Here is a 72,089-nt window from a genome sequence, read left to right as displayed (position 1 = left end):
AGAGATATTTTACAATCAGGACAGGCCGAGTCTAATATGCAAATATTTAATAATTACGAATTACTGGGCAATAAAGTGTATAGGCGCACGGAATTCGGTAGACGCTGGCTAGTTCCAAAACAATGTATCTGGCAGGTAATCAGAGCAAACCACGATGAAGTTGGTCATTTCGCGGTTGATAAAACTGTAGAAAGAATTAGTTCAATGTATTGGTTCCCTCGCTTAAAGAAAACTGTTACTAAATATATCAAAAATTGTCTTCAGTGTATTTATTTTAAAAACTTGCACGGGAAAAAGCCTGGCAAGCTATTTCCCATTCCTAAATATGCGAGACCGTTTCATACACTTCACTTAGATCACATAGGCCCATTCGTAAAAACCACTCAACTGAATACTTACCTATTGGTAATAGTAGACTCTTTTACTAAATTTGTTTTTATTTCACCTGTAAAGAGTACAAAAAGTAAATGTGTCATCAATGAGCTTAACAAGATATTTAAAGTATTTGGCAATCCAAAAAGACTCATATGTGATGCAGGTACTGCGTTCACGTCTAATTTATTTAGTTCATTCTGTAAAGATAGAGGGATACGACATCACATTATAGCCACGGCCGTTCCTCGTTCCAATGGGCAAGTTGAACGATACAACCAAACTATATTAGAGTCGTTACGCACAATGGGGGCCAATAGCGAAAACAATAAGTGGGACCAACATATTCCTACAATTCAACAAGGCATAAATAGCACTATTAACAAAACCACATCGGCGGTTCCCAGTGAAGTATTCTTTGGCTATCGCTTAAAGATGAGTCATGAAAACATGATGGACGAAGAAGTACCTATTGTGGACGTGACTAAATTAAGAGCAAAGGTCGATGCTAAAATTAAAGAAAATGCTTGTAAACAAAAACAAGCTTTTGACGCAAAGAGGAAAGAAGCCCCTATTTATAACGTAGGCGATTTGGTGGTAATCAAGATTCCTAGTTATAACAATGAGGGCCAGAGTAAAAAGTTACTGCCTCAGTTCAAAGGGCCTTTTCAAATAAAGCAATGCCTAGGAAAGGATAGATATCGCGTGGAAGATATGAGAGGAGCTGAGAGGTCTTCGAAGCGATACAACGGCGTCGCTTGTGTCGAGAACATGAAGGCGTGGATAAACATATCCAATAATGAGTAGATGCGGATGTTGTCAAAATGCATATAAAGAAAAAAAAAGACTGTAAGTTACTTAAATTTAATGCCTTCGAAGAATATCAATGTTTAAAAATATAGCAATTGTCTAATGTCTGGTGTACAAAGCTGTCAACAGAGTATTGAATCATGGTGTACGTTAAAAGCATGTGACAGGCATCTATGTGAACGCTGTCTCTTGCGAAAGATAACATGGTGATATGCAACCTCAGTGACCTAAGGTGCTGCTGGTTAAGCCATGAGGTTTGAATAAGTTAGCCGCTGATGGGATAACTTGAATAATACCTACGTTAATATCACAATTACCGTGATGAGATATCTGGTTGAAGCTTGATCGAGTAGTATTCATTATGGGATATCACGTGTACATCCTTATATGAATACTATATTTATATATATATATATTTATATATATATATATATATATATTTTTAATTTTAAATATTATTTAACTTTCGTTTACAGCTGTATACACCAGACTAAAACGTCATTCGAGGGCGAATGCGTCTGCAGGAGGGCCGGATGTTGTCGCTACGATTTTTGAAGCGGGCAACATTAAAAAAAAAAAGAAAACATTGGCGGTAAATTTAAGCTCTCTTCTGGATACGCTGGAAGCGGGAACGTTGTTATAACATTATTTTACATTACTGTATTGTTTTACTTTAATTCTTAACTTAACCAATAAAGAGAAAAACGTTATTAAATTATTTCAAGAGTGATACATACAACTTATATAAATATACCGTACAAATAACTTGCAGCAGTTAATTAACACATAACTTTCTTTTACATATATAGATGTATTCTCGGCCGATTCTCAAGTCTGCAAAATCAAAATAAATTTCATTCGAGTAGGCTTCTACAAGTACTTTTGAGTCGTCATCTAACAAACTATACTAAGTGAAGCTACCATCGGTATACAATTAATTGTATAAAAGTAATTAATAAAATTAAAAAAGTAATAGTAAGTACAACACGAACCTGAACACTGTCTAATGTGTGTGTGTGTGTGAGTCTTATCGACGGGACAGCAATGAGATACGACAACTGAACTACGAGATAGTTCAGATATCTAGTGGTAAGCTTATATGTATCCGCAAATCCTGAGAACGTTAAAACACTTTCGAATTTCCACTTAATTATTCTCAATAAACAATGATTTATCACTTATAAAAAGTGGGTTTACAAAAAAATATTTAGCTTTAAATGCCAAAAACACATAATGCATTCTGTTTGCCTTACCTAATGGAAGAAAACAAAATTTAAAGCTAACTTTAAACAACAGTGATATAAATATAACTGACAATCACTTTAGACTCAAAATTTCAGTGAAATCCTCGCTTATGATGAGACCAAGGAGATTCAGGTCCGTAGCATACGCGTTTAGAAAAGGTCTACAACTAATCGATGTTGACGTGGGTAACGCTACTCATATTAAAACTGTTTTCATCCTGCAAAAAAGAGCTGTCGGGTCTGTTTATAACCTTGGAGCACGAACTTTTTAATAAAGTTGGTATACTTACATTTGCTTTACAATATACTTATAACAACCGCCAACCCGCATTGGAGCAGCGTGGTGGAATATGCTCCAAACTTCCTCAAAGGGAGAGGAAGCCTTTATCCCAGCAGTGAGAAAATTTCAGGCTGCTAATGCTAATGCTAATACTTATAACAATGGTATGAATATTCACAATGACATAAAAATACGGTGACAATCATTGCGTAAACATGAAGAGGAAGGATAACTAATAACACCTAGTTTCCGAATTCGCTAAGTTAATACATCCTTTTTGGAGCACGGTTTCCGTTTCTATAATAAGATTCCACCGTTATTTTTACCTTGGCCTATTAAAATTTTTGAAGTTCTTGTCAAAAAACATTGATAAATAAGGCATAATACTTAATACAAGTTTATATTAATGATAAAAAAAGAGTGGACTTAGTATTTGTTGATTTCTAGGCAGGATGTGCCTATATGTAAATTTAATTGTATGGACATACTCTGTAATTGGAATGATGGTAAAGATTAACTACTGAGTTTCTTGCCGGTTCATCTCGGTAGAATTTACTTTCCGAACCACTGGTAGCTTGACATTAAAATTCGATGCCGTAATATGATGATTCAAAAGAGTTTGGATAAGTCAACTTGAATGAAGAATATTTTAATTTTGACTATTGAACTCCCGCACCTCTGAAATCATGAAACCAAATCATCAATTATGGTCATATTGTATTTGAACACACTACGTTATAATAAAAATTGGTTGCCGCGATCGAAATACTAAACTACAAAGCATCATACAAAGAGACAAAATTAATATTCTATAACTATATACATATATTAGCATTAACATGTCATTAAAACACTTGAGACATAATATATTATGTACGTATTAACAGTTTTAAATGAGAATCTAAAGAAAGTTCTCAAGTACGTTTCTGTTAGCAGAATGTATTGTGATGTCTGATTGTTAATTGTTACAATAGCGTTTTCCATCAGGATCGAAACACAAATAGTATTCAAGCGATAAATATTTAAATCAGCTTTACACAAACGGCAATGTATCATTTCTCTTCTTCGGGAATTTCTTAAACAAGATAAATATTGCAAGAGAGCAATTAACTTCAATGGGTTGAAGGAGGACTGATATATTGTAATTTTATTCGGAGGCTATCTTCGCATAATTTGAAGGCGAAAGAAAGTTTTTGAAAGATTTTTCTTTAAAATTTACCATAATTTTGTTTTGATAAAATCGTAATATATATATCGGAGCGTGGTTACTTTGGTTGTTGATTTGAATAATTAATGAATCGAGTAGTTGGCAATAATGTTTGATGGCTGATTTACTTTTAAGAGCGGGTCACCCCGAATGGAGTTGTAAGTGTCATGGCAACGCGAGTCGTTATCTTTGGACAAGCGATTCGAATGCGCTGGTTGCTTGCAAACCCATTTGCTCTCAATCGAGATGAATTATTTTAATCCTTTGTTACTATTGTGGTGTACGATTATTGAATTATTTAATACAGTAATTAGACGATATTAAATACGTTTTATTTTGTAAATATATCTCCATTGCACGCCCACATAGTCTTCCAAATGTCGGATCAATCCCCGAACCCAACTGTTCGGCATCCTGCTCCTCCGACATATGTAATATGTACAAATTTTGGCATCCGAGATGCTTTTTAATGGATCTTTAATTATGTTTTACCTTAACGCAAGTGCCAACAACAAGTACAAAGTTTCAATTTAATTGGATGATGTTCAAACGCATAACAGAAGACCAAAAACCAACATTATTTCTGTATAATTATTATATTAATTAATATTAATTGATGGTCGACATACGTTGAAATGTATTTTTGAATTTGTTCTTAAATTATTACCCGATACGACTTGCACTCAAATATCACCCGTGCTCAAATAATACCGATTGTTGTGGCGATATGTTCAACATAGTATAAAATTTTATGTGCTGCGGTGCTATCAAGCTTTATGTAACAAACTAAATATTAAAAATAGGTTCCCAAAACAACAATTGAATTTTTATTTTTATTTTTAGAGCTTGTATTAAAACATGAAAGCCTAACAATCACGAGTAACACAGTATTTGTTAATGTTTATGCTTTCTTTAAATATATAAGATTGACAAGTGGTTAGAATACAACGGAATATAAAGTACCACTTATTTATTTTGTTTATAACGAAACATTAAAGGTAAACCTGTATGTCTACAACCTGTGACATGTATTGGTAGGAAGTAAAAAAAAAATATCTGCCACATTTTATCACCACCAAACCGCATTGGAAAGCATTTGAATATGCTTTCTTGAAGCAAAGCCAAAGCCGTCTTCTCAAAAGGTGAGTAGATCTTAATCAAGCCATGGTACATCTATGGGCTATCACTTGAAATATTTACTCGCTTCAAAATTTTAAATCGACATTTAAGTCTTTTCCAAAGTGTTTTCCAAGATCATGTTGTTTCACAAAAACATTCCTATTATATAAACCAAATAGATATTGGCATTTGATTTCCTAACAAACAAAACTGTCTTCAATATTAATTTGATCTCATCGTGACATCAGCCGGGACGATTGAACCAAATTTATTAGCCCCTTTGCATATTCATTATTATGCAAAGAGGCCAATAATAGCCCCAAAAGTTCAAATGACTTACGGACCTGTTACGTAACGATCTAAATCTGATGAAAGACTTTGTATATAATATTTTAATAACCAAAATGGCTTTGTAGATGGAAACATTGCGGATCTAAATCCAGGATACCATTAGTCTTCATATATCAATTTGTGTTTATAATTCATTCGAGCATAGTGGTAAAGGAAATATCGTGAGTATGTCTGCATTTATCGGATAAAATTCAGCTAGATATATGTAAATTGATGTGTCGTAGAACTTTTTAAATAGGTAGATTGCCATGTGGGCCACCTGATAGTAAGGGATTAATGCCATTGACATTGAGACTGTTAGCAATAGTCCCTTGTGCGATACAATGCAGGACCTACTTTGAAAAATAAGATGTTATATCAATCGTTCCTTTAGTTATAAAGACTCATTCACATTTCAAATATGGAACACAACATTACCGAGTATTGTTGTTTGGGGGTAGAATACATGATAAGCGGTTAGTACCCAGAAAGACCTGCACAAAACTTTAAGACTACGAAGTAGAGCAGCGTGGAAGAAGAAAATCTCCTTAAGAGCAGAGTTTGCCACAACCACTGAGGCATGTTCGGACTCAACTACGATCACCCCTTTTTATTAATTTGTAAGGTTTTGATAGATATACTTGTTAAACTTGTTGTGTATTTTGTATAATATGTAAAAAAATGCGTTTTTATCCGATTAATTATTGGATGTTAATTTGACTAAATTTGCGATAGCCAATCAGAAGCTTTTGTCTATCATAGCGACGACTTGATCATAGTTGAGAACGGCTTGATAACAGCAGCCACTCTGGTCTGAGCGCTCAACGAGGACCCAACCATAAATTGTTATAATATATTATAATTTAGAGAAAGTAATTACGGTGTTTAATTGACTGACCTAACAGCCCTTTAGAAATTATATCTGCCTTTGTACGTCCTTATACTAGATATGATCGCAATTAAAACTCACTACATCATAAATTGAAATGACAACAACGCTTCATAAAAAATTAATGCATCGCAAAAGCTTAAAATTTTTATTGTTTCGGTGTATTTGTTGACCCAGGGAATAGTCATCGTACAAAATCTTTCATTAATATTCCTCATGCGACATTCACATCACGCGTGTAAATATTTATGAATGAGATAAATGGCGCTGGACATTTTTATCGACATTGAGGTCAAAACTTTTATAAAATATCGACTAACTTTCATTTTGCGACATTATATGAAAAGCATTGGGCTAAAAAACGAGGTTTTGTTATTTATTTTAGTATTCGTTTGTTTTCAAACCATTTTCAGATAAAAAGTTAAACAATAAATTTGGGATAAGCTCTTGGGGTTGACTAAATATATTTTATGTGAGAAAATACGAAAGGGACCAGTGGGATTACTAATAATAATACAATTCATTGAACACCAAACAGAACAATCTCAGTAAACGAATAAAAAACGTTTCTATAGCGCCAGACGGCCGCTCAGTATTTAACTATTATTAATATAATATGTTCCAATATCGAGCAAAAAACCTTTGATATTAAGTAGACCGTTACTTCTCCAAACATTATAAATGTATTTTGCATCATAAGCTAAAAGGGGCTACGTTTTGTGATTGTGTAAAAAATATAACTACTCCGTGTAAAAATATTGTAATCCATTGTGTTCAGAATCAGAAAAGAATTTTCGTATTTCTTTAAGTATGCGTCCTCTTAAATATTCGTCGTATTCTCATTTTTAAATCTCTCCGACTCGAATATTTTACATGAATAATGTATTCAGAAACTATGATTTTTCATAGCTTGCATATTTTATATTTTTATTACTAAGGAAAATAATATTTTATTACGTATCACCCGTTTGGTTGATCTTATATGTGTATTAATAGCGTAAGCCGATTTTTGTCCCAGTGGTTATGGGACGGTAGCTGCACATAAAAGTTATAGTCTCATTTTGATGAGCTCCAGCCGTAGATGTACAGAAAATTAAAGAGGATTCTTGATTGGAATTTACTATATTGTTACGATTTAACAATAAATTAATGCGAAGTGGTCAAGGCACCAATTACAGAGAGTGACATATGTGCCTTTCGTCGGGTCTCCAAGTTGAATGCGTCCTCAGACCGTCCCCGTAACATACTTGTTACGCTGCCCTCTGAGCGGCATCGTGACGTACTCATATCAGCGTTTAGAAGATACAATAAAACGAACAAATCGAGTCCACTCAATACATCAGACTTGCAAATTCCTGGTGATAAGAAAAATATATTTTTGGCTGAACACTTATCCCCGGAATGCAAAATTGTTCATGCTGCTACTAGGAAAATGGCTAAAGAACGTTCTTATACGTTTGTATGGGTGAGAAACGATCGCGTTTATACAAGAAAAAATGAGCAATCCCCAGCATTATTGATAAAGAACATCGAGGACTTAAAAAAACTAACATAGTTTTTCTATATTGAACTGTTGGTTTATAACTTTGGTTGATTTCAATTAAATTATGTTAATATATTATCAAAACGTCAACAGAATTCGATCAAAAATAAAAGATCTTTATCTTAATTCACTTACTAACTGTTACGACTTAATTTGTTTAACTGAAACTAATCTGAATTCCTGTATTTATGATAATGAATTATTGGATGATCGATATTTTATATTTAGACGTGACCGTTCAAGTACATGCATTAATAAAAATGAAGGCGGTGGCGTTCTGATAGCAGTCAATAAGGAAATAAATGTAGTTCGACGAGTAAATTGGGAAAGTCCTATTGAAGATATTTGGTTAAGCATCGTATTGCCAAACAATAAATTAAAAATAAATCTATGTGTATGCTACTTACCTCCTGATTTGTCAACATATCATTATAAATGTTTTTTTGATAATATGCATAAAAATATTTTACTAGCTGGAACTAACGACATTAACCTTATTATAGGAGATTTTAACATCCCGACTCTTTCTTGGTCACGCTGTGAATTAAACAATAAACTTACACCTACTAGTACAACATCTTTAGACTTTAAGTCATCAATACTTCTTGAATCACTAGCGATATGTAATCTTTCTCAATTTAACTTTATCCCTAACAAAATTAATCGACAACTAGATCTTGTTTTGTGTTCTATTGATAATATTGTTGTTGAAAATGCTGATCCACTTGTACGCATGGACAATTACCATCCCCCATTACAGATACTAATTACAGATATTAAAATTTTTAAAAGTAATAAAACAAATAATCAATCCAACTATAATTTTTACAAATGCAATTTTACTAAGGTACAAGAATTGTTAAACCAGATTGATTGGTATAGCTTGGTCGAGGATCAAGACATAGATATAGTTGTGGATGTGTTCTATATGAAGCTTAATGAAATAATAAAAAAATGCACTCCTACCGTTAAGAAATCATCTAACTATAACCACCCGAGCTGGTTTAAAAAATCACTCATAAAGTGTTTACCAGAAAAAAATAAATACCATCGTCGCTTTAAACTGCACAACAATCCTCGTGATTATGATACTTTTTCGATGTTACGCGCTAGATGCAATAAATTAACAAAACTATCTTTTGACAACTACCTATCCTTTACAGAAAAATCAGTAATACATAATATTAAAGCATTTTATAGATATGTAAATAATAAAAAGAATACATACGATTTACCGCAAAACATGTATTATAAAGATTTGGATACAACAGATGCCCAGGAGTGCTGTGAACTGTTCTCTAGGTACTTTAGTTCTGTATTTGATGAGTCTCTAGATATTTATTCTAATTTAGAAACAAATTTTGAACCTAACTACAATTCGACTCTAAGTTCAATTCATGTCACACAAAAAGAGATTTTTTTGGCTTTAAAAAATTTGGACCCTAACAAAAGCTCGGGTCCCGATGGAATTCCTCCATATTTTCTAAAAAAATGTGCTGTTGAACTGTCCTTGCCGTTGTATTTAATTTGTAACAAATCTCTTTATTCCGGTAAATTTCCTTCAGTTTGGAAAACGGCACATTTAGCCCCAATCCATAAATCTGGCGATAAATCAGACTGTGCAAATTATAGACCAATAAGCATTCTATCAGGTATGGCTAAAGTATTTGAAGCTTCGGTTTACAAGTATTTGTACCGTCACATTAGTCCTTCCTTATTCCAAAACCAGCATGGCTTTATTAAGGGCAAATCTACTAACACCAATCTATTAGAATATAAAAATTTCTTATGTAATGCTTTTGCGAAAAAAGATCAAGTAGATTCAATTTACACAGATTTTAGCAAGGCTTTCGATAAAGTTAATCACAAAATTTTGCTGGAAAAATTAAAACTGTATGGTATTCATGGTTGCTTGTTTAGATGGGTAAAATCGTATCTATTAAATAGAAATCAATTAGTACGACTAAAAGGTCTATTATCGTCACCGGTTATTATTAAATCAGGTGTGCCCCAAGGTTCACATTTGGGGCCCCTTTTCTTTAACGTATTTATAAATGATCTCATTAATGAGTTAACTTCACCCTCTTTACTATATGCGGACGATTTAAAAATATTTAACGTCATTACTAATTATCTTGACTGTGTAAATCTACAAAATGACCTTACTACTCTGTCCAAATGGTGTCAAGTAAATAAAATGAACTTAAATATTAAAAAATGCTTTGTTATATCTTTTACAAAAAAACGTCATAAAATATCTTTTGAGTACAAACTGCAGGGCCAGGCAATTGCTCGACAATCAGTAGCTAAAGATCTTGGAATACTTTTTGATGACCAATTAACTTTTCGCGATCATTATAATAATATTACAACCAAAGCTTATAAAAATTTGGGTTTCATAATACGTACAACAAAATCCTTCAAAGAATCTAATGCTATTATTTCATTGTATAACACCTTAGTTCGGAGCATCCTGGAGTACTGTGCCGTGGTTTGGTCTCCTTCTTACTATGTGCATTCAGATAGAATTGAAAAAATACAACGAAAGTTTCTAAAAGTATTAACTTATCGAAACAATCTCCATAGACAAATCAAAAGCTACAAAGATCGTCTAATAAAATTCAAAATGACCCCATTAAGTACTCGTCGACAGCAACAGGACTTGATTACACTTCACAAAATCATACATTCAAATTTAGATTCTTCTGCTTTGCTCGCGAGCATAAATATTAATACGAGGTACAGCTGCCGCAAGCCAAAAACATTTTCTTTACAAGTTTTTAAAAACAATACCTCTTTTTATAATCCAGTTATCAGAATGTGCCGCCTTTATAATGAAATAACTAATAATAATAATCATGAAATTGATATTTTTAATATAAACCAAGCGTCCTTTGTAAAAATTGTAAAAAATGTCTATTTTAAAAATGCAATTTGTAAACTTAAAAAATTGTAGTTATTAACGATTATATTTTTTTGTCTTTTTCGTAAATTCAAACCAAAATTGTTTATTATAGCATTTATTTATTTTCTTCTTGTAAATTTAATTCGTGTAACTTCATTGAATATCAATTTTAATATTTTATTTTTGTCTTTTTTGTTTAGTCCATGTAATTTAATTTTATGATGTTCTCGATATTCCTACTGTTGTTATTGTTTAGTACTAATACATAGTTATCCCCTGTATTGGAATTTGTTAACTGTAATAATTGGCAATCCCGTCATGTTGTGCATGCACCCTTAGGGTTATAAACTGTTCGACACTATTAATGTTTAAGAAATATTCTCTATGTGATTGTAACCTGTTGTGTTTGCCTTAATAAATAAATAAATAAATAAATAATACTAGAGAGTGTTACTACGGCTGTATAAGAAAAAAATGAAAACGTGAACATTCTAACTGAACGAATATAGTATACATTTGATATTTAATAAATAATTTAAAAGATATGTCATCATTTAACCGCCAAATGTAGATGAGTGACTTGCAGTTTACAAGGAAATGAAATCAAAAAAAAACCTCTCACATAGGTTTCGAACTTTCTAAAAAATCTTTTGAATAAACCACTAGTTTATTCAATAATCATGGAATTATATAAAAACGTTACAAGATCTGATTACTAAGTATAATTTTTATAACAGTTAAAAATGTAGTCATATCCAAAATGGCAATGATTACAGAAAATGATAGAAATGTTTTGTTAAAGGACCGAAGTTACGCTTCGCCAAATATCTAGTTTCCGAATCCAAACAGAGTTAACATTTAAACTCGATATATTTTTTTTTAAATATCTTAGATAATATTGGAATTAATTTCTTTGTGCACGTTTCTTTTAAGATATGTATTTTAATAATATAGGATAACGACGTGAAACGTATTATTATCATTAACTTTTTAAATTAATTACATTTTCAATCAAACGTTGCTAATTTATATCGATTTATTATTTTATTTAATAAATAATATGTAGCGGAAAGGACTTTTATTCGGCTTTTAGGGTACCGTATCCAAAGGGTAAAAACGGGAACCTATTAATAAAACTTCGCTGTGCGTCCGACCGTCCGTCATCAAGCTGTATCTCAAGAACCACGATAGCGAGACAATTTAAATTTTCACAAATTATGTATTTCTGTTTTATGTAAATTAATAATAAAATTGAAATAAAATTCATATTTAATATTTAATTAATCCCATATAAAAAACGGCATTTTTGCCTATTTTTGCTCAATATCAATAAATGTGTGTAAATACTGTTGTTTACCTAGTCAATGGTACGTAATCCGTCGTGCGCGAGTCTGACTCGCACTTGGCCGGTTTTGTTATTGTTCCTTTTGTAAATGATTCCCATATAGTTACAATTTTCATATGTGCATTTTTTATTTATTAAGTAACAACTTTACACTAACTTGTATTTATTTTTGATAGATTGTTGTTGGTATTTGAAAGATTGTTATAAAATACAAGTTCATATCCTGTGGTTTGAAAGCATGATTCCTTATCGAACCGGAATTGAAGCGACGCGGTGGAATAATTTTTTAAAATCCCAGTTTACTTTACTATTAGAATTTTATTCTTACATTTATTGAATTAAAAAGTAAAGATAAAGTATGTATACTTGGATTTTTATTCACGTCTGACCTACTTTCTTCAAGCACATCAGATTGCTTTGCGCTCTTAAGCTTTTCATTATATTCTAGATCCCGATCGAGTGCATGTCAATATTTAATCCTTACATAATACTGATGAATATAATATAAGAACGTAAAGATAACATAATATAATATTTGAACATATTAAAAACGAATTTTCACGATTTCGTTCAAGTGGGAGGACGCCAACTACAGATATAAATTCTGTTTCTTAAAACATGTGTACCTAAAAAATTCCATGATGTTTGGTTGAGTATATAAGACGTGAAAGCGTAGCAAACAAACAAAAAACAAAATCACTATAGCATTTATTATATGGGATTAAATTCAACCCTTGATAGCTAACTAAAGGTGATCGTTGAAAGGAGTTTGATTATAATTTGACCTCCTTACTACAGTATTATATCGGATCAAACGACATTTGTGGACTAATCTGAGATCGATTTAATCTCAGCTTATGAATATATAATTGTGACCAGCTACGTGCTGATGTCAAACACATTCATAATCAAACGCCAAATTGATAGCGGTCACTGGTCTAGCGCCGAATAAATTTAATAGTGCATTAACAGTATTAATTAAGTTAGCACGAATATTTAATAATGAGCGTGTATTATTATTAAATAATTTCGAAATTCAAATAAATTTTAAACCTGTAACGACTTATTTCAATTATTCTTTATTTATTATTGTAATAAGAATGTACATTAAAAATACGGACTTCACAACTTTTATCTAGAATACATTTCTAAGAATGTACACGGCATGGTGATAACAATTGTAATAATACAGACAGGTGCATTTTTATACAATAAATCCAAAAATTATAAATTACAGTAAGTGCATGTGAAATTAAACATTTGTCTAGCTGTATAGTAAACAGTGTCACAAAATAAAACGAATTACACGGTCTTAAAGGCAGTGGTGTAATTATACATACATGTTCCCGTACTCTTTGCTAGTATACCGAAGACGGAATGTAATTAATCCCGCGGCATGTTGCAGAAACGGAGCCGACACAGCTGATGTCGAAATCCTATTGGCTTTAATTAAACGAATAATTTATTTAAACGCGAACATTAAAAGTAGGCTCGTTTTCTTTGAATATAAGTATTGTTTTCTCTCTTTAATTGTAACAAAATTATAATATTGTTCCTTTATACTAATATAATGTTTGTTTTTAATGTTTAAAAAAAAAATGCGAGGCGACTATAATTCTAAAATTGAATTTGAATAATTTGTTATCGAAAAAGGTTGTGTATTTATTTTCTTTTTGTGAAAAAATATGTTTACGCGTTGCGGTTACCGGTTACATTTACGAGTAATACGATTTCTCTTAATACTCGAGGATGCTATTAATATCAACATCATTATTACGCTCGTGTATATTTATTTCCGCGTTTTTATTTATATTTTAACCGCGATCAAAATTAGTAATGAATAATGTTTTTCTTTTGTTATTGATAGATAATCTTAATTATGTTCAAAGTTATGACTATTACTTATAAATAAGTACCTGTAAATATTTAATTACCGTAGATCCATTCTGTAGGGAAAAACTCGAAACTCACCGAAGAATACGAACGTGAATTATTAGGAACTCATATGCGCCTACAAATGAGCGTGACACTGTCGAACCCGTTTAACGCTCATGATTTCTCACGACATTTCTCATCGCTACTTGCCAGTAAATAATAATATTCACTCCTCTTATACGTTATAGTTTATTTTATGGAGCATCAAAAAGAATAGTTTATACGCTCGTATAGCGAGCACTCTATTTTCTTTGGCATTATTAAAACGGTCGAGTAAAACGTATACTGAATCACGTAGGTATACGACTTTATAACGTATTTACAGTTAATTTACATAAAATAAAAATGAAAAACAATATCGAACTATTCATCAGTAGTAATAAGCATATCGTTTTGAACTACTGCTCGAAATAAAATCTTAACTGAGTTTGAACTCATCCTCATACTCTATTCAGACTCACACAGAGCTTTGTAATTACCATTCAATTCGATTATTAAATTAACATATATTACTTTATAAGTATTGCTTCATTTTGTTTTTTTTTTTTTTAATTTGTATATATTTATTAATAGTCTAATAGGTAGTTTTATGCAGCCAACGATACCAAGATTTTTCTGTAAGATTGACGGTATCAAATTTGCAGTAGAATATTGGCAGCTTTACATTACATTTGTAGGTGATATCTCTCCAATGGTGACGGATTATTGTCCTATTGTCTTATGAAAGTAGGAAACAGCGTAGACACCTGCCTTTATGCGCTATAATCCACCGCAATTGGCTAGGCCTCGAAATTGTCTGCTGTCGCCGAAATTCAGCCAGTAACTTCACTAATATTAAATTGCTTGTTTTTATTTTCTTTTTCCTAAAACGTTTTTACTTTACAAAATACGGTTTTAACAAATTATCTACAAGATCGTTTCATATATAAGACAATTTTACATTTTCATGTAAATTTTCGGTGCCTTAAGGAGAACATGAGAAGCGTGGGTAGCCGTCCGCTAGACAAATGTGCTCCGTCTTAGGCTACATCAGCAGTTTTCATCGAATATAATGGCAGTCACTTGAAACTTGGGAATTTATTTGAACGTATTATATAATACACAATTACGAAGATGAATTGTGACATGGAATTTGGATGTAAAATAGTATATACATATAGCTATCTCTATAAAAACCATTTCTGAAAAAAATACAAAAAATAACTTAAAAAAACTTAAAAACATTTTTATACATTTTGGTTCTTGAAAAAACTTTTCGCACTTTTAAATTTATTAATCATTTACTAAATTGAAAACAATTTCGACCCCTATACACATACACAGATTCAAAACTTTAATAATAAAAATCAGGTTTTGTTAAAAGTACGAGCACTTTCTTTTTCCACAAATTCTTGATTTTATTAGTGATGTTGATTAACGAAAACAAAATTTAAATATTAACATATTTTATAAATTAATCATAATTTTAAGTTAAATTAGATGTAATAAAAAAAAACATTGTTTTTCTCTAGAATTCGAAGAATTCAATTTTGTACATTTTCCTTTACGGACAAATGTTTAGGCGTGTCATTGGTACATTTAAACAAAAACAGTCTACTTGTATAATTGGTGTTTGAAATCAAAGGTTTACTCGGAACTTTTTTGTTCAGGTTCAACTTAGTACTTAAATAAATTGCGTAACATTTTAATACATTTTCCTCTTATAGGCTTTTACGCTGCCATGTTAACAAGGTACATGAGATAATTCACTTGTTCCAACCCCTGTGGGGGATGATGTATCACTAATTATATTTGCTAGCTTTTTTTTTTTCAATTTATATATTGACGTTATTTTTTATTCAAGTCGCTTAGACATTTCAGCGTGGTTGTTCAGCCTGTTTTATTATTCTCTCTTCGGAATTCAAATGTTTAAGAATACGACGAACGAATAAAAATGGCTTAATCTGATTTTACATTTACGAATATTATGAATTGGAACCTAATATACCACGCTCCTCAAATGCAGGTTGGCAGATACACGTGGCAGATTTACATCCATCAGGTGCAGGTGATGGATGTAAATCTGCCACGTGTGAGGTGAATTATAAATACTAATTAGGCACATGAATTATGTCGTGCTTGACCCGGGTTTGAACTTAGAATCATCGGTTAAGATTCACGTCTTGCAAGCCCGAAATTCGATTCGAGTAAGATCAGGCGTTAACTGGCGGTTTTAGATTTATTCCGAGACGCGGAAATTTTAAGCACCATCGACTTCCAAACACTTCAACCTGACTCACTTCAGCCTAACTCGCTGATAATTCCTTGTCCAAAAGCAATTTTTTTGTCCAACCCAGACTTTGAACTCAGGACTTCGATACTGCATAAGCTAACCATTTAGCCAACTAGGTGGTTCCATAAAGGCCGTAATTACAGCATTTATCAAGCTTCGTGTACATCCCATAGAATCGATTTTCAAATTAATTGATACAGATTTCCAACAAGAACGGATACTTATTAATTAGTATTGCGCACATTGAATTTATTGTAACATTAAGAGAATCGTTTGTTTTATTGAGAGAGAAGAGATCTTGTTGAATAAATGAAGCGACGTTCTATGCAGAGCACGACTCCTCCGTAGGCTTAATGGTACATTCGCGAAAAGCAAGCACTCAAGGAAATCCTTCCTGAATTATAGACTGTAACGTCTCATTAGGTAGATTTACTGCACGTGAGATTGTTGCTGCGCCAAAATTGTAGCCCACCTCAGCCATTTACATATAAATTACACGCCAACCGTACACCAGGTACACCGCGAGCGAAACTACGACTAAACACTAGTCAATGTTATGTTATTATGACATGATTAAAATAGGAAAATACGGATTTGTTTCTATAACATAAGTATGTTTTACTGTTCCAGTGTAGCTCTTAATCTAGTTAGAAATGGCAAATGTGTTCTGAATAAAGTTAAAAGTAATACCGTGTAAACTGAGGCATAATCTCCTTTTTTGAAGAGATGGCTTGGAGCTTATTGCACCACTCTGTTTAAATTCTGGTGGTGAGAACACACGTAAAGATTTTCTCCCGACACACGTAGGTATATCTACGGTAATTATAAAAACAAATTAAGCACATTAAAACATAGTGATGCTCGCCCGGTTTTGAAAACATTGCTTTGTTATGATTCAAATGTTTTAACCACTGGGCCTTAAAATCCCACATTTCATAGCTCGTATGATGGCTTATAAATTCCAAAACGTCTGCGTCAAACTCATAAAAATATGTAATAATTCCGCAGTAATAAAATATTTAAACTTTAATAAAAATTATCGTCACAATATGTAAATCTAAGGTTAGCAGAGGTTTATTTCTGTTAAAGTAGGTCGAAGTTCATTATTAAACTCTCTTTATTCTAGATTTTATTATTACATACATTACATGCACATGGAGTTCACGCTTCTTACGTCAATAGTCTACATTTTAAGCGGATGAAACTGCTAAGTTTACTATAATGTTATTATCCTATATGTCGGCGCAGCAATAACACCAGATGTGTAAGAACACGTGCATCTCGGCTCGGAAACAACAACAGGTGTTAACAAACACGTGCAAGTGCAACAAAAGTTGTTTACAATCGCTTATCGCTCAACAAATCAGGCGAGGTGGGGGACGACCTGATATAAGCCGACGTACTAGGCGGCCGGGCACCTTTGGAACGATAGCACTAGCTCCGTTCACACCTCTTAATTGTGATATTGGTCACTCCTGAATTGTTTCTAGCTTAAATTGTTTTCTTATTAGTAAATTAGTAAAATTAATAATAATTTGTTAAAGTGGTTAAGTTTCTTTAACATTAAATTTGTTAATATTAATGTTTTTCAAATTAATAGTCAAAGTAGTTAAATTTGTCGGATACTAAATTACTAATTTATGTTAAATTCGTGATTTATTATAATTTATAATTATTATTTTAACTATCAATTATTTTGTAATAAATTGCCTTTTCTCATTATTTTTGGTAGTTTTCAGTGAAATTATGCCTGAGGACGAACGTCCATGTTCACCTATTTTACAAAACGTTACGGCCTCAGCCGAAATCAGAAGTGGGATGGACCTTGGGAACTCTTCAGGTCCATCAGCCCGCACAAAAGGAAATGGAAATAACCAGGCTCTGTCTGCTTTGGCCAGTATTATAGAGAACTTAACGTGGCAACAGCAGTTAAGTATGGATGCTAATCGAGAATTTCTAGCAGGACTTCTAAATCAGGCTGTGGCTCCAACAAAACGGCCGTGACTCAGCGATATTTATATCGCATCATTTGACCCAGACGGCGATGTACCATACGGGACTGGTGCGAGCATGTAGATAGGGCAAAGGATCACTGGCAACTGACTGATTATGAGCTACGATTAAACAGCGAGAATTTCGACAAGGCGAGCCACCTGCCAAACGACTGAGATTAAGAAACAATAGGGACGACACCATGCTTTGTTTTAAATGTGGTAAAATGGGACATGTACAAGCCAATTGTAACAAAAGTGATAAGAAAATTACTGATCTAAAACCTTTGCTTAGCACAACTACTACAAGTGAATCCCTGAGCCGAACTGAACGCCCTAGGCCAACGTGCAGCTACTGTAATAAAATTGGCCACACCGAGTCTGTCTGTTTTAAGATTAAAATTGGAGATGAAACCGAAAAGGTTAATTTAGCCAGGGAACAAGAAGAAATTTTAACTCCAATGAACGTTAATATTAAGTGGTGCAGCTCGTTCCTTAATAAGACGTTCCGTCAGTCAATCTGTTCCAGGTAAACGAGAAGATTATCCTTTAATGCTTAAAGGTATTGGCAATGACAGTATTCCAATTTTGTCCTGCCAGAGGATCAATGCGACTTGCGATATAAATGGCATTTTTGTGGAAGTTGCCTTTCACATTGTGGAAGACCATGAAATACCCTGTGGTCTATTGATAGGCGCAGAAATAGTGAAGAGTACAGGCTTAACCGTGGTCATAACTGAGGCTGGTGCTACGATAATGAGACAGTCAACCATTCTTAATATAAATGTGATTGAAGACTCCTTTACAGATTTGGACACTGATTTGACGGATGCAAATGAAATATGTGAATTAAAAAAGGTACTATCAAAATACAGCGAGATATTTACTACAGGTATTCCAAAAAAACAAGTTACCACAGGAAGTCTAGAAATTCAGTCGAAGGATCCAACTAAAGTAGTGTCAAGAAGACCATATCGAATGGCCCCAGCTGAAAGACAAAAATTAAAAGATATTATTAATGAATTAATAGGTCCTGGAATAGTCAGGATTATGCTAGTCCTGTGATTCTCGTGAAGAAGAAGAATGGGGAGGATCGAATGTGCACTGACTACCAAGAATTGAATAAAAATACTATTCCCATAAAGTTTCCACCACCAATAATTTCAGATCAAATTGACAGGTTGTCAGATGCCGCCTATTTCATCAGTCTAGATATGGCTCAAGGCTTCTACCAAATTTCCATCAAAGAAGAATCGATACCTAAGACAGCTTTTATTACACCTGATGGTTTATACGAATACGTGAGGATGCCGTTTGGTTTGATGAATGCTCCAGCTGTATTTCAACGTGGTATAATGGCTGCATTACGACCCTATTAGATAACATCTTAGTTTACATGGATGATGTATTGATAAAATAGGGGAAGGTTCGTCCAAGTCCAAGAAAGATAGAGGCTTTAGAAAAATCACCAATTCCTATAAACGTAAAACAGATGGACTCCCCATCGAACTCCATACAGACGCTAGCAGCACTGGGTTGGGAGCAGTCCTTATCCAAATACAGGATGGACGACAGCATGTTATTGGTTATATGAGTATGCGAACTACTGAACCCGAAAGTCATTACCACTCCTACGAGTTGGAAACTCTTGCTATAGTAAGAGCAATAAAACATTTTAGACAATATCTGTACGGTAGGTTCTTTACAATTGTAACTGACTGCAACTCCATAAAGTCGTCTTCCAGCAAACATGAGCTTTTACCCAGAATCCATAGATGGTGGTCATTTCTGCAACATTATGATTTCAAAATAGAATATCGCCAAGGAAGCCGAATGAAACATGCTGATTTCTTTAGCCGCAACCCTATAGTTTGCATTACCCTGGCGCAAAATGTTGACACATGGTTGAAGATTGAGCAAAGGAGAGATGCAGAGTTAGCTCAAATCATAAAAAAGTTGGAACACAATGAGGAAATAAGTAAGTACCGAATTAACAATTCTGTTTTAGAATACAGTTACGATGAAGAAGAACCTGTAAGTAGAAAGTGGAAGAAAGTGGTGCCAAAATCATATCAATGGAGTATTATTAATGCCTACCACACTACGCTTAAACATTTTGGATGGGAAAAGACTCTTAGTAAGATTCGAGAAGATTACTGGTTTCCTGAGATGTCCACAACTGTAAGGTGTTTCGTAGATAATTGTGTGATATGCAAAACTAGTAAAGGACCTTCAGGAGCCAAACAGGTAGAAATGTTTCCCATAGATAAGAAATCTATTCCCTTTGATACTGTCCACATAGACATGACTGGTTATCTTACCAAAAGAAATATCAAGCATGAATATGTTGTAGTGATTATAGACGCTTACACTAAATTTGTAACTTTAACTTACGCGACTAATAAAACCGCTCACTCTATGGTACAAGCTCTTAAACATGTTGTATCCCTGTTTGCAAATTGCACAGTAATCTTTACATAGTATAAAACAAAGTCGCTTTCTCTGTCCCTATGTTCCTTTTTATGATTAAATCTTTGAAACTACGCAACGGATTTTGATGCGGTTTTTATTAATGGATAGAGTGATTCGAGAGGAAGGTTTTTGTATATAATACATAGACAATATAGTTAAGTAACACTGATAATGTTAAAAGTTTCTAATGTGATGTCGTAAATTTATACATTTTTTGCGCTTACATTGTAAACGCTGGCTGACTCCTACTAGATCAAAATAATGTACTACAAAATTGTACACCTTAAAAATGTCTACAAAAAAGTTCGCGATGGTATATGTCTATCTCTTAAAGATAACCCACAATAAACATTTTTTATCGTTTCCTTTTTATGAGAAATAATGGCTTATTTTCGAAGCGAATTTAAGCAATATAGCATTAATCCTTATCCAATTGGGTACCTTAAATAAATTGTGCATTCAATATGGATCAATATGGCCCTTTACAGCATGTAATTCAAATGAATATTTTCGAAGATATTACAGTTTTAAAACGCAGGAACATAGCGGTTTGTATTTCCTAATGAGTGAAAGTATTTAATCGTTTCTTGATATTTAAGGCCTAAAGAGCCAAATAGATGTTAGCATTTCGTATACAGGTTAGACGGGAAGTCTGTCATTTTGAAGTTAGAAGGAAATTTATTTTTGGGCTACTGATTAAAAATGAGTTGATTCGCATTTAAGCGTTTCTGGATATTCTACCCTATGGCTGAAATACACACCAACGTGGTATACAAAGAGGTATTACATTAACGTAACATTTTAAGTTAATTTTTAAATATATATTCATATTCTACGCGGGCAAAGCCGCGGGTAACAGTTAGTAAAGGTATAGACCTTGCATTTTTTTTCATTCATTTACTTCTTAATTTATTTACTTAATTAATTTTCTTAATTTATTTATTTATTTATTTAATTTATTTATTTTTTAATTTATTTATTTGTAAAAAGTCATGTAAGTGTCATGTAAGTTGAGGACAGGGGCCTCCTTACAATGAGTAACTAAGTAGAGGACAGGGGCCTCCTTAGTTTTATAATGAGTAACGTAAGTTGAGGACAGGGGCCTCCTTACGAAGTAACTAAGTAGAGGACAGGGGCCTCCTTACTTTTATAATGAGTAACGTAAGTAGAGGACAGGGGCCTCCTTACGAAGTGACTAAGTAGAGGACAGGGGCCTCCTTACATAGACGCTAATGACAGCTTTTGACGATTAATACCATGCATTTGCCATTCTTGGTTTACCGTGTTGTTGTTGTTGTTGTCTGTAAGCAGGTCGAAGGCGACCATCATGCAGAATGGCCGTGTCGGCGCAGCAATAACACCAGATGTGTAAGAACACGTGCATCTCGGCTCGGAAACAACAACAGGTGTTAACAAACACGTGCAAGTGCAACAAAAGTTGTTTACAATCGCTTATCGCTCAACAAATCAGGCGAGGTGGGGGACGACCTGATATAAGCCGACGTACTAGGCGGCCGGGCACCTTTGGAACGATAGCACTAGCTCCGTTCACACCTCTTAATTGTGATATTGGTCACTCCTGAATTGTTTCTAGCTTAAATTGTTTTCTTATTAGTAAATTAGTAAAATTAATAATAATTTGTTAAAGTGGTTAAGTTTCTTTAACATTAAATTTGTTAATATTAATGTTTTTCAAATTAATAGTCAAAGTAGTTAAATTTGTCGGATACTAAATTACTAATTTATGTTAAATTCGTGATTTATTATAATTTATAATTATTATTTTAACTATCAATTATTTTGTAATAAATTGCCTTTTCTCATTATTTTTGGTAGTTTTCAGTGAAATTATGCCTGAGGACGAACGTCCATGTTCACCTATTTTACAAAACGTTACGGCCTCAGCCGAAATATATATTATATTTAAACACTACGAAACACGATACATCCTTTGGTATATGTTTGATGTATAGTATGTGTAGTAGTTTTTTTCAGACGTGACCTCATTTGACAGTAAAGATTACAATCTATCTATCTATTTATTTCTTTACAGTAAGTTCCCGTAAATATATCAACTGTTTAAAGACCGTTCTTTATGTTTAAGTAATCCTAAACTCATTCCGATGTGCTCCACGGCGAGTTAGTCGGTATACATAACACGGTAAAATTACCGCCGATCTTTCACGCTGGTCAGTCTTAAATTATAACGATATATGTTATTATTTAAGTATTTTCCTTTTATATATATAAAAAAAACAGATTCGTATAAAAATATATTGAATATAATATCTTATATTCGTGCTTATAAAGTTCATCTGGTTATCGGTCGTGATGAATGAAATGAAAAAAATATGGTGAGGAAACCTGCATAAATCAGATGACCACATTTCAAATCAATGGAGAAACGTGGTAGATAACCCTCTCCTCCGACGGCCTCAAACCAGCAGTGGAATATTTACATTGTTACTTACTTTAAACATACAAACATATTCTAATACAACTTCTCTTGTATCAGTGAATGTAAAGTTATATATATTTCATTTCTCTTATTTTACATATATCATATCAAAACTTTCCTAGTTTTAACAAAGAGATGTAAAGTTCAATTCTGTAGTTCGAAATTGTTACCAACTTTAGGTGAAATTGCAGACGAGGTTTAACCCGAAGTGTCAACTTTAACATCTGTGCTTCGGTGTGACATTATTGGAATAAGTTTTGAATGCAGAATGTATTCATTGTGTAAGAGAACGCAAATATTCAATTATGGTAGTATATAATTACTTTCATTGTTATATATTATTATAATGAGCCGAGATGGCCCAGTGGTTAGAACCATCATGCATGGGGTATGCATGTGCATCTTAACCGATGATTTCGGGTTCAAACCCAGGCAGGCACAACTGAATTTTGAAAATTCCACCAACCCGCATTGGAGCAGCCTGGTGGAATATGCTCCAAACCTTCTCCTCAAAGGGAGAAGAGGCCTTAGCCCAACAGTGAGACATTTACTGGCTGTTAATGTAATGTGATGTAAACAATTCTAATCTACTTCATTATTTGATTATTTAATTAAAAATTAGCATTTACATTTTTATTGCAATTATAAAAATATGTTATATTAATACCAGGATTTACATATTTATGTTCCAGTCGAGTTTATTCAAAGACACTTAAGGATTATTGTATGATACACTGGTTAAAACATTACGTATAGAATTTTTTTATTTAAATAATATAACTCCTCACCTCACCATGTCCTCACCATGAGCCGATATGGCCCAGTGGTTAGAACGCGTGCATCTTAACCGATGATTTCGGGTTCAAACCCAGGCAGGCACCACTGAATTTTCATGTGCTTAATTTGTGTTTATAATTCATCTCGTGCACGGCGGTGAAGGAAAACATCGTGAGGAAACCTGCTTGTGTGTAATTTCAACGAAATTCTGCTACATGTGTATTCCGCCAACCAGCATTGGCGCAGCGTGGTGGAAAATGCTCCAAACCTTCTCCTCAAAGAGAGAGGAGGCCTTTAGCCCAGCAGTGGGAAAATTTACAGGCTGCTAATGATAATGCTTATGCTAAATAATATAAAAAACAGAAGAGCAAACAGACCGCTGGATGTTAAGTGATCACGTTTTATTTCATTTCGTTTCAAAAATAGAAATAATATTTATTTATTTTTAAATATCACTTTGGACGATAAATTTTTAGTTTATCTGGCTGTCTGTTTTCATTTATGTGAGTTAGAATAAGAAACAAAACTGAAATCAGTACTCAGTATATCTATGTAGAATAGAACAAAATAACTTTATTGTACGCGCTCACTACCCGAATATTTTGAAAGAGGTATGAAGAAGAAGTTCAGGACTAAGACAGACAACGGAATTTTGTGATTTAAGAGGCACTGAAGTGTTAACTATTTTTTTTTAATCTCGTTGGGACACCTTTTTTAAGCGTTTACCCTAAATTAAGTGTGTGTGTGTGCAGGACACGAAAGCGCTGAGTTCAACGGAATAACACCTAAAAAACCAGCGGTACCAATTCCATCTCTTGAAAGAGCGTCACGAAATCGCTTGCTCATATAACCATGTCACCACGACGGTTAGCTCCCCCCCTTACGAGCTTCCATTCCTAAGAGGGTTCCTGGTACACAGTTGCAGCGGTGGAAAACAAATTCAACAAAGCTTTCAAAGCTAGCCACTAGAATAACGAGGCAGTCAATAACAAAAGCTTCGTACAATATCACAAAGCACGGCTAGAACTAACTTCATAACAGCAATCTAGTCGACACGTAGTGACAATATGAAGTGTATTTGGACACAAAGCTCTGTTTAGATTAGAGATATGAATATGTAGGCGTTATAATCAAAGGTGAGTGTAATAATGCGACTGCAAATTGTAGTACATTACATATACATGACATATTAACTTCAAAGTAGACGTTTTATTTCATTTTGGTTCAAAGATACGGCTAGGCTGTCGTGTTAATCTGTCCCTGCCTTGCAAATCGTTATGTTACCAGGATACTGATCGCCTTAAACAGCTTCAATTTCGCTTAGTATTGTTTGAGTGGATTTTCCTCGTTTAGTTAGAAACTTTATGCGATGTTGAACTTTCTGTATAGTTGCAATTTTCTCTTAGATTGACTTGTTTGTCGAACGATTACTCGTAAACGAATGATGCTATAGAGTTGAAACGTAGTATGTGTATTAAAAATGAATCGCAATTAATTATAGACAGCAAATACTCCGTCACTTCATCTCTTCGATTCCGTGAATTTTAAAATCTCACCTCGTATTTGAATAAAGAATATTTAGATTTACGTTAAAAAAATCCTGTCAAATATTCCTTCTCAATTGTACAGCAGCAGTGCGATTTTGTAAAAAAATTTACTACTAGATTTACTAGGAGATTTACTGTCTAATAAATTCTCACATTTTCGTAAGAATTTAAATATTTGTCACATCAATGCGCAAAGTGTTCCAAGTCATTTTTCCGATCTCTATTCTACATTTAACCAGGCATCCATTCATGCTGTTCTTATTTCCGAGACCTGGTTAAAACCTTCTCTGCATTCTACTTCTTTTTCTATACCTAATTACATCTTAATCAGGAATGATCGAATCGGAAAAACTGGTGGGGGTGTTGCAATATATTTAAAAAGTCACACCCCTTACAAACTTATTTGTCAATCAACTTCCCAGTATAACGCATCTTCTGAATATTTATTCGTCGAGATAGACGTAGGCACCAAGATAGCCCTTGGAGTGGTCTATTGTCCCCCCAATATCAATTATTTTTCTTCTCTTGAGTCCCTCTTCGAGAATCTGATGCCTAAGTACACTAATCTTATTGTAATGGGGGATATCAACACCTGTCTGATCAAGAGTAATTATCGGTCATCTAAGCTCAGATTTATACTAGACTCCTTTAACCTTCAGGTTTTACCGCTCGCTGCAACACACCACCCAATCGTCGGTCCTGATAGTCTCTTAGACTTAATTATAACGTCTAATGGCGACATGGTCTCTAAATTTGGTCAGTTTTCAGCGCCGGAATTCTCACACCACGATCTAATATTCGCCTCCTTTAAATTCAGATCGCCTAAGCCCAAACCCAAGATGCTGCTGCTGCGAAGCTACCGTAATCTAGATCTCGATAGGTTATTGGACGATGCTACTCTTATTCCTTGGACGCAGATAGAGGTGTTGTCATCAATTGACGAGAAGTTGCATTTTCTGTGCTCTAAATTAATTGAGTTATTCGACCGACACTCGCCTTTACGACTTGTTAAAATAAAAAATTCTTCAAACCTTTGGTTTAATGACGATTTAAGAAAAGCGAGAGCCAAGAGGGTAAAGCCTTCCGTAAGTATAAGAGGGACCGTTCTGCTCTCAACTGGTCAGCTTATAAAGCTGCAAGGAATCGCTGCAATCAGTTGTGTAGGAAGCTCAAACGCCGATATATCTTTGACAAAATACGTGAATCTTCTCCCGAGGAAGCTTTAAAATTTTTAAATACCCTCGGTATTGGCAAGTCTCAAACTTTCTCTGATCAATCTCAATTGGATTTAAACAATCTCAATCTTCACTTCTCTTCACCTCCAGTCCTCGACTTGCAAACTAAACTTTCAACGCTTTCTGAAATACATGGCTTGCCTAGAATCGCTTCCCCACCTTTCAGCTTTTCTCCTATTACGGAGAATGATGTTAAGAAAACCATTCTTTCGATCAAATCTAAGGCGGTTGGTTGCGATGGAGTAAGTCGAATTATGATTACCCTTATCCTCAATTTTCTAATTCCCTCCATTACTCACATTGTAAACTTCTCCTTTACCACGAGTACATTTCCTGAGATGTGGCGCAAGGCTTTTGTTCTCCCACTCCCTAAAATATCAAATCCTTCGCTACCTTCTCATTTTCGTCCTATAACAATTCTCCCCTTTTTATCCAAAATCCTGGAGTCCATTGCACACCAACAAATCTCTTGCTACCTTCATAAATGCGACTTATTCAATCCATTCCAATCGGGCTTTCGCCCAGGTCACAGTACAACAACAGCATTGTTAAAGGTCACGGACGATATTCGTATTGCCATGGAAAACCAGCAACTCACAGTGCTCGTGTTAATTGACTTTAGCAATGCTTTCAATGCAGTAGACCATGACCTCCTTCTTGCATTTCTTTCCCATGCTAACTTGTCAGACTCTACCGTTGAATGGTTTTCTTCTTATCTTCGAGGTCGTCGGCAATCCACACGCATTGGTCAACTACAATCTGATTGGTGCGAAGTGAGTGCCGGCGTTCCTCAAGGTGGCATATTATCTCCTCTGTTATTTTCTGTTTTTATAAACGCCATCACTAAAATTTTAACTTCGCACTACCATCTGTATGCCGATGACTTGCAGCTCTACGAACACTCTACTGTCAATGATCTTGCCACGGCTATTAACTCCCTAAATGATAATCTCCACCGCATTTCTCTTTGGTCCGCTAAATATGGTATCACTGTCAATCCATCCAAGTGTCAAGCCATCATTATAGGCAGCAGGAGACAGTTAGCTAAGTTAGATGTTCTGACTCTGCCCAGCCTACGATATAATAATATACCATTAGAGTTCAGCAGTAGTGTTAAAGACCTCGGCATTATCATTGACAGTAAACTCAGTTGGGGGGAACATATTAAAGAAGTTTCTCGTAGGTTTTACGCCACTATGCATTCCATAATGCGTTTAAAAAATTTTTTGCCTATGGAAACTAAAATCCAGCTTGTTACTACCCTCTTGGTTCCAATTCTTGATTACGGTGACTCCTGTTATCTAGATCTGTCGGAAGAACACCTGAATAAACTTAATCGTCTCCTTAACACTGGCATTCGCTTTATCTTTAGCTTACGTAAATTCGACCACGTTTCTCGTTTTATGAAACAGTTACACTGGCTTCCTATACGGGAACGTAGATATACTCGGCTTCTATGTCTTCTCTACTCTATTCTTACCGACCCTAATGCTCCCACTTACTTATCCTCTAAATTTTCTCTTCTTTCCTCTACTCATAATAAGCCCCTACGATCCTCTCATTCCCTTACCCTTTTCATACCTTCCCATAAATCTGGCTTTGTTTCCAACTCTTTCTCTCTAGTTGCAGCCCGGCTTTGGAACACTTTGCCTGATTCTATTCGTAGAGCTCCATCGCGCGACTCCTTCAAGCGCCAAGTAAAAGAATTTTATTTGTCGTCTGTCAACACTATGTGATGTCTTTTCATAAATACTATTATCATAATTGGATTCATATATATATGTATATATATATATATATATATATATGTATATGTATATGTTTGTGCATATTTATGTATTATATATTATGTATAATATCGAAATGTACTGTATTATTATATATATTTATAGGCATGTATAGCTATGTATATATTTTTTAAAATTATTCTTTAACTTCTGTGCACACCCTACTGACTACTCTCCTACACTATTCTGGGTTGGCTGGCAGAAAATGCTGTTATAGCGTTAAGTCCGCCCTCTGTACATGTTTTATTTGTACAATAAAGAATAATAAAAAAAAAAAAAAAATACTTCCTATCTGACTCGACTCCAATTGACTTTCGGTGATACGCCATTTTGATACGTGTGTCCTAACTGTATTATTTTAAAAGTCGTGTTTTAAGTTTCTACTTACAGATTAGAAAATACAGATGAAGGTCAGTCAGACATATTAATAAATATTACCAATCGTATCGGAAAGGTAGTTTACATGAATTGAGGTTAGTATTGTTTGTACATAAAGACGCTCTTAACAGGCAATACATAAGGGATACATCAATCTAACGACCCTCGCAAACAACCATCTTTATTACCTACAACTTAATTCAATTAGTGAACATTATAAGCAACAATTCTGAGCAAAGGCTTAACAATTAATCCTTTAACAGGATGATATTTTATATGATGATGATTTTTTTTTTATGGCATAGACAGCCGGGCAGAAAGATCACCTGGTGGTTAGTGGTCACAGCCCATAAATATTAGCGCCGAACAAAAATTTCTTACCTTGGGAACTGATATAGTTATGTCAAAACACATGGTGTGTAGGTAACAGCCTGTAAATGTTCCTCAGGTATGGTTTCCTCTCTTTTAAATGGGAACGTTTGAAGCTCATGGCATGAAAAATGGCGTTTTGAACATTGACTAGAGTTTTATCGGAACTTGGGAAGTGAAATTAAATGGCTTAACTACTTAGTTGAGAATAATGTTGTTTTAAAAATGTAGATATTTTAATCAAGGACTGGTAGTAGTGCACAATATAGCCGAGCGCTATCAGAAAAACACGTCGAATACATAAATCTAAAGATTATTTATCTTCATTGCTTCTTCGATCATAGAAATTAAATACAAACTAGACACACAATCATGAATTCAATTTAAATGTAATATGCACATTTTCAGTAATCTCAATATAAAAATCCGACTTTTAACATTTCATAAATGAAGAATAAAAGATTGAACAATTTTAAAAAGGAATTTCTTTGAAATTCACGATATTCTCGTGAAACAGTGAAAACGAAGTTGAACGTAGTCTAGATTAAATTAATTGAATACAGTTACAGTTGTACAGTTAGTTTTACAATCCATTAATTAATTAACTCTACATTGTGTGGTTAAGCTCTATCAGAAAATTTAATTCATGACTATTCAATATAAGAGCGGTCGGTTTATACATTAAGGTTTACTGCCCGGATGAGCTAATGGCTTCGAATTCTGAGACCAATTAAAAGTTATATTATTCTTATAAGAAATCCAGTAGCCTGCAAAAAGAAAATTGGTATTGTTAAAATCTTGTGCCTCACAAAGCATGTTCCGTCGGTCTTTTGCCTAATCTAATGGTCGACCCCTAAGTTAAAACCATCAGAATATATAATTTAAAAAAAATATCTCATTATTATCAATAATAGCTATTTTCTGCTTCCGTAGCCAATCTCAAAGACACAGAATACCTGATCCAGTTAATTTGCCAAGAGGAAATGAATATTATTAATATTTACATAGGCTTTAAGTAATTAGATTGGAAAAGGTTAACTACTAAGTATCTATCGGTTGTTTTCGGAAGATTCTACAGTCGGTATCGGTGCCACATTATATTAAAAACAACTATATTATAACTATAACTAGCAGCCTGTAAATTTCCCACTGCTGGGCTAAAGCCTTTGGAGGATATTCCTAAATATAGAACTAAATGGTTTTATTTAAATAGGCTATATAACTACTTATAGGTAGTAAAAATTAGACTATTCTTTGTGGTTACTTCAACATTTAAAAAAAAAACTTTTTTAATTAATTTAATTCATTAATATTATTATTAATATTTTTGTAATACTTCACTTCCAACCTTAAGCTGTGATAAATCGAAAATAAAATGATGTTGAATTTTAAATAGAGATTTATACCTATATAAATGAAACCGTTTATGATTTTAATAGCCACTGGATGTGGGTGGTTCTCTCTAAGCCCTATTAAATGAGTGTTATTTATTTAGTAAATCTCGTAATCGTTCACGATGGGGTGCTTAGAAGCGTTTGGAGGGCCATCGGATTTATTAACAGTAACTCTTTACCTCGAGAGGGCTTCGATTAAGTGAAGAATTATTTTGAACAAAGCTAGATCTATGAAGAGTTTATTGGCGTACTCAAAAAACAATCAACAACGAAGCTTGATACCTGTAATATAGCTTCAATGGAGATTAGTCGGAGCCTTTGGTGTATCTATTCCATTAGGTTGATTTACATTAATTGTGGTGTATGAGCATTCTGTATTGTAACATTGTAACATGTTTGGCTGTGGGACTGTGAATTCTTATTTTATTTCTTATTCTTGCTAGTACCATTGTCATCACATCATTGACCTGAAATGTTATGTCATCGTTGTATTTCAATACCTTGTCTTAGTCTCTTAGTCTATCGCTTATAATAAAACATTTCTATTTTACTTCAACGGCTTTAAGAGCTACGCCTTGATTCTTGATTAGTCAATTCCTAACTAATATTTACCACCCGTCTTCACTTCAAGATGTTAAATAGATAACTACAAAACGCATATTCATCCACTTGAAGAAGTAAAAAACTTGATAAAAATTTTCACATCCATTAACACTTTATTATTTTATCTACATCGGATATCAATTTCGTTCCTTGTCTGTTATATTATTAGTAAATTAGTATCGCAGTACTAAGTAATTTATATTTTTAACCATGACATAAATATGTCAATGAAAAATTACAAAGTAATTACAATTTAGTGTGAGTCTATTCAAGTTTAATCTTAGAATAATCTAATTATACGGAACCACCGGCTTTATCTAGGCCACAAATTCTGGATAACCTAACATAATCCTAGGTTAGTGAGAGAGTAATGGGGTGTAAGCTACTTTAGGGAGCGGTCGCTGTAAGAAAGGGGCCTATTATGAATATTAATGCTTATGAATATATCCACTCGATATTTGAATAGAAACTGTGAACATTACGTTGACATAGTACCCTAATATTCAGTGATTTAGGCAGGTTTACGCTTCATTTTTAAATCCAATGTTCTGAAATATTACTATACACTTAACTCCATTTTCCAAAATGTTGGCCAACTCAGATTAATTTGGTAACTTTAGTCTGAACGCTCATTGGCCCTCACTGACGTATTCAGAATGAATATTAAGAGTAAAGGCTTGATTTACTTCAATTAGTGCTTGAGAAGCTGAATGTTAATAAAGTTGATTTTATATTACACAAAATATTTTACTGTTATGGTGAAATACGTGAATATATTTCATTGAGCCTCACATTAGGTAGATTTTTAGGAAAAAAAATGGACTTAAGTTCAACAAGAATTAAGAAAAATATGTATAAATGTCATCTACCGCACTATTCTTGTAACAGATTGAAAAAAAATATTGAATAACAATCGCCGGCTGATGTCCTTCGGATTTTGCAGCACATTTTGTTGAACCAGAAGTAATTTTTTATGCAAACTTAGCGTACACGAATGGCGGTAAAAATGTGGTATAATATATCATTGACTGACAGTGGCTAGAACTTGAGGTTCTGGTTTCAAACCCCAAGTCGGGTCGATAACAAGCTATGATAAAAATTCTTAATAACAAACCGGAGTCTGGATGTTGGAAGTGTCCACTCCCCCGTGCCTCGGGAAGCACGTAAATCCGTTGGTCCTTGAACTATTTCTGGTCATGTTGGATCTTTCGTCCTATCGCATCATGAAAGTGAGGGAATAGGTTCACTCTGTACCTGTGTTTGCACACACACTTGGGCATTATGATATGTTCTGTGAAGTTGACTGGTCGCCCTTGAAGTTGGCTATTATTATATTGCGTTAGTATCTTAGAATCAGATTAATAGAAAATTTTAAAACCATTTAGGTAAATTGTTAGCTTGTTTAGTATTCAGTTTTGCTTCTCGCGGTGAGCAGTTAAGTATTCAGTAAGGTCGCAGATGTATATTTTGCTTGTTTAGAGTTTACTCGCTGAGTAAACTTGCCTGCGAGGCGAACATTTGTCACATTGGTGTCCGCAGACTGAGAACGGAGCAGCGTGGAGGAATATAATCTTATGGGTCATTCACAGGTTGGTTTACAGGGTAGATTTTACTACTTTCACTGTAAAATTATAAAAAACATAAAACATCATATTTAATAGAAGTAAATAATTAATAATTTAAAATTATTTGAATAAGTTATATTTTAAAATATTAATATGACCGCAACCTAATTTCCCTTACCCTTATTTCAGGAGCATATTATTCTAATGATATTGAGCGCAATGAAGCATCTGAAGGCTTAGGTCTACTTTATTAAGGCTATAATAAAATATATTTCATCTTAAGTGCGTAGCCTTATTTAAATTTATATAATAATTAATGACGATAAACAATAAAAATAATAGTAACACGTGCTATATCAAAATGGTTTAATTTTTTATTTGCAAATAAGAGATAATCAAGATTATTGAATTTCACATTAAAAATTTGTTATATCTTTATTTTATTTACAGTTTTATATACTTTCGTTCTAACATATGTGTGACGTGTTGACCATGTGTGTGATATAATACTATGTCGCGTATGTGGTCGAAAATACACGGGTGGTTATTATTTGAAATATGGCTTTATAACAGACCCAACACTTAAACCAGTGAAAGAGATTTAATTAACGCTTATTAAATATCACGATTTAAACATCGATGAATGACAACGAGTTTATAATCTACTTACAATATTTATTCTCTAAAAATCAACAGATAGGTGTGCCAACCTCAAATTAAAACCTTTATATTGTCAATCGCAACGACATCACGAAACTGTCATATCAGATAGCGTTATTTATTGTTCTCAAATAAGTTTGTCCGTTGCGGTCCGGTCGGTTTATTTGCCGAACTGGAAAATGGCGATGGTTAAATGGCCGCAGGCGCTGATACAGAAATATTAGCCATCTCTCATATCAGCAATGCACCGTAAACTTTAAGGATGGAGATGTTATTACCATTGGGCCTGTAGTTACACTGATTCACTCACGGTTTAAACCGAAACACAACAGAATGTATGTGATGATGAGTACTCAACCTACCTAACGGTCAGAACAAAGCCATACCGCCAAGTCAAACTGTAAAATCCGTCAGAATATTTTCATTTTAGAAGTTCATTAAACAATATCTTAAATCAGATTATTGCTTAAATTGAAGTCTTAGTAATTACTTTATTAATTTTAAAAATGTAATTAATTATTAGTCAAAAGGATGTCTAATTAAATCAATTATTATTAGTCTTCTCACGTAAAATAAAATATTAAAATAAAAATCTATACTTATAATATATTTCTTACATCTATTCGAAATTATTTTAATTCCAACAAAAAGCGAGAATATGAATGAAGCAATAAATTTCGTACTAAGTAGATAAGTAAAAAAAAATATTACCTGCGTTGGTTACTAAAGTTAACAAAAAAACAGTGATATTAATGAATACTTTATTTTCCCCAATTAATTATTTCAATTCACAAATAGAATGTTAGCATAGCGTCATACTATGTTTATAAGCAACGGAAATTTCCAACATAAACTTTGTATTGAACATATAATACCGAACGTTCTTTGACGGATTAAACCAATTTTCCGTTAACTAGACAGCCAGGCAGCCCACGTAGCGCCGATCTGATTCAGTTATTCGTCCAATTATTTTAAAATCGGCCCGAAAGAGCGCTGCGTCGCTCCGCAACCAAGCACTACGCTAATGGAATAACCTGCGCTTATACTGGAAGGACTTTTATATTATACGATATATTTTTTACCAAATGGTAACACTAATTAAGTCTGAGACCCCCAGTACACAAAATATACATATACAGTAAAGGCGCATTAAGGACGTTCCGCGCGCTGTACGCAAGAAAAATAAGTAGGCAAACCGCTGTGTGGGACACACCTGTGTGAACGGACACGTGTGGGAGCGTTCAGGGTCTCATTTAATTTAAAAAGTATGTTAGCTATTTTACATCGTGGTGAATTAATATGCATTTGATTTTATGCTACGTAATATAAGTACCGATGGCACATCATATTTGGTACTATACTCACCAGCTAATTACAGCATTACCACTTTATAATACGGTGCGGATATTTGAAGAGCGAATGAGCTGGTTTATTATACTTTTTACAATGTTATAATAATAATTGCACTAACAGAAGTCATAGGTAAATTTATTTGTCCTTTACTGACACACTCTGTAATTCAATAGAGTAACTAATGAGTTTCTTGCCAACAGTGTAACATGACAATTTAAGTGTTTTTATGAGCCTACTTGAACAAAGAACATTTTATTTGATAGACATTTGATCCAAAATGATCAAAAATCAATAGATTTTAAAAATATTATCGTTCCAGCGATAAGTTCATAAGTAAATATACTTGTACAACATACTAGTAACTACCCTTCTGAAGTTAGAAACTTAAACACTAGGCCTAGAATATTCCTATATCATTGTGCTTACAAAAAACCTGAGCTTCAAATAAAATCGTCCAGGGCATCGTAACGCGAAGTATAAAGCATAGTTTAAGTTAATAGCAAAGCTCGGTCTTTTGAAAAATGGTTTTCATGAAATACGAAATTAATATTGCGGTCAGCGACGACCAATAACGGCTTCGAGATGCATTTTAAAAACAGGTTATTTCTTACTCACATTACTCGATGCTCTTTAAATACCAATAACAATTTAATTAAGTCTACTAATATTATTTATTATAAATAAAAAAACTAAATAGAAATAATTAACAATATTAAAATTTTCAAACCGTAAACTTAACCAAATCAACAAAACAAATGACTGTCTAGTCAAACGTATTGCTAGAAATATCTTTATTTTAGATCGTCATTTGGTATTAACTTCTACGTAAACGAAGAAAATAAAAATTACATTAAAACTGAACAAAAAGTCCCAGTTGAGGTCCCCGAATGTGAGAGATTGTGTGTCTAACTACAAGTGGTGACTACGATTCCCTTATCATCGGACAAGCTTGTGAAGTATGTTTTTTAATGTCATGTATGTATTGTCTGGTTTTAAATAATTGTTTTCGTCTTTTTAGTGTTAGTTATATAGTAGTTTCACTTTCTGTATACAACATTGTCGGGAATGTATGCTATCACGAAACAAACTTTTTTCGTCTCTTACCACAAAAGACTAAGAACACCCTGTGGTCATCGCCCTTAGCTCACATCTTACTATTATAATTTGGATTGTCAAACAAAGTACCGAAGTAACGTTAGTCAAATTACAAAAGGGTTTATTGGCGAAACAAGACGTAAAGCTGTTAAGTGCTTTGTTGGTAACTGCGCTAAGTTTGAGTACAATGTGTGTTTGCAGTTTGAGGATTACGACAGCTATCAACTTGTTAACAAGTTCGAGGTTAAGGTTGATGTCCTGTACATTATATCTAAACGCCAAGTATATCTTAAATTATTTTAATATCGGGTTGCTGATGGTAAGCTGGTGGTAGGGCGTTGTTTAAGCACGTCTAAGTATCACCACCTCGCCATACAATAATAATTTATATTGTAGTGTTTTAGTTTATAAATATGCCAGTTAAATGCATAACTTAATTGCTAGCATGCTAGAACGTTACGAAAAATACTTTTTTGGCATGCCATGGCTGTAACGAAGATTGTAAAAACAGTTTATAGTACTAAGGTTTTCGAGAAAGGATGGCTAAATACCACATTATGGTCCACTTGATTGCCTTTCAAAAATATATATATAAAAAAATTCTTCATACCAAAAGCCAACGACTCCTGTACCGTATACTAGAATATATTATAGGAAAATGTATATTCCACATCCATTATTAAAGGATTATCCTTCATAAATTATTCTTTCTTATTATCAGAAGGTAGATAATATAATTCAATAATTATATTATAATCTAACGAAAGCATAGTACACATACCTAATATTTCATTGGTTGCTTCGACAATTTTGATGATCTCGGCCAAAATCAAAATTAATATTAAGGACCTTCGAAAAATTTAATTATGATGTTTCTTCCGACAGAAAATTTATGAATATAAAAACATTGCATTCAATTCGCCCTCGAAACATCAGCCTTAACGAGCTAGCAAAGAACTTTTACTACTAATAATTAATATTATATTATACGAAGTTTATTCTGTTACGAATAGCTTAATAGAGTTTCCGTGCATGCATTTGAGATGAGAGAGCAATTAAAGTGTTGGATGCTTGATAGCGCAGTTAATGCGTACGTTTGAATACCTGCCTGCTAAAAAGTTTTAATATTCCTAATAAAATAAACTTGTACACTGTCTATAGTAACAGTTAACAGAGCTTGTTTTGTTACATAGCTATAGAGATATATTTGGAACACACACAGACAAAAACAAAAGAATAATCAGTGGCTTAGTTATGTCGATAGGCTCACTTAACACGTGGTTTATACTCACGACAGGTTTTAAAATGATAAATACGGGGGGCTTAAAAGAAAATTTAAGAATGAATCGTATAACAATAAAACATTTTGCCTCTGGGGTCCCATTTAGTTTGGTGTTCGGAGGTACTGCACCTGTCCGATCTACGCAGCTAATAACGGTGTTATAATAATTATGTCGTGTTGCTCTTAAAACAGGTTTGAATAGCCCTAGATCTTAGTAAAATAATTTTAATGAAAAAATACTTCCCTAGATGTGTTTTATAAAACCTTAAAACTACACAAAAACAGGCTTTCACGGCTTATCATCTCCGAATGGATTACACCTAGTGGTATTTTATAAAAAAAATATTTTTTAAATAGGGTTGTCGTTAAAAGCAAAATGTTATTTATATTTAATAAAAAATAAACATAAACTTGTAACGGAATGTTTTATTCACTACGTAGACTACGTATTTGTTGTGTTTCAACGGTTTTACGGATTTGCATAAAGGATAAAGATGAAATGTAATTAATTATTAATGTTATTCATCACAACAACACAATTTGACAATCTTGGCGAAAATTTTCCCCACGTTACTACTATGTAATACTATGTAACCATCCCATTTGTTACTTATCATACTTTTATCGTATGCTATTTTTGATGAATGAAATTGAAATATTCAGTACCGATTGTTCGCGAGTATCGTACAACACGTCCTGCATTATTTTATGAGCTTAGTAGATATTTTATTATTTCAGTTATTAATTAGGAATAATTAACAAATTCAAATATGTACAATTTAAAACATTCATCTGTTTTTATTTAGGATATTTATTAACACAATTCTTATTCAAGCATAGCTCACGACACTTTTCTCAGGTTCCTCATGTATGTTTTTTCTTTAAATTGAGAATACTTAAATCTTTGTTTCTTTAGATTCCATATAGGGAAATGAGAAAAATCCATCACGCCTTACTGTGTATTTTGTACTTGCAGAGAATCGAATGAAATCAAATCAAATCTAGTAGAATATCTCTTCTGTTTCAATTTTGCGCTCGTCGCTGATCGAGGTCAGCGGAGCAAACATCGCAAGCCAACCCCTTCCACCCTTGCTGTGGACATAAGGGGACTTCAACTTAAATCTAACTTGAACGCCGTTTCACTTTCACATTAGGACGGCCTTGCTCTTTCTTACCGAGACCCAGTATCCTCTCCGGCCGATAATACTTTTCTTTCCTACCCAGGGTACAAATTAAAACATACCTTTGCAACACGAGCAGGGGTGTGCGTTTACCTCAGAGATGATATCTGCTCTTGTCGCACAACCACTCTGTAGAAGCAGTTTTAACTGGCGGTTTTTTCAAGCCTGGGATTTTTCAAAAAAGGTTACACATTCCTTAAATGCCCGCAACGCACCTGTAAGCGCCCCGGTATTGCAAATGTTCACGGGTGGTGGTAGTCACTTCCCATCAGGTGAAATTGGTCACATCATCATCAGCAACATGTGCCAAAACTGGAACAATTAAATAAACATTAAACATAAATATTTAAGAAGAAAAACTTACCTCTGTTTAATATAATTATTTTTTAATATATATATATATATATATATATATATCGTTTTATCCAATCCGCTATTATTTACATTTACGCAAAAAAAAATTGCGACATTTTGAACAAATTATTCCATCAGCTTATAACTAAAACCAATTAGTGAGATTTGCTAGTACTGAATAGTTACTAGGTTTCTAAATATTCGTCCGACAGCCGACAGTTGTATACCGACTAGATAATTAATCTTTATCGAGAACTGTACTTAATAACCAGTCGTACCACATATGGCTCCCATTTATATACGGGTAGCATACATTTAATAGGCATAGCATAAATAAATAATAATTATTTATTTTCACTAGGTACAATTGTATTTTTTTTTCCTTATTGTAACAATAGAAATAAAAACATTGAGTTCTCTATAAAATATAGGTACCTACAAGCCATTCCGGGCTTTGTCTTAGAACTTTTCACGGAGGAAAAATTCAGCCATTAGTTTCGCGCAACTTTAAATACTAACGCAGCGTCCGCCATGAAAGCTTTTAAAATGCACGACATTTTCTGACTTCGTCCACTGACGAATATTATAATATTATGAATATAACGAATTGATAATGTTTTATCTTAATAACTAATGTACGTTTCAATTATTGAAAGAATTTTTTAAATAGAAGTCGAGGTTCGGTTCCAGTCATTTCTTAATTATTATTATTTTTTTATTATTTCGCCAAATCCAGAGGTTTCAAACTGACAAAATTCGCGCTCTTCGTTTCTAATATTAGTATAATACATATAGAAATAGATGTTATGTTCATTCATAATTTACCAAAAAATGGTTACCTACATGAAACTAACCAAAAAGGCGATCGAATAAACAAAGGAATTTTTCTTTCTTTCGATTGTAAAAAATAATAATAATAATCCTTCTGAAAAACTTTTGATGACTGATTTGAGAATACTTTTAATTATTTATATTTTTAATCTATTGCAATTAACATTGTGACAAAAAAATCATACATTAATTAGATATTATAATTATGCTTATCAGAATAAAATCTGATTTTTTTTTATGTTGACAACTCTATTGTGTACTGTCATTGTCAAAAACCTGTGGTCGAAAATATCAACAAACCAAGTAGAATATGTTTAAAGTTTTTTTTTTCGCTTGCGTTAGCTTTGGTTGACACACGTGTTAGTGAGATATCTGTGTTTTTACAATAACTTTGTGTGATTCTTTCATTAATTTTCAGTGCAAATAGTTCGATTTTATGGTTTTTGGGTTTTACTAACATAATTCGGTTACGGTAAGTGTTATTTTTTAGTTTTTTATTATAGATAAAGTATATTAGTTTAGTTACAGTAGTTAGTTTATAATGGATGTCGATCCTCCTCCTGAACCTCCCGATCCTGGGGGCTCAGAATTACAAACTGACCTCTCATCATCCTCCTCTCGCAAACGTTCCGGGGATAATTCCTCATGTTCTCTTGTTTCCTCCTCTAAGAAAACAGTAGTCCACCCTACTACCGCAAGTCCTTCCATTCAAACTGTATATGTAAATCCATCCTTCATCGATGGCCCTAAAAGTTATACAGATGACGATAAAGGTCCCTTCATAGTTCACGTCTCTCGGGAAGTTGCTGATCCAGCTGCTGGTATTTCGATACGAGCCATTAAATTCGGACAGTTCTTACATAATCACAAGATTGGCTCAATTGTTAATGATGGTGTTAAAAATGTTGGTCGCAATAAAATAGAAATACAATTTTCATCAGCACAAGCGGCAAATAATTTTATTAAAAACCCAATATTAGATCTCTGCAAGTATAAGGCTAGTTTACCCACATATAACGTTACCAGAATGGGTCTAATAAAAGGCATCCCAGTGGATTGGTCTATGGAGGATCTCTTGGAGTCAATTGAGCTCCCTCATGGATGTGGGGATATAATCAAATTGAGACGACTAAACCGTAAGACTTTTAACGAAGGAGTTGTGTCCTGGATTCCAACTCAATCGGTTGTTATAACTTTTAAAGGTCAAGTCCTTCCTGGTAAAATCTTTTCCTACCATACATCCCTCCCTGTCGAAACCTATAATCTCCCCACTATAATATGCTTGAACTGTTGTCGTTATGGCCACATTAAGACTCAGTGTAGATCCACTCCCAGGTGTTTTAAATGTTCCCAATCTCATACAGGTGAGTTGTGTGAGGTTGTTAAAGATAATGCTACATGCCTACACTGCTCTGGCAAACACTTTGCCACAGATAAAGATTGCCCGGAGTATTCGCGACAGCACTCTATAAAAATTGTAATGTCTCAGGACAATGTTTCTTACATGGAAGCTGCCTCTCGCTTTCCTAGTGTCCGTAGATCCTATGCAGAGGTAGCAAAAGAGTTGTTCTCCGTTCCCACATACATCCCAACTAACCCTGGTCCTTCTAAGTCCACCCCCTGTCCTAGTAAATCATACAGACAAACCATTGTCCGCTCTCCCTCCCCTAGACTTCCTCAAGGGAAGGGGTATGATAAACATGCCCATCAAGCCATAGTTGGCAATTGCCCCTCCTCCTCTCCTAATGGTTGTGCCTTAAATGTTGCTAACCCGTCCCCTCCTAATAATAATCCTAACTTATTGGAACTACTCACAAAAATCCTCTTAAATATCCTCAGTACATGCAATGAAATCCCTTTACCGTCCAACGTTGCCAATGACCTAAATCAATTATTTAATATCCTCCACAATGGCCCCAATCAGATTCCTTCAATGGAACTGCAAAAGCGTCCGTCCTAAGAAACCTGAACTCCTCTCACTTATTAATTTGTATAAACCTGTCATTATTGCCATCTCTGAGACATGGTTGATTCCCGGTTCTCGATTTCGAATTCCGGGTTTCACCTGTTTGAGGGATGACAGAAGTGATGGGTATGCAGGTAGTGCCATCTTGATCAGGCACTCCATTCCCTTCTCCCAAATCCCCTTACCTCCTTTTAGCCAGCACATCAATGCTGTAGCTATAAAAGCCTTCAACATTTCCTTTTTATCTATTTACATTCCCCGTCCTACTCCTTCACTTGCTCCTGAGTTACATTCCATTTTATCTTCTCTCCCAAGCCCTGTTCTTGTTATGGGGGATTTTAATGCCCACCATACATTATGGGGTTCCTATTTCTGTGATGGATTTGCTCCCTTGTTGGTGGATATCGCTGATGATGTAAATTTTTGCATTCTCAATGATGGTTCGCCTACTCGTAGAGTTTATCCTAATCAGAATCCTAATTCTGCTGTTGATTTATCCCTAGCATCTCCCTCCCTATCCTCGCAAATATGTTGGAACATCCTTCCATCGACGTTTGGAAGTGACCATTTCCCTATCCTTCTCTCATTAAACAACAGATCCATTGCTCCTACCAAATCATCCCCTCTCCTAAAATATAAACTTAAAAACGTTAACTGGTTAGCATATTCTAACTCTGTTGATGTCATGTTGAACTCCCTCCCTGATTTTGTAAATGGTGAAAATGCTGTTGCATACTACGAACTTTTCCTTAATATTATCAAATCCTCCGCTGATACCCATTTTCCACAAAAAAATATTAATAAAAAGATTTGTTTCTCCCCACCTTGGTGGGATGAAGAATGTAATGCCTTGGTCCAACAGAGATCTGAAGCCGAAGAGTCATATACTGCATCTATGACTACACAGAATTTCATCAAATATCAGCGTATAGATGCCAAAATTAAAAAATTATTTTCTAAAAAGAAAAAGCAGGGTTGGATCAATTTCTGTGAATCCCTTAGTCCTCGGTCTCCCCCTCAAATAGTTTGGAGAAATCTTAAGAGATTTCGCCGCTCCCTCAATTCAGAAAACCTAAACGCCTATAATCCGTCCGAATGGCTTAATGATTTTACTACCAAACTTGCACCTCCCTTTGTACCATGCCAAGATAGTTTTATAAACTTTACTCCAACCTCAGTCTCGGATGATATGGATAGTCCGTTTACACTCTCTGAGCTACACACAGCTCTAAATGGACTTAAGGACTCGTCACCAGGGGAAGATGGCGTGCCCTACTCCTTTATAATAAACCTCAGTGATAAAGCTAAATGCGTCTATCTGAATATAATTAATGCTTTTTTCTTAACAGGAATCGTCCCGGAATCTTGGAAGTCCCAAATTATTATTCCCATACTCAAACCAGGAAAAAGCCCTTTGGATCCAAATTCCTATAGACCCATTGCTTTATCGTCTACATTAGTGAAAGTTACTGAACATCTCCTAAAAAACCGTTTGGAATGGATAATGGAAAGCAGGAATATTCTCTCGCCCTCTCAATTCGGCTTTCGAAAGGGTTTGAGCACTCTTGATAGTCTCAGCATTCTCACGACAGACATTCGAATAGCCTTCTCTAACGGAGAGTACCTTGTGGGTGTTTTTCTAGATATTTCTTCGGCATATGATAATGTTCTTCTTCCGGTACTCAGGCAGAAACTGCAACAGCTGAGTATACCTCCGAGGATTACTCATTTCATATGTAATCTGCTATTTTGCAGATCAATTACCGTTAAACATCAAAATTGTATTCTCCCCCCCAGATTTGTCTGGAAAGGTCTCCCGCAAGGTTCAGTCCTCAGCCCTCTGCTTTACAGCATTTATACCCATGATCTCGAATTGTCTGTTAACAACTTTTGTAACATTCTTCAATATGCCGATGACATTGTTTTATATCTTAAATCTTCTTCTATTCAAAATTTAACTTTGCGATTAAACTCTGCTTTGCATTATCTTGACCTATGGCTCTCTGACCACGGCTTATCTTTATCAATAGATAAGACCCAGGCAGTTGTTTTTACTCGGAAAAGACTAATTCCTGTCTTAGACTTGGTCTGTGGGGATCAACGAATCAACTTTGTCAACAAGACGAAATTTCTAGGCATAATACTCGACAACAAACTGAACGGAATTTATCACTCTGAGCATATTATTAAAAAATGTGAAAAGGGCATTAACGTCCTTAGAGCAGTCTCAGGAGTCTGGTGGGGAGCTCACCCCTATTCTCTTAAACTACTGTACAATGCAATAGTTCGTAGTCATTTAGACTATGGACTGTTTGTCTTAGAACCCCTGAATAAAGCCGTTTCTGATAAGATTAATAAAATTCAATACAAATGCCTTAGGATAATTATAGGAGCTATGAAAACTTCTCCCACGAACGCTCTGCAAGTTGAATGTGTTGATCCTCCACTCCAACTGAGAAGACAATTTTTATGCGACCGTTTTGTGGTAAAATCATTACAGTTATCCTCTCATCCTCTCTGGTCCCGTTTAAGCGAATTGTCCCAACTCTGCGTTGGGGCGAACCCCAAAAGTCCATCCTTACTATTAGACAGTTTTTTAAAATTTACGAAACTCCCACATCCTATCTTAAGGTTCCAGTCAAATCCTCTTTTTTCCACTCCATTTAGAGCTCTAGTCTATAATCCATCTATTATCACAGATCTTGGTCTTATTAAAGGGGCCCCTGATTCAAATTCTAATTTTCAAAGATTTTTTAATCAAAATTGGTCAAATCATTTACTTATATTTACTGATGCCTCAAAACTATCCCCTGATAGCTGCGTCGGCTCAGCCTGTTGGATCCCTAAATTCAAAATTGTCCTTCAATTTAAATCCCCTCCTGAAACATCCATCTTTTCTGGTGAAGCGATTGCGATTTTGGAAGCCATCCTTTTTGCCCACTCCCATGACCTCAGAAATACGGTAATTCTGACAGATTCTTTGAGTTGTCTGTTGGCAATTAAGGAAAATCCGTTTCGTAGTAGGCGAAAATTTTTTATCATCTTTAAGATCAGGGAGGCATTGTTTTCCTGTCATCAAAAGGGGCTGGAAATATCGCTTGCCTGGATACCAAGCCACTCTGGTATATCCGATAATGATGCAGCAGACTCGTTCGCTAGAGCTGCTATAACAACTGGCTCTCTTGAACATTTTAAAAATTCATCTCAGGACTTGTGTGCTCTAGCGAAAACTTATCTGGATAAATCCTGGAACTCTATTTGGAAAGTTTCATCAAAATCTAAAGGTAGATTTTACGCATCTCTACAACCAGATATTCCAAGGCGACCTTGGTTTTCTCTTCACAGGCAAGCTAATCGTTGGGTCACCACAACTATCTGCCGACTACGCCTTGGACATGCATGTACCCCCATACATCTTTGTAAAATTAGAGTCAGAGATCACTCTTTGTGTGAATGTGGCCTAGACGAAGGTTCCTTATCCCATATACTGTTTTCTTGCCCCAAACTCCTCCATCCCTTATATGACGTTCTCCCTCCTAAAGCTCCTCGCCCTATTAATGTTCAATGTTTGTTAATGTTTGTGTTCAGTCCATTTTGTAAATTTTTATGTAAATATATTGAGCGTAATAACATTAAGTTGTAAATATTTTTGTGTTTGTTCATATATGTTATCTTAATAATAATTTATGTTTATCTAATTATTTATTATTGTGTTGTTTTAGGTTATGGGCTAACAGAGAGTCAACTTCTATTATGCCTTCAAATTAAATTAAGCCTGTAATCTCGACCGCACCGATCAATCTCCATCGTGTCTTCTCCATCGCACGTGACATTGGCGAAATAATCTGTGCCCTCTTGGCATAAATAAAAGCCAAAATTAAAAAAAAAAAAAAAAAAAGAATATGTTTAAAATGAGTGTTAACAACTTATCGTAAGCCCATGCTTAATAATTCATGTAAACAAAGCTTATAAAGTGAAAACATCACTGTCTTATGATAGTACAAAACATGCTTAATAATTGAACATTTTCTAATGGAATTGTAGAAAAAGAGATTTATACTTATTAAAATAAGAAAATATATAATGTTATTAAGATGAATTCGTATAAATGTGTTAATTGTGGCGTTGCTGCCAGTGCCCTGTATAAAACGTATGGTCCTTCTGTTTTGAAATTAACAAAATGTGTAAGTATTCACAACATTTCTTTATCAACTTAATATTGAATTTCCCATATTTGAAACTGATTAATGATGGTTTGTATACCATAAAAAATAATAAAAAAAACATATAATATATAATATGCTTAAAAAAGGAAATTGTATACACAATATAAAAACTATAAAAAAAATTTAATTTGATTTCAGGAGAGTTGTAAAGGAGTGATAGACAAATACATCGAATATGATCCAGTTATTGTGATGATTGATCTAGTTCTAATGTCTAAGGAAGCACAGCGGCATATTATTTACAACACCGAATTTAAGGTGAAAATATTTTATTTCACTGGTTAACAGTTTCAGTCAAAATTACAGCAATCAGTAAGCTAAAATTGTGTAAAAAATCTAAATTACATAGATTTTTAATTAAAAAAAATGTATAAAAGTTTCTCGGTAATTTTCTTTTTTATTTGAGATAAAACTGTATATATAAAATAATCCTTTACAGTCATATTGGAAGTTATTTATAATTCTCATTATGTTGGAAACATATGGAGTATGGAGAAATGATAGTCTCTTTAATATAGCTATTAATACAGTATGCAATATCAAAAATAATAGTACAATGAATTCTACTTATATGTAAGTATTATTTTTTATAATATATTAGTAATAATTATATTAGTAATACATTTTTGAATATACAATGTGTACTGGTTGTTTAATAGTTTTTTTTTTCATTTGTCACAATTTGCAGAAGTAGTTCTAAAAGAGTTTTTAATGTCTGCATTTGCTGTCTCAAAATTTAGCCATTGTATATATGTGTCTAAATGGTGCAATGGTTAGAACACATGCAACTAAACCAATGGTTGTGGGTTCACATTACTTAATTTTGTAGTGCTTAATTTGTGTTTATATTATATCTGTGGGGCTATTACGTTTATGGAATAGTAACAGTTGCTATCAAATATTTGTTGAGAGTTGATAAATTTAGTCCAACTGGTACAATGAAGGAAAACATTCTGAGGAAACTTGCTTATGTCTAATTTCAATGAAATTCTGCCAAATTTGTATCCGCCAACCTGCATCGTAGCAGGACATTTATAGGCTGTAATACTATTACTTTATTAAACACTATCTAACAGTGATAAAGAGTTACTGTCTAATATTGTAATGTGTTTCTGTATATTTTTCAGTACTTTACCGATAAATATATCAGTACCAGAGCCTTGGATGAGCGATTGTAAAGGCTGGGCATATGAGGAGAAGGAATCCTTGGATCTCTTTATATGGGAGAAAGACTTCTACATTCAATTCTTATCCATATTTACTGGTATGTAAACATATATTTTTACAGCATAGGGACTACCCAATGAACCAATTGGTAAGTGGTCGCCTTTGCCCATACACAGTGGCATTATAAGAAATTAAAAAAAAAATTACATCAACAATGTACCATCAACATTGGGAACTAAGATGTTACATTTCTTATGTAGTTACACTGACTCACTCACCCACTGGAACACAGCATGGTGTATATTAGAGGAGCTATTTGTAATCTAAGTGCATGTTTATTTCATTTATGTCTGTGCCCCCTCCCATTTGGCCATCCCCTAGCATTTAGCAACGACCCATAGTGATTTATGTATCTCTTAGTATGATACTATGTGTACATCATGCATTTTAACATCTGTTTCAGGAGTAATAGTATTCATCACAATAGTTCACTTGTTAATGAAGCTCTTTAAGAAATTTTGTTTTCAAAATGAAGGTAATAAGTTTTTTTATACTTTTCTTTTTTGTAAAAGCAAATTAACATATCTTGTGTAACCAGACAAGTTAAATTTTTTTTTTGTATGTTTCACAAGCTGTTGATACAAATGGGCTAATGTTTTAAAAAATAATAATCATCAGAATTTTTTAAACAGAATTTTTTGGCGGTAGAATATCGCAAATGTAAACCTGTCTGGGTACCACCAACCCATTGTAGTACTTACCAGGACAGGCTTAAAAAAAGCTCTACCGAGAAGTTTTTAGTTTTACAGTAATTTTGTGGACTGTACAGGTAAGGATATTCTTCTATATAAAATGTGCCCCTGAAATTTAGGACATTTTAATGGCGCTGACTGAGCTAGAGGATGAAGTTTGAAGGATCGATAATACCCAGTAGCATTAGCATTTTTTTTAGCATTAGCAGCCCGTAAATGTCCCACTGCTGGGATAAAGGCCTCCTCTCCCTTTGAGGAGAAGGTTTGGAGCATATTCCACCACGCTGCTACAATGCGGGTTGGCGGAATACACATGTGGCAGAATTTCGTTGAAATTAGACACATGCAGGTTTCCTCACGATGTTTTCTTTCACCGTCGAGCACGAGATGAATTATAAACACAAATAAAGCACATGAAATTTCAGTGATGCCTGCCTGGGTTTGAACCCGAAATCATCGGTAAAGATGCACGCGTTCTAGCCACTGGGCCATCTCGGCTCATACCATACCCAGTAGAGTAAAACGGAATTGTGGCGCCATCCTACCAATTTATGTAACTCTTGTTTAATACTTTTTGGCCAAATGTTTTTTATCTTACCTCTACACTCCATAAGTCATTCAAGAGCAAGTTGACAGTTGTGGATGTCCACCTCTCAATATAAATAGATACCCTTGTTGCACTTGTAGCGTATACAGCTGCACGTCCTGAGTTCCCGGTTAGAACGGCGCAAATAAAAAGATTTTGGAGTTTTTTTCTATAAAGTAATGTATGTATATAATAATTGTAATTAAATAAACTTCTTGTTATTTTAAGAGCAATATTAGGACGCCATACAAATTCAACCCATTAAAAATTCCTAAAATTATTATTTTAATTTATTTAGAAAAATGCTGATTATTTAATGGCGTGTTTCCAGTTTCGTTAGCAAGAGTGCTGAAGTCGTTTTCGTTGGCCAACATGAGCCTGCTGTTCACGTTGCCCATGCTGGTGTGGGGCAACTCCGACACGCCGCCCGCCACCAGGCTCTTGCATTACTTGATGGTCTTCGTCTACAGCTTCATCTTCTTCTATAACACATTCCGAGGTGAGAGAACTTACGTACATTTTCACATATAAAACCGTTATTGTGTTAGTGAGTGTGAAAATTGTTATTTCAGATATTCGTTATTGATTTCTTTTTAATTAAATTGTTTGAATAACAATTGGGCCAGCTGATTATAAGTAGTCACTATATTTATCACATTCACCTTCGGAGGCATGAAACCAGGTTAATAAAAGTTTCTACCCCTTTTTACTAAGAGGGGCTTGCACACTGGACAGACGTGTCCGATAATCTATACAATGGGCATAACAAATCACAATTGTTTTAAAAGTTATGAGCATATTATAATATTATGAAATGAAATGTACTGATGTTTAATTCATAATATAAACTTATCTCGTTTCAGTGTTATATGAGAGCCCCAAAATAGTGACTGCAGTAGTCCTCACTATCAGTTACTGTATCAAATACTTGACTACGTTCCATATGACGCCGTTTATCAGAAAAATAACAAGATGAGCATATTACAACAAACTTGTGTACAAAGTATTGGTTACTACACAGATATCTGAACATGTCTGTTAGTCCATAATCCTAATGCAGTAATAAGCAGAGACAATAAAATAAAAGTATTAATTCAATTTAGCATTTGACGCAGCCTAAAATGAGCCTCGAATAAATATCTGTATAATCCCAACATCAATTATATGTTTGTGCTAAAAGCCTATTCATGTAGCAGCTGATGCCAAAAAATAATGATTTTGTCACTTACAAGCGAAGGATTACTTAATAAGTTTTTTTTCTTCTTTTAATTACCCAAAAAAAATGTGCATACAATTAAACTTTCACATTTTTAATACAGATACATTCTCTTTACATAACGACTGACACATACCTTAACCTAAGTAATTGTAATTTCAGTAGTTCGGGATGGCAAAATAAAATTATGTAGTACCATGATGTTTCAATCTCTCTCTATATTTTCACAATGCCCCCAATCATCCAATTGTTTTCCTTAAGACAGCTCAATCACTTTTAAAATAAGAAATAGTGTTACATGCCAGTATTAAATGTTATAAAATAATATCAACTAAAGTTGTACAAATTATTGATTAATTAATTACAATAATAATTGTAATAATATGTAATAATAATAATAATGTGACATTATTAATGATATTATTAATTATGATATCCTATGACGTAGCACCGTATTGGAGGCTAGGGCTAGTCTCGTAACATAATATTAAAATCAAATTAATATCTCCTGAATTTAGAAAACTAAATCCCTATATATATTCCATATTGTTTGTGGTAGATAAGGAATTAGAATAGATTATTTAAAGGATCCTATCACAAGGCACTGATTATTTAAATACAAATTGAAATAAACTAGTTTATTATGTATTTTAGGATGTGAAAAATTGCCACCTGGTGGTAAGCCAGCCTTTAAAAGGCCTGCAAGTGTACTGGCTCACTCACCTTAAAAATATCAACTTTGTATATTTATCGCTAATATTGATATGTAAGTGTTACCCAGACCTGCACAAAACCCACCTGTGAACATTTGAATTGTATATATTATGTAAGTATTCTTTGTCATAAATAAAATAAATATATTTGCAATATCACAGAGTATTTATTTTGCAAAATATATCTGACATTCAATTTACATCTTGGTAATCATATTCTTTATTAAAACTGTACTTATACTAACATAGAAATATACTTTTATACATATCGATCATTATTATTATCAAAGCTAAACAAAATATAATCAAGTCGTGGATTTTTTTAATCTGGAAGACACCTCAAATTGAATTGCAAGCCTGCTTTTTCAAAAAATAAAAGTAAAACAATAACTTAATAAAGGAATGTTAAATAACCTTATTTTACAATTTAAATTGCCCTTTAGTTCTTTACTTAAAATACAATAAACCTTAAAAAAATTTTATTATTATACTTATGTATTGATGGTGTTGAATCTTATCATAGTATACCGTGTTTTACTTTAAAATATTTTTTGAAATTTTACACATGACAACTTGAAATATTAAAAAACTCAAAACTTTCACTCATCGGAGACTATGCAAGCACGTGAGAGAAATAGTTTCTATCATTATAGAAACTATTTATTTTCCTTACACATAGAAGAATTGTCAGTTCGACAACATACTGAAACTACCATTGGCTATAAAAATAGCAATTATAAGTAAAATTTATTGTTTCTTAAATATAATTTATAGCATTAATATTCATAATATCAATACTAATCATTGTAATATTAGACTAGGTGACAGTCATATATGTATACACAGACAAGTATTGATAAAAGAATATTAAATTTCAAAGCAAAGTATTTAATGAGTTTACATTCTACGTAAACAATGTGCAGACTTTATTACATTACATGTAAAACAAAGAATCTATTTTTAACACTTGCAATGTCACAAGTCACCTTCAAAATGTGTTTCATCATCAAAATGTTATTTAGTATTCCTAAAGACGGATAAAAACAAAAATATACAACTAAGATCTATGCTTGGCATAATATTTTGTGCATGTTTGACTATATTAAATTTAAAAAAAAAATCACAACTATATGATAACATAATATATTTAAAAAAAATGTCTTAAAAGAATTAACTAGCTGCTTATCATTCACAACATATACTTAAATAAAATCAGATTAGGCATTATGTTTGAGACAGTTTTGTGATTTCGCCAATATTATCATTCATAACGAAAGAGGGGGCCCTTGTATTCAAGCTGTCGAAAATACTTGAATAATTATGAATGTGTAATTTGAGTATGTTAAATTGTCTGATTGTTGAAAATGATTAAAGGAAAAAAATATAATTTTTAATGTTAAAATTATTCTTTACTAAAAATTATAAGGAACAAAGTGGATTATCGTTACCACAACAGTCTTTGGTGAAATTGAGCTCAAGCAAAAAAGTATAATAATCACCATTATAATAGAAGCTAATGTTACAATCACTACACTAAACATATTTATGAAGGTTAAGGAAATGGCAAGTGTAATTATTATAGCTTATTTCATCAACTTTATAAATTATTATTAAAGATTCAACAAATCTATTTTAAATTTATTTAAGAATGTGAACAACCCTTTGTCTTTTTTTTAATTACATTTGTTTTATATAACACTTACGTACAAAGGATTAAACATTTATTTACCAAGCAAATAACAAGTTTCAATATTAAAGAATTTATAGAGGATATTGTCATTATGCCTCTGGTGTTAGGCACCCAGGTAATTTTTTCAGCTATATAATCAGAATTGCTTTCCAACAGGAAAATGTTACGAACATGCTTGCCGTGATTCTAATTGTCGTACACAATTGTAATTTATAAAGTATTCGTTTTTAATATTCATTTGTAATATACTTATATTCCTCTGATAGTCTTTTATGTATATAGGGCATAAAAAATTTATCAGAATTGAAAATTAGTTACTAAAAAAGTTAACATTAGTATTATTACATTAATTAGCATAGCAAACATAATTTGAGCAATAATGTATTTCATTGTTTGTAAAACAACTGTAACAAAGGATTTAATTTATAAATGAATCAATGGTTTTACTGTTGTATCGCTAAAGTTGTCTAGTAAATTTATGCCATAAATTATAATGCAACTTTCCAAAGAAATAGAAATAAATAATACCCAATCAGCTTCAACAATATAATCTAAATTTATAATAATCAGTTTATATTCAATATCAACAAACAGGAAAATGATAGAATAAATTATATTACACAATACAATCCTCGGTAAATAAATATTTAAACTTTGTTGCTATTAATATCTAAACAAATAAATTATGACCGATCAAGTGAGAGATTACGGAACCAATGGGGGATCGTCTTGACCTATCATCACGTCCTCATACATAACATCATTACTTCTTTTTAAATTAATCTTTTGATGAATATATTCAATCAAATTATATTTCCTAATAACTAACACCAAGCCAGAGACAACGAGAGCTATTGTGAATATTGAAACAACGGCGGCTGTAGCATCGTGATTCGACGATGACTCTGATTCAGCTACGCAGTCGTCTCCATTCCTCACATACTGTTCTAAACAATAGCATTCATGTGAAGTTCCATTGCATACTTGATTATTCCCTGGGCAGCTATTCAACTGGCTTGTGTTGCAGAACAGGATATGCTCTGTTAAAAAGAATAAAGTTCTCGAATATCACGTCCTGAATGAATTGATTCAATTAAATAATTGTTTAGGTAGGTACTTACCCGTGTATGCGTAAGATACGAAATTTATTATTATTGTTGCAATAATATCAACGATTTTGATACCCATATTTCTCGTGTATAGGTCTCTCGAGGACTCACATCACAATTTTTCACAGGATTATGCAGTTTTTGTCTATTTTGCTTTCGGTGAATCTTTATTCGACTTCGTCGCGCAAGCAAAACAAATGTCAATTGTCACATTGTCAAAATCAAAATGTCACTGAACTGACTGTCTAAAGTTTTTTTTTTCTTCTCTGACTTAAATCTACTGTTATTCAGTCTGCGTTTTTTTAAATTTGGAATAACGTTTTGTTAATGCTGAGCAAAAATAAAACAGTAATATTATATACTTTACACTTTATTTATAAACGATATTAAAGAAATTAAATTGATTTTTTTTAATTCTATTACAATTTTTAAAAGACACATTTTGAATTATAGCAAATAATATATTAAATTTCACCTTCAAACAATGTACTTAATATATATATTAAATAATAATAACAAATTTTAAGTCTTTGGTTAATTTGATTGTGTATAAATTATTTGCCTTCTCCTATTAGATACACTTTTTATTTAATTTAGAAATTATATTCATCCCCAGTACCATAGGTGTACTTTTCTGGAAGAACGTAGTCAGCAGGATCATGACCTACAGCTTCCACTCCACCATTACCATCCTGAGGGCCCTCTCTGTTCCAAAAAAAAATAATAATTAGTAAACAATCTAGTGTGTCAGTACTAGTGTATTTTTATTGCAATCATTTAATATTTTTATTAATGTACATTAATTAACATTTCTTAAATAATCCACGCATAAAAAAACGTTAGCTATGGTTATATGCACTGAAAATCAAAAAATCTCGTATATAATAAATATTTTTTAATCATACCTTAGTTCTTCGTGATCATTCGCTGACTTTTCAACTTTTTCTACTTCTTCTTCTTCAGCTTCTGGTTCCTCTTCACGATATCTTTCTAGAATTAGATATATTATAAGATAATAAATTATTTTTGAAAATAAAACATTAAACATTTGAGACACCTAATTAATTTTAACACACTACTTGTATCTTTTGTTCCCATAATTCCTACATACTGCGAAGCATATTTTGGACTGAGACAAATATTTATTTATAAATATACTAAGAAAATAATCTAAAATTCGTCTTCAGGAATTTAATTAAGATTTTAAATTAACGTAAAACGAATCTTGCTCAATTCACCTCTTTTCTCTTGAGGATGACTGTGGGCTCCATCGTGACCTTCGTCATCTAGTCCAAACGAGTCTTGTGTTTCAAGCTCATAGTTGTCTCCGGCCTTTTTGTGGTAGGAGTCGAAATGTTGGTAACCTTTTTTGCCACCGCCAGTCTTCTTTCTGGAATATCCGATCTCTCCGTCACCTTCGCTTTGGTAAGTTTTGTGAAAATTTTCAGGCTGAAAGATTTTTTAAGAATATTTGTGAGAATTTGAATACACAAGAGATAGTTTATTTGTTTAATAAATTAGGGTACTAATAAAATTATAAAAAATATGCTTTTCGAGTTGAAAATTTTTGATTTTATTTTCTTTTTTTTTTAGTAGGTTCAATATAACATAATAATTATAGTTCTTACAAAGAACGGTTAGGTACCATCTAATCTTCAAACATCTAGCCATTCAATCACACAAGAACACTGTTTTTTATGCTAAGATATAACATATTATTTTTAATGCTTTCCAATGCAAATATATATATAACGGTTAAAAGTATTAGGTTAAAATAATTAAAATTAGGTACTTACTGGTGCAGCCCTGGTTTCCCGGACATATGACCCAATTGACATCGTGTCATCGACCATTTCCAAATCATGGAGTGTTATAGCCGGCATAGCTATAGCCAAGTGCAAAAAACCCAATGCAAGTAGCTTTAATTCCATGATTGCTCAAAAATAATTTAAAGTCTAAAAAATATTATCCGCTACTAACAATTTGTGTTTTTATTTATAATAAATAAAGCAATAAAAATTCGATTTAAAAATAATTGTTCTTGAATTACTTGTGTAATTTTTAAATTTAAACAAAAACTATGTTAACCACATAAATCTTTGTCACGTTTATGAGTTTTTACCGATAAATTGACAAAAACTGTTCCGTCCGTTCGTAGCGCACCGTTTAAGAACTCCACATTATAGTTCAAATCTTGTATTTTATATAACGGTTGATCGCAACCGCGAAGTCTTTCACAATATAACGCCAGCTCTAGTACAATGCTTCTCACTTACTTCTTACCTATTGTTTATAGACTAACTATTTTATTTACAATTTTCTTTTAATCGTATTACTCAAACGCATTGAACTATTGCTACAGTAGGTATCTCGTTTAAAATATACTAAAACCTCGGAAATCGTGCGGAATCTTCGGATATTAGTTTTTTCTATTGGCTTAGTTGTTTCTTGAGTTTGGTATTTTATAAAAAAGGTGTCCTCGTTTATTAGTCAGTATAGTTTGGGCTTTGGTATATATCAAAAATTATAAGTACTTTTCTTGGTTGTAATTTGTATTTTTTTTTTCGAGATTCCTTTTCGAAAGCTTATTTTGGATATTGACCAGGATATAAATTCATATAAATAGAATTTTTATTTAATTTATCAAATATAATTTATAATTTCATAAACATTTGCAATAATTGTTGGAAAATCTATAGCCGTTGCCAAAATATTTCGAGGGCAAAATTTCACCGGATACCCATTGTTGCGAATGGCAAATCATAAATATAGACGTGATTTAATTTTGTAATCAAGATTTAAAGAACAGAAAGCAAGAACTGATAATATGTCGCAAATAGCTTATTGAAAACGTACTTGTGGTTCTTTACCGTGTGCAGTGATCCGTGAACTGTCTCATGTTACGTAGTCCATTTAAATATGGTATCTATGATTAATGCGGTGCATAAAAATGATGTGGTTTTTATTACGTATTATCTAGACGTTTATATTTTACTTCGATGTTATAATAAAACTCGCGGCTTTATTCGTGATTTTTGATCATGCTGTTTTTTTTTTTAACTTTTTAAATTCGTTTTCGCGCGGACAAATAAGGGTCTACATAAAATGGTTTTATATTGAAGGACAAAAATGCATAGAAAACAATGTTGCATTTTTTGGGTCAGGGCCTCTAGCGAACACAGAAACCTCACCAGTTTTATAACCATCGGATATGATGAAATAGTCTAGGAACGCATGGATTATATATTCACAAATCTTCATGTTTATTTATTCAAATATGATTCGACAATTTCAATGACTTTTGTACAACAACAATCTAAGGGATCAGCCATTATGAAGAAAACCAGTAGCTGTGACACTGGTTTAACATATTATAATTTATATTCTGTAAAATTACGATTCAAAAATGGTTATAATTGAATAAAGTATATTTTTATTTCGATATCAAACAAATGCCTTCCATATTTGATATCAGAAATAAAACAACTGTATTTGTATTCAGTAAATTCTGTATATTTTCAGCTATCACCAAACCGTCAGTTCCAATTAAGATTCAAACAAGTTGCCATATTAAGTGTCAAGTTTTTCCTGTCTTAGGGAACGCTGTATAAACTTGAATGGTTTTTTCTTTGTTTTCAACCGTTTCTTCACTATTAGGCGTACCGTTCGACGCTAATTTTATAGCATTCGGAAGAACTTCAAAGTTTAATTCATATTCTTTTTTTAATCGTAGTTCATCCAACACTTTTGCTCTGTAAAGAAAATGCTTTGTAAAATTAACTTGTAGAGTTAAATATGCCTGAATGTTATTGTTATAATTAGCTATTCGTCTGACTAAAGTGAAGTTTGATTTGCCCAGTTATAATTTTATTTCTCTGAACGTAGGACCAGATCAAATAAAATTACAAAAAAAAATACCTGATTGATGTTTTGACTACTAACATAAGCTTATTGTCAGCCACATCAAAGCGTAGCACTGGAAATCCTGAATCTCGTCCCCTCTGAATGGAGTTTTTGGCGAGCATATGAATAATCTCCGACGCTCTTGGGACATCTGGTGGTACCATTAATATTACCTATAAATAAAATAAAAATAATATCATTTATTGTCTCAACAATTTCAAGCGGCTATAAAAACGCTCTGCGAACGTTGAGGTGAACATTAATTTATTGAGCCTTGTACTTAAAATAAATCGTTATTATATTGTTTCGTTTTCTTTTGATCATTTTTTACACTAGGCAAATTAACTTACTTGTAATATATTATGAGCACTGTATTTCTCATGTAAGGCTGGCGCTCTCAAGCAATGAGCTGTAAACAACATCAGTTTTCGTGATCGAGAGCAACGCATACAGCGAGCCCATTTTTCCAACATCGTCGCGTCCCAAGGACACACTGAAGTACTTATTGCGAGACCTCGGATTTGTGACCAGCCGCGCTTGGCTTCTTGTTGTTCCGCTAGCATTGAGTGACCTGGTATAATGCAATTGGTAAAATTGAATGTTCCAAATGTAAATTTGCTCGTAAATAAATATAATCTAATATTTTGCTGGGTTAATTATTGTTCATCCGTCATTGCAAGGATTAACAAAAGCAACTGCTGCAATATTGACAATGACTGCAATATTATTTAAAATATTTTTATTATAATTAAAATTAAGAAGACGGAAAAATAGACGCCAGATATCATGATGGTCACTTCCGCTCATATACATTTTTAAATCACCTCTATCACTTACAGGATACGTTGTCAATAGACAAATCGTTGAAAAAAGACAATATAATATGAAAATGTAACAAAAAAATCCGACTTTTGATTCTTATTTTTTGTTTCCGGTTAACGAAAGATAATACCTTGAGCTAAGGTTCTGGCGATGTAATCAGATAACACGACATTATAACTATTGGAGCCAGGTGTCTTGTTAACGAGTCCTGGCCAAGCCAGCCGAGAGTTTTCTCGCACAAATCGAAGTATACGAGGCACATCTGCGGGTCGGGCACGGCGTACTCGCATCCGGGGCTCGTCTTCTGTACCTTGTACCTAGTCAAAGAATACCAGAATTTTAACAACATATTAAATGTGAGTGCATAATATATCATATTATTCTGTCATTATTGACTTATGATCGTTTCGAAAATATATATTAAGTTTTTTGTTCATCATAATAGCATGATCCAAATGTATATTTTAAATGTTAGCACTACTGTTAATATTGATTTGAAATTTAGTAAATGTAAGTATCCAGTTGTTTTATTAGAAAATTGAATACCGAATTTAATAGACTGGGTTGCTTACAGGGGAGATATATATAATATTGCCCATTAATTGCTGTGGAGGGAGTTACTACATCCCTATTATATAGTGGGCAATATGTTACAATTATTCTACAGAAATTACTAAGAAAATTTTGTTAAATGTTAGGAGTATAATAATTATCAACTGACCATTATTTGCTTCGATTTTGAATCAGTTTTGGGCTTATCGGCGTAGTTTCGCTTGAATTCATAAAAATTGATCGTTTTAACTTTATATGATGGCATCTTTGTAAAAAAATTCTTTGTTGATAGCAATTTCAGGTAACTGATTATTAACGTCATTGTAAGTGTTGATGGGGGGTTTAATTAAAACTATTTATGTTTTCGATGTAACATTTTCAGCTTTTTTTAATATTAGGTTTGATATAAATAATTATTTAATATGACATGGCCGCTTGGTGACAGCTGATCTGACTGATTTTTTTTTTACGAATTCGAATGGGTCTACTAATTATCAAACAGTCTTTAAAGATTGTATATAAAGAAATATTAAGAAAAAAGAACAATATCAAAAATTTTTAAATAAATAATATTTCTTTAGAATTTAAGTACATAGGTACTTATTATATATATAGGAATATATTTTTATTCAAAATATTCTGATATTCTTACTGTTATGTTTGTATTCTTTGAATACAGAATATTTCCAGAATAATATTTGTCAATGAAAAATGTTTTGCTTTAAATGATACTATTTTCAAAGTTTTTAGATGACACTATAATGACACAAATTATTAAACATGACGAAAGAAGTCAGAAAATGATTTAGCAAAAATATTCGGTTGAAAACAAAATTTCATAAACTAACATAAAAAATGAGGACAGAACTCCCAGCAATGATCGAAAATTTGCAACAATGAATTGCTTTAAAATATTAAAGTACGCCATGCTAGCTGAGCGGTGTGCAAAGCCGCGCATCAATTTACAAATCAAACGATTTACCAAGTCATCAACATGTGATGAGTGCTTTATCCCTGATAGAAAGCCGGTATGAAGTGTTCAATCTTTCAAATTAGATTTGACCATCATCATCACCTTAGGTCAAATTATTACACATTAGGCTGCTGTTTGACCTCATTTTCATCACCTAATAACGTTACATAAGATTCTAATATTTTTAAAACAGTAAGATAACAGCTATTCGATCTCAAAAACAGTTCGATAGATAAATACAACATCTTAAGACACAACCAATATTAATAGAAAATATACAATGTTATCCGTATTTTATGCATAATTTTAATTCACCATAAAATTTAATTGAACATTTTGAGCATAGTATGCTTCTAAGTCCCTTCTCAGAAGACTGAATGTCCCTGACTGAATGTCTAAATTTTAATTATCAGTAGGAGTAATATGATCTTAATTTTTCAGTGTTTTAATATTAACACCGTCTCGGTGGAACGTGGTAATTCAAGTCATGCAAAATTGATTAAATCATTTCTCTATTCTCATTACTGGCCGAGGGAACCGAGCGTCGTGGGTCTCTGGATGTGTCTCAACTGTTCCTATCTTGAAGTCCTTACAGACAAGTATTCTAATTCTGGTACTTGATTTATTTAAATTTATATATTTTACACCGAGGGGGCCTTGCAAATATAATAAACATAGTATAATCTAAGGTTTCTGAAAACAAAACTGCACTTTATTGAAATAAATTCTTAGACTCAATCAATCTATCAATCATTCAATGAAGGGTATTAAAATCAAAATGAATTTAAAAAGAGGGAAGTCCTTGTCAGTTAAAGCTCATCTCCTATTTCAACGGCAATGAGCAATACATAGTTTAGTTGTGTTCCGGTTTGAAGAGTGAGTGAGCCAGTTTCACAAAAGGCACAAGGGATATATTTCGACGATGACGATGTAAGAGATGATACAAATTTCTTTGAGTGCTAAGTGCCACTAACCAAAAAATGGGCTTTTTGCCAGTTTGAAACAAAAAATGCATATTAAACCATATTATAAAAAAATTGATGATGTCTCACTAATTGGCTAAGAAGCCTTTCAAAAAAAGTTTTATTGCTTTGTGCTTAGGTGACCGACTTTTGGCATATGAATACATTCAGCGTACAAAAGAGAGAAAGCTGGTTGGTGTAAGCGTTGCTAACAAAACATACCCTTGGATGGTAAATGAGTTAGAGGAGTGGGCGCATTTTACATCATCTAGACCTGAGAGGAACCGAATGTACTTCATAGCACACTGCTTGAAAACTCCCAATTTATTTAACAAGTACAATGTTAACTATCTTTATGATGTAAGTGTTCATCTTAAAACTGTTAATACGATAATGATAGTCATATATTTAATTTCATACATACGATTCTACTTGAAATCCCAATAATGTTCTATTTATATCTATAAAAAGATAACGGTTTACTTTTTGAATGCTCAAGACGCAATAAAACACTTATTTTTTGACCTGATATTTTCACCATTATATTCAGCGTATTTTACATAAGGTTTTTGGCTAAACATTGTAATGCGGGACCTGGCCTGCTATTATGTAATATATATAATGAATAACAATCAGTAAACTTAAACTAAGTCGAAAAGTTTTAAGCAAAATGTAGATATAATTAAAAATATTTAACCCGAAAAAGTTACAAAATATAAATTAATAATATTATCGTCTAAATATATCGATATAAGTAATATGTAATGATTTTGGTTTTCTTTATACGCCAATCCCTTGAAAACTACTGAACATATCGGGGTAAGACTATGGCGAATCAGCCGAAGATGGTTACAGGATATTTAGCCCAATGAACTAGATATAAAAATAAATATATAAATTACTTAACAAATGTGTTGTTATTATTATATTCAATTAAGGTGGAGATACTGGGTACCTCTTCCGATGTAGCTGGTCAAGGTGTAGGAACACTTCTATTGCGTACTGTTCTCGATCACGCTGAGGAACTCCGTCATCCTCTCGTTCAAGTCATAGCTGTCAGTCAATATACGTAAGTATTTTCAACTGTTGGTATTTTCAAGGATTTAAGGTATTTATGATTAGATAATAATTCTCCAAGCTTACAATTATGTCTTTATCAAATATTATTGTTATATAATGTTTTATTTATTTGTAGGTCAAAAATCTGTGAAAAATGTGGAATGAAGCGAGAATGGTCCATGGATTTTAGTGACTTTATTGACGATGCTGGCCAAAGGGTATTCTTTCCTCGAAGACCTCATCATACTGTGAGCATCTATACCAAACATTTTAATCCAGCAGCTGGTGGACGGGAACCTCGTAAATCTCCTATTCTTTAGCATTTGCTTCCAAACTTCCTTATGGTGTGTTCTTCGTAATCATTTTAAAAGGCATAAATTATTTAAGATAAAAAACAAATGGAAATAAAAATCTTAAAAAAAATGTACAATTGACTTATAATTTGGTTCAACATATAAATTTGAAAATCTTAGATATAATATTCTTATTAATGAGTTTGGTATTTTCTATTTAAAACATTTTGTCAATTTTAACTAAGAAGGTTTAATTAAATTTATGTTATGAAATGAATCAAATTTTGTATTCAAGATTGTATTATCACCAGCACTAACACCAACAAGCAAAATTTATAATATAGTTGGAAAATTTGTCTTACACATACTCCAAACTTAACTGCATCATTGCAAAATCTCAGAGCACGCTCCTACTACTATTACTATTATTAAAAAAACACGATTAATATGTACATTTATTACAAACATTATAAAGTTACAATAGCCCATGTAACAATTTTTTATCTCTATAAATAACAATTTCTTACCATCTCAACCAATAAAAAACTTCTTAATGTATTCATGATAATATGATATTAATAATCGCAAAGAAGATAATAGAATTCAGGACGGAGAAATAAACACCACAAATTGAATTAAACGACAGATAAGATTTTTAAGAAATTTTAAAGTTGGAATTGTACAACGAATTAAAAAAAATACAAATCTAAAAATGGATTTTGCTGATATTTTATTATTATATAATAGTAAAAATTAATTGAATTCAATAGAAGTTAAACAGTCTACATCATAAAAGAAAATTTATGTTAAAACACGAGCTCAAATGAAAGGTCCAAACGACCTTAAAACCGTTACAACAACTTACCGATTTGTTCCGATGATTGTGAAAAGAACTGATAGAAAACTTTTTACATAAATTACTGTTTAATTCACAATTCACTGTGAAATTAGTTTTTCCATATTTGGTAATGCAATAAATATTGCTGTATTTGACGGAATATCTTGTCTGCAATAAGATTATAATTCATCAAAATCATCAAGAAACTTACTTATCAATGATTTTTCTTAGATTCTACTATCAGAACCGGTTGGCAGAGTTAGCTTTACATTTAATTTATTGCTTTTAAATGACAAATCAAAAGTACTTGAGCTCACTTAAATACTATTTTATTTAGATTTTGAATTATACTTATAAATATATCTTATATGAATAGAACATAATTGCGATGGTATAATATTTTAGTATCAGCAAAATCGTAAATAAAACAAAATACAGTAAAGCTAAGGTTATAACAATTCAGTACCATTTAACAATATTTATAACTTTAAAACGTCCCACAACTATGGCTCTTATATACGTTCCTTAGGATTAGTTTCCATATCCCCAATGCGACCCGCCTTCCTTGCCACCCTTCTTTCCATGCTGGGCATGATGCTGATTGTGTTCTTCATGACCTGATTTTCCCTTGTGACCTTTGTGATCAGCGTCTAAATGCCCTTTGTTGCTGAAAAATCACAAAATATTATAAGTTTAGCGTCTATATTGTTTATTTTATTTTGGATGTATTGTCAGTTATGATTTTTAAATAATACGATGCATATCTATTATTATTTGAAAAGATCATAAATATTTATTGAATTATTGTCCTTAGCTTCAAAGTTCAAGACTAAATAATTGGAAATGGATACAAATAGAAAATACCAAATTTGATTCATTATCAAAGGTAGTTTCTAATTAATTCATGATCATGAAATGGAAATATAATTTGAAGATGTTTTTGGCAATCTTTAAAGGTTAATAGTTAGGGAGGCGAGGTAGCTAAATGGTGTAATTCAACGGCTCCGTCGAAACCTATCAAAATCGAAAGATAAAATTATTTCGAAAAGAAAAGCTCGTATGGTAAAAACCATTTTAGCAGTAGGTTTAGCGTATGTATGGCGTATATTCTTTTATGTAGAACATTTCACGTAACACTGTTTACGTGTAGCTTTTATACATATATCTTAAATTTCTCTCGACTCTGTTTAAGTTTTATCACGCGGCTTAACTCCGAGCACAGATAAAATATAGCCACAAATGTTACACTTATTTCAGTGTAACATAGGTTCAGTCTAGTGACAAGTACAGGACTTGTAATCAAGATCCATGTTTTCCGTTCATCGGGCTATGTAAGTCATAAATCAGTATAACATTCTGAATAAGTTATAAAAGTAATAATGATATAATTCTCTACCTGTAGCCCTTCTTGCCATGTTCTAAGAAGTCATGTCCAGCGTTGACGTGGTGCACTTTCTTCTTACCGCTCTCGTTGCTGGCGTGCTTGGCATTGAACTTGCCATATCGGTGGTGCTCACCACCCTTATGGAAGTCGTCGTAGAATTTGTGCTCTTTATGGAATTCATCCTTGTGATATTTATTGTGGAATCCTTAAACATAAATAGTGTAGCTGTTACTTAATAATGTTATTGATCATTATTATATAGGGCTTTATTATTAATTTTTTTATAATATTGTGTCCTTTGTCACAGAGAATAGCTAATATATTGTTCAAGTGTGCGTCCTAACACATTCGCGCTTAGTATTCCCTAACTTTATGGTCGTATGTGCAAATGATTTCAGATGCACGGTCATAATATTAACACTGCCAATTGCCGAAATTTGTTTTGTACAAAAATCCAAGATAATTTTATTCAAACAAAGAAACGATGCACGTGACACTTATGTATGAAATAAAAACCGACAGTTCAAAACAAAAAATATTTTATGTCATTTTGTTTTTTGTTTTGCAATTCATAGCCATTAGTTATTTTCGCCTATTGACGGAATCCACCAGAAGTATTTAAACCACTTGTAACACCATAAATACAACGACTACCACAAGATATAAATCAAGGTCGTCTCCTATTCTGTTTTCTATTATATAGACTCAATAACTCTCAAACCGCAGCTATACAAAATGTTGCTGATTTCATGCACATCTGATAAAACATTGTCCAACACGTCATGTAGGCTACCTCATTTTGCCTTAATATACACGTATTATATCTATTTTAAATATCAATTACAAAATTTTATAAACTGTTTAAGTAATTAATCAGTTTGATTTGTATTTATTATATAGGTAGGCGGGAAAATGAACCACCTGATGGCAATTGGACGCTCATAGACATCGGTGCTGTGAAAAATATTAACCATTCCTTTCATCAGCAATTCGCAACCAACCTTGGGACCTAAGATGTTACGTCTTTCGTACCTGGCTCACTCATCCTTCAAACCGGAAGGCAACAAGGCGGGTACGTGATAATAATAAAAACCTAACGTACCCAGACGGGCTAGCACTAATCTCTAAATCCAAGTTATAATATTAAAGTGTAATTTAAATATACTAGATGAAATATAATAATATGTATTATGTCTGAATTTTTTTATCTTGTGTGGGATAATACGCATTGTCTATGAACTATCTTATTTTTTTATTAAAATCACCAACAAAATACAACAATGATAGGCATGCAAAACTGTCTGAGAAGTATGTCAATTATAGGTGACAAATGTGGTATTTCACCAACAATTGAGGTACCATTTAATTACAATTCAAGTGACAACAACTCAACGATAACATGTAAAAGAAACTAAATTCAAACTATACACAAATTCTAAACCGTTTAAGTAACTACTAGTAAACATAACCTAGGAATATATTAATTATATTCATAAATATTTGCATTAAAAATATTGCATAAATCAAATACGTTTGTTTGCTTAACATAAAAACGAAAAAAAAACAACAGTGACTCTAGGAATTTAACTTGTTACAGATAAAGGTAAATTAAATGACGAAATTTGCAATGACTGACTGACTAATGTTGAATTGATTGTTAGTGTGTCTCAATGCGTCCGTCACTGGCTATTGTTCGAGAAAAAATAAGTATTTTGCGGTCAAGTGAAAGCGAACGTCGTTAGTTTTGTTACATAAAGTTATTCGTTTGCTATTGATCACTTGACCTTATCGTAATTTTAAATAAATTATCTTCGCTATGCTGTCTATTAATCAAAAATGATTTCTATTTTCTCTTGTTTTTCATGTTACGCGTTACGTGAATTATGTAAATTGGAATATCTTAATCAGTTATGATAATGCTTATATAAATAATAATAGTAATAGCCTTCAATTTCCCACTGCTGGGCTAAGACATCGTCTCGCTTTGAGGAGAAGGTTAGGAGCATATTCCACTACGGTGCTCCAATGCGATAGTCATATTAGGCAGGTTTCCTCAAGATTCCTTCACCGCCGAGCTCGAGATTAATTATAAAAACAAATTAAACACATGAAAGTTCAGTAGTGCTTGCCTGGGTGAACCTGCAATCATCGGTTAAATATTACGCGTTCTAACCACTGGGCCATATAGGCCATCTCAATGATAAAAGTTGTGTTTTGTGAAATGAGGTAAATAATATCAATATATAGTTTCTGCCTACGGATTCGCCCGCGTGTGAGGGGTGGGATGTTAAGTACGCTATCGATGATCGGTTCATTAGTTAAAATGTGAAAAAGTAACAAGTCGTATTTACAACATTAGTGAACATTGTAATCTTATAGAAAGAGATATATTTAAAAATGGAAAATTATGGCTTTGTTGTATTTTGGCATCGGTATTTCGTGTATCATTTATTTAAAATGTAATGATAAGAATGCTATGAACTCAAATAGGCTAAACAACTAAGGGTACTCAACGTAAAGCTAGGGCCATATCTTGAGATTAAATGTACAGTTTTTAAAAACACCATTATTATATTTTTAGAAAAGATCTGGACATTAGATGCTTGTTTGAGTAAAAACAATAAACGGGTATTGCTATGTTTCGGTTTGCAGAGTAAGTGCTAGTGTAATTATCTGATAGTTCATTAATTAAAATCTGTATATACGTATGAACACCGTTTTACACCTAGTGTTTTATTTAAGAATATATATCATACCTTTAGTTTTGTGACCCTTTTTGTGTCCCTTCTTTTCGCCGAAATGTGCTCCTCTGGAACCGAAGGCCTCTTCTTCGTGATCACCTTTGTGACCGGCTCTATCGTGGTGCTTCTTTTTCTGACCACCAGCTTCTTCATATTCCTTGCGATGAAGTTCGTCTGTCTTGAAGCCTTTGGCGCCCTTATCTAAGTGATGTTCCGAGTTCGATTTCTTTGTGCTCTGAAATTGTTTGAAATCAATTCATTATATAAATGTTATAAAAGAAATTCTTTTACTCATACGAATAAGTATCACTAGTGATACGTTCTGGACTGGAACGTCATTTGAATAAAAAGTTAATTATTAATTGAAACACTTATTAAACGTCATTTCTACTACATATTGTTTTCACTGGACAATCAATAGAAAATAATGATTGGGAAAATACAAATGAAAACTCGAAACGATTATATAAATATTGTTTTTAGAATGATGAGTATTTCAATAACATTATTCAATTTAATGAAGATTTTTTTTTTTTCAAATCATTATATTTATTATTTAAAAAAATATTTGGTCAATTTACATCAACGTTAAAATTAATTAAATTAACCAAATTTTAAATAAGGTTTTAATTCAGTTATTGAGAATGGTGTTACCATATTATATTTCCTAAAAGCAGACATATATGAAGCCATTTTACACCATCGTCACAGAAATGTTATCATTGATATTATATAAATGCACTAAATAAATTAAGCCACGCAATTACCGAATATAATTATGAATTAAACAAAACACCTCATTAATTATCTTTGGTATATTATAAACGCATTACGAATTTATAATTCATAGAAAGATATGCCATTGTTTAGTATGAAATAAATATTTGATTATTAATGTATAATTGTATGATTAAATATATGACGTCACTTTTATAATTATATTTCTTTTTTATGTATAATGATTACACTCATTATGTTTGAATATATATTTTTATTTTATTTGAATATATGGTTACCAACGCCCATAGACGCTATAAGAAATATTAACCATTCTTTACATCGCCCTTGCGCCACCAAGGAATAAAGTAGCTTTCTGTCAACGCATTAGATTTTAGAATTGGATTCTTAGTTCCGGAGATTACCCCCTACATACAAACAAATTTTAGCTTTTTATAACATTACTATGGATGATTTACGAATATTTTTGTCTCTTTTCACCGGACAATTGTTCTAAATAATTTGATCGATATGTTAGTTCTGGAAAAAGTCATAAATGTGGATAACAAATAGAATGGATTGAGCTGAGATGGCCCAGTGGTTATAACGCGTGCATCTTAACCGATGATCGTGGGTTCAAACCCAGGCAAGCACCACTGAATTTTCATATGCTTAATTTGTGTTTATTAACCCGCATTGGGGCAGCGTTATAGAATATGCTCCAAATCTTATCCTCAAAGGGAGAGGAAGCCTTAGCTCAGCAAGTCGGAAATTTATAGGCTATTAATGTTAAATATATAAGATTAGATATATTTGGTTAGGGTTTGAATACAGACAAGCGAACTTTCCTTTACTTAATTTGTATTTACAAATCATTTATGGCTCGGTGGTGAAGTAAAGTTTGTTGGATTGAGCTCCTAAGCTATCAAGACGACCCTTAGCCCAGTAGTGCCCAACATTTACAGGGTGATATATGTGCTTATAATATATAAATTTGTTATGAAGATTATTATTATAAATGTAACTGATAGACCTATAAAATATTATTATAAAGATAAACAGTCACTTTATGCGAAATACGAACTTTGCAACAATTCGTACAAAAGTTACGCTATGCTGTTTAGGAAAATACCTATTGCTTTCTACGTTAAGGTTATTTTCTAAGGAAGATATTATAAGCTAAATATAAATTTACTTGGTGGTAGATCTTTGTGTAAGTCCGTATGGATACGTTGGTAACAAATACTTATCAGATATTCATAGACTACCGGAAAACTGTAATATTTAGTATTTTTGTGTTTGAAACCCTTCAAGCCATGGGAAGGGGCACTACAGACACCAAAGAGATAGTACCTTCATTTCCAAGGTTGGTAGCGCATAGGTGATATAAGGAATGTTTAATATTTTTTACAATCCTAATGGTGCTGGTCACCACTTACCATCAGGTGGCTTATTTGTCCCTCTGCCTGACTAGACTTTGAAAAAATACGTATTAATAAAAATATTATTAAAATGTTTTCAACATTTCGCATAACAAAGACGTTCAACTTGAACTTGACCTTATCTTAGAAACGTCTTAATAGGAAGCAAAGACGTAAAATGTATAATTATTATTAACCGCAGCAAAAAGTTCGACGTCAAAGCAAAACAATGAATATTATTTGAATATATCATTCATATAACCAAAAGTTTATTACGAAAATTGTTTAGAGAATAATAGATTTATGTAAATTACATATATATTTTTTATAATATATTGTTTTATTTTTAGTCAGAAGTGCCAACGTGCTGGGCATACTTAAATGAATTGTATTTAGTCTTTTTTAATTGACTAACTTAAAGAATAATCAAGCGTTCGTTTAACAATTCCTGCTTATCTAGATATATAGCTATATATTTACCAAGAAAACGATGTAAATAACACTATTTACTACGGTTTTAAATTTGTTAGGCTTATACCATATTTTGCATATGCTGAAATAAATACTGATCAATCAATTTTGTTACATTAGCCAAATTTGAATTCTAAAGGGTAAAATATTACAATATTATTTTATTACCTTTTCACCGTGTTCGGCATTGTGGATACCATGCTGCTGGTGACCACCACCTCTAGAATGCCCTCGAGACTTAGGATGTTGTTTTTCCTTGTGGTGACCAGCTGCCGTTGACAGATCATCCGCTACTCTTAAAGGCTCTGAAGATAACGGCACAAAAGCGACAGGTTCCGCATTCGGTAAAGAAACAGAAGCAAGACTGTCTGCCTGATTACGATTTGGATTAGGATGAGCAATTTTAGATACAGGTAAGGGTCCAAGATCTGGTGCAGCGACAACTTGAACAGGTTCATACGCCCTAGGGACACCAAAGGTAAGTGGACCGGCACTCACTTTTCTATTCAAACTACGAGCTTGGGGAGCTGGAGTGTATACTCTGTGGTAATGCTCAGCACTGGCTGCTAACATTTCCTCGTAAGGAGGCGAAGGGAATGATGCTTCATCATTGAACTCGTGTACTTCATATTGATGAACCTGACGTGGTTTCCTCAGGTGATCAGCCGAACGCCGTACTCTATATTTTGGTTCGTCATTGCATCCTCTCTTAACCCTAACGTGTTCTTCAAAAGGACCTTCGACATACGCTTCTCGCTTTCTTCTATCATGGTCGTATTCTCTGTTATTCGAGTATGGTTCTTCCAAGTCCTCCTCTTCAACCCAGGGTTCATCAGCGATTTCGGCGGCCGCGATCGCCGCGAGGGTCAACACCCAGATGGCTGTTCTCATCTCGGACTGAGCTACTTCGAAACGTTTTTTGTTATATAGTTCTAACGAAGCCTTTCACTGTTGACAAATCGTTGCTAACTTTAGTATTGCTCGTGAATAGAAGCGTCGTGACTTTATATCGCGGGGTGTGCAAACATTTTGTCCGTAATGTTTACAGAATTACGTTCGTACGGGATAAGCGCGTTGGAAGAACTGCGCGCACTCGCCAGCATAGAAAGCGTTCATAACTCGGCACAAATCGCTTCCCCTCTTGATTATTTTCGCGATTTTACGATAAGTAAAAACGATGACCGTGAATCTTACGACTTTTACTTGTGACGAAAGTGATGTAATTCTAATTTTTTGCCAGTTACTACAGTTTAGATTCGGTTCTTCACTATTTCAAAAGTACCGTCATGATATTTTTATTAAAAAAAAATGTGTGTCAGTATGTAGATATATTTTTTGTTTTACGATTTATTATAATGAATACAAGGCATTTATACAGCTGTATTGTTTTTAAGTGACTTCATTTCCCTTTTATTTACAATGAGACTATTTCAATATTGTTCAAGATGCGGAATAAAAATATATATAATCTATTTACGCACATAAAACATGCAGACGCTTTGAGAATTATCCGTATGAAACAATCTTTACTCTTCACAAACTTGAGATTACCTACTTTGTTTGCTTTAAAGAGGCGCGATAATGAGTCACTTCATATTTTATATAAATACTAGCAGACGCGGCCACGCGTTGCTGTGACTACGTTAGGCGTTGAATTATACATATGATAATATTTAGCTAAAAATCTATTCAGAAACACAAAAAATTTATTGTAAAAATACTGATCGGTCCCAAAAAGGAATATTTTTATTTATTTTAATAAATGAGATAATTTTGTTTATAAATACAAAGAATATCATTTAAATATATGTAATATATACATGGTAAAAAAAACATATCAAAAGTGATTTTTATTATTTTAGATACGACTGTATTTAATTTTTAGGTTAACCGTTTCCAATTCGGTTAAAATTGTTTTTCCATTTAAATATTTTAGATTTGTTTGCAATAATAAGGCTTGGTAGCCCGATGACTGAATACTTAATTGTTTATCGAAGATAAAGGGATGAAATCATATTGGCTTAATAATAAATAATAATAACTGCTAGTTATAGAATAGTATAGCCCTGACTTCCGAACGAGTATGAACCGTGCGATGGAAATGAGTAATTTTTTTTTATGGCATTCGTTGGCAGACGAGCATATGGGCCACGTGATGGTAAGTGGGCACCACCGCCCATAGACAAAGGCGCTGTAAGAAATATTAACCATTCCTCATATGCGCCACCAACCTCGGGAACTAAGATGTTATGTCCCTTGTGCCTGTGATTACACTGGCTATAAAAAAAACATTTAGCTAGATATTATAAAACAAGATTTTAACTATAACTAATCTAAATTAATCCAAAGATATTTGTACACGTGTGAGTGTGTCTTGGGATGACTTTGCTCCATGCAATTGCTTTTAGCTTCTTAGTGCGATGTTGAAAAAAATTGTTAATATACTTGCATGCTTAACAAGATATTCTGCCAAATGTGTACCTACGCATCCACCCCCAGTTGCGACAACCCCTAGTTTTGAGAAGAAAGCACACATTAGCAGCCTGTAAATTTCCCACTGCTGGGCTAAGGCCTCCTCTCCCTTTGAGGTGAAGGTTTGGAGCTTATTCCACCACGCTGTTCCAATGCGGGTTGGTGAAAAATATAAATAAACATAATAATGATAACAAATCGGTATTATAATTTAACAATTTTCATTGTTGTGTTGCAGAAAATTCTATTTTGTTCTATCAAAAAGAATCTTTGCTTTTCTATATTATAATACCAGTTTACCAGTCGAGTGAACGCATAGGTAAACTGTATTTCACTAGTAATTATTTAATCTGTAATAACGTTTCGGTTACGTTATTATTGAATGGAATACTTTGTTCGATGGGTGCTATTATTTTCAGCTCAAAATACCTGTTACTCAATCTGCTAATTAACTAAATCTTTTAATAAATCAA

The 72,089-nt window shown here is 33.0% G+C and overlaps 5 protein-coding genes across 6 annotated transcripts; 2 read left to right on the top strand and 3 right to left on the bottom strand.

The window, feature by feature from the left end:
* The first annotated feature begins 45,459 nt into the window (after window positions 1-45,459).
* LOC125077823 (protein ARV1) lies at window positions 45,460-49,735 on the top strand. Of its 2 annotated transcripts, XM_047689901.1 has the most exons (7): window positions 45,460-45,733; window positions 45,914-46,033; window positions 46,215-46,348; window positions 46,903-47,039; window positions 47,406-47,477; window positions 48,612-48,779; window positions 49,144-49,735. In XM_047689901.1, the coding sequence occupies exons 1-7, from the start codon at window positions 45,644-45,646 to the stop codon at window positions 49,254-49,256; spliced, it is 834 nt and encodes a 277-aa protein (XP_047545857.1). In that variant the 5' UTR covers window positions 45,460-45,643; the 3' UTR covers window positions 49,257-49,735. The 2 variants fall into 2 exon arrangements, with proteins under 2 accessions (XP_047545857.1, XP_047545858.1); XM_047689902.1 differs by lacking the exon at window positions 47,406-47,477.
* Window positions 49,736-53,578: 3,843 nt separating this feature from the next.
* LOC125077899 lies at window positions 53,579-54,961 on the bottom strand. The gene is made up of 4 exons (XM_047690012.1): window positions 54,805-54,961; window positions 54,247-54,457; window positions 53,914-53,998; window positions 53,579-53,713 (listed from the first exon to the last, which is right to left on the bottom strand). The coding sequence occupies exons 1-4, from the start codon at window positions 54,937-54,939 to the stop codon at window positions 53,602-53,604; spliced, it is 543 nt and encodes a 180-aa protein (XP_047545968.1). The 5' UTR covers window positions 54,940-54,961; the 3' UTR covers window positions 53,579-53,601.
* Window positions 54,962-56,499: 1,538 nt separating this feature from the next.
* On the bottom strand, window positions 56,500-58,734 carry LOC125077811. Its single transcript, XM_047689881.1, has 5 exons — window positions 58,455-58,734; window positions 57,864-58,050; window positions 57,262-57,482; window positions 56,951-57,084; window positions 56,500-56,760 (listed from the first exon to the last, which is right to left on the bottom strand). Exons 1-5 carry the CDS (start codon window positions 58,605-58,607, stop codon window positions 56,586-56,588), a joined length of 870 nt encoding a protein of 289 aa, XP_047545837.1. The 5' UTR covers window positions 58,608-58,734; the 3' UTR covers window positions 56,500-56,585.
* Window positions 58,735-59,079: 345 nt separating this feature from the next.
* Window positions 59,080-61,666, top strand: LOC125077803. Its single transcript, XM_047689872.1, has 5 exons — window positions 59,080-59,313; window positions 59,700-59,871; window positions 60,360-60,580; window positions 61,159-61,289; window positions 61,416-61,666. The coding sequence occupies exons 1-5, from the start codon at window positions 59,182-59,184 to the stop codon at window positions 61,597-61,599; spliced, it is 840 nt and encodes a 279-aa protein (XP_047545828.1). The 5' UTR covers window positions 59,080-59,181; the 3' UTR covers window positions 61,600-61,666.
* Window positions 61,667-62,848: 1,182 nt separating this feature from the next.
* LOC125077822 lies at window positions 62,849-70,395 on the bottom strand. The gene is made up of 4 exons (XM_047689900.1): window positions 69,313-70,395; window positions 66,551-66,770; window positions 63,807-63,999; window positions 62,849-63,077 (listed from the first exon to the last, which is right to left on the bottom strand). The coding sequence occupies exons 1-4, from the start codon at window positions 70,033-70,035 to the stop codon at window positions 62,942-62,944; spliced, it is 1,272 nt and encodes a 423-aa protein (XP_047545856.1). The 5' UTR covers window positions 70,036-70,395; the 3' UTR covers window positions 62,849-62,941.
* Window positions 70,396-72,089: the final 1,694 nt, after the last annotated feature.

Source organism: Vanessa atalanta, chromosome 4, assembly GCF_905147765.1.
Source record: "Vanessa atalanta chromosome 4, ilVanAtal1.2, whole genome shotgun sequence".
NCBI classification, from domain to species: domain Eukaryota; kingdom Metazoa; phylum Arthropoda; class Insecta; order Lepidoptera; family Nymphalidae; genus Vanessa; species Vanessa atalanta.
The sequence above is the reverse complement of the archived record's forward strand: the minus strand, read 5'-3'. Positions and strand labels throughout refer to the sequence as shown.

What these genes read in the sequence shown, in the direction of transcription:
- LOC125077823 (XM_047689901.1), top strand. Translation starts at nt 45,644, where the DNA reads ATGAATTCGTATAAATGTGTTAATTGTGGCGTTGCTGCCAGTGCCCTG. An exon ending in ACAATGAATTCTACTTATAT is followed by an intron (nt 46,349 to 46,902) that starts GTAAGTATTATT and finishes TATATTTTTCAG; the next exon opens with TACTTTACCGATAAATATAT. An exon ending in CTTCTATAACACATTCCGAG is followed by an intron (nt 48,780 to 49,143) that starts GTGAGAGAACTT and finishes ATCTCGTTTCAG; the next exon opens with TGTTATATGAGAGCCCCAAA.
- LOC125077899 (XM_047690012.1), bottom strand. Translation starts at nt 54,939, where the DNA reads ATGGAATTAAAGCTACTTGCATTGGGTTTTTTGCACTTGGCTATAGCT. An exon ending in TCATCCTCAAGAGAAAAGAG is followed by an intron (nt 53,999 to 54,246) that starts GTGAATTGAGCA and finishes ATCTAATTCTAG; the next exon opens with AAAGATATCGTGAAGAGGAA. An exon ending in AATGATCACGAAGAACTAAG is followed by an intron (nt 53,714 to 53,913) that starts GTATGATTAAAA and finishes TTTTTGGAACAG; the next exon opens with AGAGGGCCCTCAGGATGGTA.
- LOC125077811 (XM_047689881.1), bottom strand. Translation starts at nt 58,607, where the DNA reads ATGACGTTAATAATCAGTTACCTGAAATTGCTATCAACAAAGAATTTT. An exon ending in CGCCAGAACCTTAGCTCAAG is followed by an intron (nt 57,483 to 57,863) that starts GTATTATCTTTC and finishes GCATTATACCAG; the next exon opens with GTCACTCAATGCTAGCGGAA. An exon ending in GTGCTCATAATATATTACAA is followed by an intron (nt 57,085 to 57,261) that starts GTAAGTTAATTT and finishes TTTTATTTATAG; the next exon opens with GTAATATTAATGGTACCACC.
- LOC125077803 (XM_047689872.1), top strand. Translation starts at nt 59,182, where the DNA reads ATGAATTGCTTTAAAATATTAAAGTACGCCATGCTAGCTGAGCGGTGT. An exon ending in TTATCCCTGATAGAAAGCCG is followed by an intron (nt 59,314 to 59,699) that starts GTATGAAGTGTT and finishes TTAATTTTTCAG; the next exon opens with TGTTTTAATATTAACACCGT. An exon ending in ATGTTAACTATCTTTATGAT is followed by an intron (nt 60,581 to 61,158) that starts GTAAGTGTTCAT and finishes TATTCAATTAAG; the next exon opens with GTGGAGATACTGGGTACCTC.
- LOC125077822 (XM_047689900.1), bottom strand. Translation starts at nt 70,035, where the DNA reads ATGAGAACAGCCATCTGGGTGTTGACCCTCGCGGCGATCGCGGCCGCC. An exon ending in AAAGGGTCACAAAACTAAAG is followed by an intron (nt 64,000 to 66,550) that starts GTATGATATATA and finishes TTTATGTTTAAG; the next exon opens with GATTCCACAATAAATATCAC. An exon ending in CATGGCAAGAAGGGCTACAG is followed by an intron (nt 63,078 to 63,806) that starts GTAGAGAATTAT and finishes GTGATTTTTCAG; the next exon opens with CAACAAAGGGCATTTAGACG.